The 72,089-nt window shown below is 41.6% G+C and overlaps 2 pseudogenes; both read right to left on the bottom strand.

Moving 5' to 3' along the window:
• Positions 1-31,475: 31,475 nt before the first annotated feature.
• Positions 31,476-33,067, bottom strand: LOC117192638 (annotated as a pseudogene).
• On the bottom strand, positions 32,964-33,564 carry LOC117192639 (annotated as a pseudogene).
• Positions 33,565-72,089: the final 38,525 nt, after the last annotated feature.

Consider the following 72,089-nt stretch of genomic DNA (forward strand, 5'->3'; position numbering starts at 1 on the left):
TCGCCCCACCCCCTTTCGCCACCACAAAGGACGAAAATCTGTTGCATCCACAATATTGAGGATACAAGAAAACTAAAAACGCAGAATCATAGATAATGATCATATCTATCAGATTGCTGATTCTGGATCAGATCAGATCATTTTTATAGCCAAAAGGAACAAATCAATTTGCACTGGCTACGCAGCGCCCGACGTCACGCTCAGACTGATTTTCTGTCTCTCTCGCACGCACTCTTTGTCGTGTCGTTCAATATAAGCGGCGTCTGCCGGAGGAGAGCCATACTGACTAAGTATCGGGTATAACTGTAGAGTTGCGGTGTCCGCAGCAACTCACAACGTTCCCCTCGTTAGTTTTCTCGAATGTGCAATATTGTGGATGTGGGGCGAAATTTTGAGATACACGTTATATAGTGAGATCTAACAGGAGTGCGGATACCAAATTTGGTTACTCTAGCCTTAATAGTCTCTGAGATTTGTGAATATCCCCAGATTTTTATCCTTTGCGGGGGCGGAAGGGGGTGTGGCGAAATTTTGAAACAAACTCGTCTCGGTCCGATATATTAGGAGTGTGGATACCAAATTTGGTTGCTCTAGCTTTTGTAGTCTCTGAGATCTAGGCGCTAATGTTTTTCTCTAAGCAAAGCCGGCTATGCTACGTGTGTGTTAGAGAGAGAGAGGGCGAGAAAAAATGAAATTGTTTTCTTGATTCTGGCTATAATAATTATACGATCTGGCTCAGATTTTGCACTCTAGAAGATATAGTCATCTTCTAAGATTCTGCGTTTTTAGTTTTCTCGTATCGTCGAAATTGTGGATGCCACAGATATTCGCCTTTTGTGGGGGCGGAAGTGGGCGGGGCAAAGTTTTGAAATATTCTTGTAGCAGTGACATATCACAGAAGTCTGGATCAAAAACATTGTTGCTCTGGCTCTTATAGTCTTTGAGCACTAGCCGCTGAAGGGGACGGACAGACGGACAGACGGACGGACGGACAGACGGATAGACGGACAGACAGACATGGCTCAATCGACTCGGCTATTGATGCTGATCAAGAATATATATACTTCATGGGGTCGGAAACGATTCCTTTTGGACGTTACACACATCCACTTTTACCACAAATCTAATATACCCCAATACTCATTTTGAGTATCGGGTATAACGAGAGGGAACGTTGTGAGTTTCTGCGGGCACCGCAACTCTACGGTTATACCCGATACTAAGTCAGTAGGGCTCTCCTCCGACAGACGCAGCTAATATTAAACGACACGACAAGGAGTGCGTGCGAGAGAGACAGAAAATCAGTCTGAGCGTGACGTCAGGCGCTGCGTAGCCAGTGCAAATTGATTTGTTCCTTTTGGCTATAAAAATGATCTGATCTGAACCAGATTCAACAATCTGATAGATATGATCATTATCTATGATTCTGCGTTTTTAGTTTTCTTGTATCCTCAATATTGTGGAGGCAACAGATTTTCGTCCTTTGTGGTAGTCTCTGAGATCTAGGCGCTAATGTTTTACTCTAAGCAAAGCCGCCTATGCTACGTGTGTGTTAGACAGAGACAGGGCGAGAAAAAATGAAATTGTTTTCTTGATGCTGGCTATAATAATAATAAGATCCAACTCAGATTCCGCAGTCTTAAAGATATGGTCATTCTCTACAATTCTACCTTTTTTGGTTTTCTCAATACTCAAAATGAGTATTGGGGTATATTAGATTTGTGGTAAAAGTGGATGTGTGTAACGTCCAGAAGGAATCGATTCCGACCACATAAAGTATATATATTCTTGATCAGCATCAATAGCCGAGTCGATTGGGCCCTGTCTGTCTGTCTGTCTGTCCGTGTGTCCGTCTGTCCGTCTGTGCGTCCGTCCGTCTGTCCGTCCCCTTCAGCGCCTAGTGCTCAAAGACTATAAGAGCTAGAGCAACGATGTTTTGAATACAGACTTCTGTGATATGTCACTGCTACAAAAATATTTCAAAACTTCGCCCCGCCCACCTCCGCCCCCACAAAGGACGAAAGTCTGTGGCATCCACAATATTGAGGATACGAGAAAACTAAAAACGCAGAATCATAGGTAATGATCATATCTATCAGATTGTTGAATCTGGTTCAGATCAGATCATTTTTATAGCCAAAAGGAACAAATCAATTTGCACTGGCTACGCAGAACCTGACGTCACGCTCAGACTGATTTTCTGTCTCTCTCGCACGCACTCCTTGTCGTGTCGTTTAATATTAGCGGCGTCTGCCGGAGGAGAGCCCTACTGACTTAGCATCGGGTATAACCGTAGAGTTGCGGTGCCCGCAGAAACTCACAACAATCCCCCTCGTTATACCCGATACTCAAAATGAGTATTGGGGTATATTAGATTTGTGGTAAAAGTGGATGTGTGTAACGTCCAAAAGGAATCGTTTCCGACCCCATAAAGTATTACTATATAACGTGTATCTCAAAATTTCGCCACACCCCCTTCCGCCCACACAAAGGACGAAAAACTGTTGCATCCACAATACTGCAGATTTGAGAAAACTAAAAACGCAGAATCATAGATAATGACCATATCTATCAGATTGCTGAATCTGGATCAGATCAGATTATTTTTATAGCCAAAAGGAACAAATCAATTTGCACTGGCTACGCAGCACCTGACGTCACGCTCAGACTGATTTTCTGTCTCTCTCGCACGCACTCCTTGTCGTGTCGTTTAATATTAGCGGCGTCTGCCGGAGGAGAGCCCTACTGACTTAGCATCGGGTATAACCGTAGAGTTGCGGTGCCCGCAGAAACTCACAACAATCCCCCTCGTTATACCCGATACTCAAAATGAGTATTGGGGTATATTAGATTTGTGGTAAAAGTGGATGTGTGTAACGTCCAAAAGGAATCGTTTCCGACCCCATGAAGTATATATATTCTTGATCAGCATCAATAGCCGAGTCGATTGAGCCATGTCTGTCTGTCCGTCTATCCGTCTGTCCGTCCGTCCGTCTGTCCGTCTGTCCGTCCCCTTCAGCGCCTAGTGCTCAAAGACTATAAGAGCCAGAGCAACAATGTTTTTGATCCAGACTTTTGTGATATGTCACTGCTACAAGAATATTTCAAAACTTTGCCCCGCCCACTTCCGCCCCCACAAAGGGCGAAAATCTGTGGCATCCACAATTTCGACGATACAAGAAAACTAAAAACGCAGAATCTTAGAAGATGACTATATCTTCTAGAGTGCAAAATCTGAGCCAGATCGTATAATTATTATAGCCAGAATCAAGAAAACAATTTCATTTTTTCTCGCCCTGTCTCTCTCTAACACACACGTAGCATAGCCGGCTTTGCTTAGAGTAAAACATTAGCGCCTAGATCTCAGAGACTACAAAAGCTAGAGCAACCAAATTTGGTATCCACACTCCTAGAATATCGGACCGAGACGAGTTTGTTTCAAAATTTCGCCACACCCCCTTCCGCCCCGCAAAGGATAAAAATCTGGGGATATTCACAAATCTCAGAGACTATTAAGGCTAGAGTAACCAAATTTGGTATCCGCACTCCTGTTAGATCTTACTATATAACGTGTATCTCAAAATTTCGCCCCACCACTTCCGCCCACACAAAGGACGAAAATCTGTTGCATCCACAATATTGCACATTCGAGAAAACTAACGAGGGGAACGTTGTGAGTTGCTGCGGACACCGCAACTCTACAGTTATATCCGATACTTAGTCAGTATGGCTCTCCTCCGGCAGACGCCGCTAATATTAAACGACACGACAAAGAGTGCGTGCGAGAGAGACAGAAAATCAGTCTGAGCGTGACGTCGGGCGCTGCGTAGCCAGTGCAAATTGATTTGTTCCTTTTGGCTATAAAAATGATCTGATCTGATCCAGATTCAGCAATCTGATAGATATGGTCATTATCTATGATTCTGCGTTTTTAGTTTTTTCGAATGTGCAATATTGTGAATGCAACAGATTTTCGTCCTTTGTGGGGGCGGAAGGGGGTGGGGCGAAATTTTGAGATATACGTTTAAAAGTGAGATCTAACAGGAGTGCGGATACCAAATTTTGGTTACTCTAGCCTTAATAGTCTCTGAGATTTGTGAATATCCCCAGATTTTCATCCTTTGCGGGGGCGGAAGGGGGTGTGGCGAAATTTTGAAACAAACTCGTCTCGGTCCGATATATTAGGAGTGTGGATACCAAATTTGGTTGCTCTAGCTTTTGTAGTCTCTGAGATCTAGGCGCTAATGTTTTTCTCTAAGCAAAGCCGGCTATGCTACGTGTGTGTTAGAGAGAGAGAGGGCGAGAAAAAATGAAATTGTTTTCTTGATTCTGGCTATAATAATTATACGATCTGGCTCAGATTTTGCACTCTAGAAGATATAGTCATCTTCTAAGATTCTGCGTTTTTAGTTTTCTCGTATCGTCGAAATTGTGGATGCCACAGATATTCGCCTTTTGTGGGGGCGGAAGTGGGCGGGGCAAAGTTTTGAAATATTCTTGTAGCAGTGACATATCACAGAAGTCTGGATCAAAAACATTGTTGCTCTGGCTCTTATAGTCTTTGAGCACTAGCCGCTGAAGGGGACGGACAGACGGACAGACGGACGGACGGACAGACGGATAGACGGACAGACAGACATGGCTCAATCGACTCGGCTATTGATGCTGATCAAGAATATATATACTTCATGGGGTCGGAAACGATTCCTTTTGGACGTTACACACATCCACTTTTACCACAAATCTAATATACCCCAATACTCATTTTGAGTATCGGGTATAACGAGGGGGAACGTTGTGAGTTTCTGCGGGCACCGCAACTCTACGGTTATACCCGATACTAAGTTTGTAGGTCTGTCCTCCGGCAGACGCAGCTAATATTAAACGACACGACAAGGAGTGCGTGCGAGAGAGACAGAAAATCAGTCTGAGCGTGACGTCAGGCGCTGCGTAGCCAGTGCAAATTGATTTGTTCCTTTTGGCTATAAAAATGATCTGATCTGAACCAGATTCAGCAATCTGATAGATATGGTCATTATCTATGATTCTGCGTTTTTAGTTTTCTCAAATCTGCAGTATTGTGGATGCAACAGATTTTCGTCCTTTGTGTGGGCGGAAGGGGGTGTGGCGAAATTTTGAGATAAACGTTTTATAGTAAGATCTAACAGGAGTGCGGATACCAAATTTGGTTACTGTAGCCGTAATAGTCTCTGAGATTTGTGAATATCCCCAGATTTGCATCCTTTGCGGGGGCGGAAGGGGGTGTGGCGAAATTTTGAAACAAACTCGTCTCGGTCCGATATATTAGGAGTGTGGATACCAAATTTGGTTGCTCTAGCTTGTATAGTCTCTGAGATCTAGGCGCTAATGTTTTACTCTACGCAAAGCCGCCTATGCTACGTGTGTGTTAGAGAGAGACAAAGCGAGAAAAAATGAAATTGTTTTCTTGATTCTGGCTATAATAATAATACGATCTGGTTCAGATTTCGCACTCTAGAAGATATAGTCATCTTCTAAGATTCTGCGTTTTTAGTTTTCTCGTATCGTCGAAATTGTGGATGCCACAGATTTTCGCCCTTTGTGGGGGCGGAAGTGGGCGGGGCAAAGTTTTGAAATATTCTTGTAGCAGTGACATATCACAGAAGTCTGGATCCAAAACATCGTTGCTCTCGCTCTTATAGTCTTTGAGCACTAGGCGCTGAAGGGGACGGACGGACGGACAGACGGACAGACGGACAGACAGACATGGCACAGTCGACTCGGCTATTGATGCTGATCAAGAATATATATACTTTATGGGGTCGGAAACGATTCCTTTTGGACGTTACACACATCCACTTTTACCACAAATCTAATATACCCCAATACTCATTTTGAGTATCGGGTATAACGAGGGGGAACGTTGTGAGTTGCTGCGGACACCGAAACTCTACAGTTATACCCGATACTAAGTCAGTATGGCTCTCCTCCGGCAGACGCCGCTAATATTAAACGACACGACAAGGAGTGCGTGCGAGAGAGACAGAAAATCAGTCAGAGCGTGACGTCGGGCGCTGCGTAGCCAGTGCAAATTGATTTGTTCCTTTTGGCTATAAAAATAATCTGATCTGATCCGGATTCAGCAATCTGATAGATATGGTCATTATCTATGATTCTGCGTTTTTAGTTTTCTCAAATCTGCAATATTGTGGATGCAACAGATTTTCGTCCTTTGTGTGGGCGGAAGGGGGTGTGGCGAAATTTTGAGATAAACGTTTTATAGTGACATCTAACAGGAGTGCGGATACTAAATTTGGTTACTCTAGCCGTAATAGTCTCTGAGATTTGTGAATATCCCCAGATTTGCATCCTTTGCGGGGGCGGAAGGGGGTGTGGCGAAATTTTGAAACAAACTCGTCTCGGTCCGATATATTAGGAGTGTGGATACCAAATTTGGTTGCTCTAGCTTTTGTAGTCTCTGAGATCTAGGCGCTAATGTTTTACTCTAAGCAAAGCCGCCTATGCTACGTGTGTGTTAGAGAGAGACAGGGCGAGAAAAAATGAAATTGTTTTCTTGATGCTGGCTATAATAATAATAAGATCCAACTCAGATTCCGCAGTCTTAAAGATATGGTCATTCTCTACAATTCTACGTTTTTGGTTTTCCCATATCTTTAAAATTGTGGATGCCACAGATCTTCGCCCTTTGTGGGGGCGGAAGTATGCGGTTCCTTTTGGACGTTACACACATCCACTTTTACCGCAAATCTAATATACCCCAATACTCATTTTGAGTATCGGGTATAACGAGGGGGAAAGTTGTGAGTTGCTGCGGACACCGCAACTCTACAGTTATACCCGATACTAAGTCAGTATGTCTCTCCTCCGGCAGACGCCGCTAATATTAAACGACACGACAAGGAGTGCGTGCGAGAGAGACAGAAAATCAGTCTGAGCGTGACGTCAGGCGCTGCGTAGCCAGTGCAAATTGATTTGTTCCTTTTGGCTATAAAAATGATCTGATCCGATCCAGATTCAGCAATCTGATAGATATGGTCATTATCTATGATTCTGCGTTTTTAGTTTTTTCGAATGTGCAATATTGTGGATGCAACAGATTTTCGGCCTTTGTGTGGGCGGAAGGGGGTGGGGCGAAATTTTGAGATACACGTTATATAGTAGGATCTAACAGGAGTGCGGATACCAAATTTGGTTACTCTAGCCGAATAGTCTCTGAGATTTGTGAATATCCCCAGATTTTCATCCTTTGCGGGGGCGGAAGGGGGTGTGGCGAAATTTTGAAACAAACTCGTCTCGGTCCGATATATTAGGAGTGTGGATACCAAATTTGGTTGCTCTAGCTTTTGTAGTCTCTGAGATCTAGGCGCTAATGTTTTACTCTAAGCAAAGCCGCCTATGCTACGTGTGTGTTAGAGAGAGACAGGGCGAGAAAAAATGAAATTGTTTTCTTGATGCTGGCTATAGTAATAATAAGATCCAACTCAGATTCCGCAGTCTTAAAGATATGGTCATTTTCTACAATTCTACGTTTTTGGTTTTCCCATATCTTTAAAATTGTGGATGCCACAGATTTTCGCCCTTTGTGGGGGCGGAAGTATGCGGGGCAAAGTTTTGAAATATTTTTGTAGCAGTGACATATCACAGAAGTCTGGATCCAAAACATCGTTGCTCTAGCTCTTATAGTCTTTGAGCACTAGGCGCTGAAGAGGACGGACAGACGGACAGACGGACGGACGGACAGACAGACATGGCTCAATCGACTCGGCTATTGATGCTGATCAAGAATATATATACTTTATGGGGTCGGAAACGATTCCTTTTGGACGTTACACACATCCACTTTTACCACAAATCTAATATACCCCAATACAACCAAATTTGGTATCCACACTCCTAATATATCGGACCGAGACGAGTTTGTTTCAAAATTTCGCCACACCCCCTTCCGCCCCCGCAAAGGACGAAAATCTGGGGATTTTCACAAATCTCAGAGACTATTAAGGCTAGAGTAACCAAATTTGGTATCCGCACTCCTGTTAGATTTCACTTTAAAACGTATATCTCAAAATTTTGGCCAACCCCCTTCCGCCCCCACAAAGGACGAAAATCTGTTGCATCCACAATATTGCACATTCGAAAAAACTAAAAACGCAGAATCATAGATAATGACCATATCTATCAGATTGCTGAATCTGGATCAGATCAGATCATTTTTATAGCCAAAAGGAACAAATCAATTTGCAGTGGCTACGCAGCGCCCGACGTCACGCTCAGACTGATTTTCTGTCTCTCTCGCACGCACTCTTTGTCGTGTCGTTTAATATTAGCGGCGTCTGCCGGAGGAGAGCCATACTGACTAAGTATCGGATATAACTGTAGAGTTGCGGTGTCCGCAGCAACTCACAACGTTCCCCTCGTTAGTTTTCTCGAATGGGTAATATTGTGGATGCAACAGATTTTCGTCCTTTGTGTGGGCGGAAGGGGGTGTGGCGAAATTTTGAGATAAACGTTTTATAGTGACATCTAACAGGAGTGCGGATACTAAATTTGGTTACTCTAGCCGTAATAGTCTCTGAGATTTGTGAATATCCCCAGATTTGCATCCTTTGCGGGGGCGGAAGGGGGTGTGGCGAAATTTTGAAACAAACTCGTCTCGGTCCGATATATTAGGAGTGTGGATACCAAATTTGGTTGTATTGGGGTATATTAGATTTCTGGTAAAAGTGGATGTGTGTAACGTCCAAAAGGAAACGTTTCCGACCCCATAAAGTATATAAATTCTTGATCAGCATCAATAGCCGAGTCGACTGTGCCATGTCTGTCTGTCCGTCTGTCCGTCCGTCCGTCCCCTTCAGCGACTAGTGCTCAAAGACTATAAGAGCGAGAGCAACGATGTTTTGGATCCAGACTTCTGTGATATGTCACTGCTACAAGAATATTTCAAAACTTTGCCCCGCCCACTTCCGCCCCCACAAAGGGCGAAAATCTGTGGCATCCACAATTTCGACGATACAAGAAAACTAAAAACGCAGAATCTTAGAAGATGACTATATCTTCTGGAGTGCAAAATCTGAACCAGATCGTATAATTATTATAGCCAGAATCAAGAAAACAATTTCATTTTTTCTCGCCCTGTCTCTCTCTAACACACACGTAGCATAGCCGGCTTTGCTTAGAGTAAAACATTAGCGCCTAGATCTCAGAGACTACAAAAGCTAGAGCAACCAAATTTGGTATCCACACTCCTAATATATCGGACCGAGACGAGTTTGTTTCAAAATTTCGCCACACCCCCTTCCGCCCCCGCAAAGGACGAAAATCTGGGGATTTTCACAAATCTCAGAGACTATTAAGGCTAGAGTAACCAAATTTGGTATCCGCACTCCTGTTAGATCTTACTATATAACGTGTATCTCAAAATTTCGCCCCACCCACTTCCGCCCACACAAAGGACGAAAATCTGTTGCATCCACAATATTGCACATTCGAGAAAACTAACGAGGGGGAACGTTGTGAGTTGCTGCGGACACCGCAACTCTACGGTTATACCCGATACTAAGTCAGTAGGGCTCTGCCCCGGCAGACGCCGCTAATATTAAACGACACGACAAAGAGTGCGTGCGAGAGAGACAGAAAATCAGTCTGAGCGTGACGTCGGGCGCTGCGTAGCCAGTGCAAATTGATTTGTTCCTTTTGGCTATAAAAATGATCTGATCCGATCCAGATTCAGCAATCTGATAGATATGGTCATTATCTATGATTCTGCGTTTTTAGTTTTTTCGAATGTGCAATATTGTGGATGCAACAGATTTTCGGCCTTTGTGTGGGCGGAAGGGGGTGGGGCGAAATTTTGAGATACACGTTATATAGTAGGATCTAACAGGAGTGCGGATACCAAATTTGGTTACTCTAGCCGAATAGTCTCTGAGATTTGTGAATATCCCCAGATTTTCATCCTTTGCGGGGGCGGAAGGGGGTGTGGCGAAATTTTGAAACAAACTCGTCTCGGTCCGATATATTAGGAGTGTGGATACCAAATTTGGTTGCTCTAGCTTTTGTAGTCTCTGAGATCTAGGCGCTAATGTTTTACTCTAAGCAAAGCCGCCTATGCTACGTGTGTGTTAGAGAGAGACAGGGCGAGAAAAAATGAAATTGTTTTCTTGATGCTGGCTATAATAATAATAAGATCCAACTCAGATTCCGCAGTCTTAAAGATATGGTCATTTTCTACAATTCTACGTTTTTGGTTTTCCCATATCTTTAAAATTGTGGATGCCACAGATTTTCGCCCTTTGTGGGGGCGGAAGTATGCGGGGCAAAGTTTTGAAATATTTTTGTAGCAGTGACATATCACAGAAGTCTGGATCCAAAACATCGTTGCTCTAGCTCTTATAGTCTTTGAGCACTAGGCGCTGAAGAGGACGGACAGACGGACAGACGGACGGACGGACAGACAGACATGGCTCAATCGACTCGGCTATTGATGCTGATCAAGAATATATATACTTTATGGGGTCGGAAACGATTCCTTTTGGACGTTACACACATCCACTTTTACCACAAATCTAATATACCCCAATACTCATTTTGAGTATCGGGTATAACGAGGGGGAACGTTGTGAGTTTCTGCGGGCACCGCAACTCTACGGTTATACCCGATACTAAGTCAGTAGGGCTCTCCTCCGGCAGACGCAGCTAATATTAAACGACACGACAAGGAGTGCGTGCGAGAGAGACAGAAAATCAGTCTGAGCGTGACGTCAGGCGCTGCGTAGCCAGTGCAAATTGATTTGTTCCTTTTGGCTATAAAAATGATCTGATCTGAACCAGATTCAGCAATCTGATAGATATGGTCATTATCTATGATTCTGCGTTTTTAGTTTTCTCAAATCTGCAGTATTGTGGATGCAACAGATTTTCGTCCTTTGTGTGGGCGGAAGGGGGTGTGGCGAAATTTTGAGATAAACGTTTTATAGTAAGATCTAACAGGAGTGCGGATACCAAATTTGGTTACTGTAGCCGTAATAGTCTCTGAGATTTGTGAATATCCCCAGATTTGCATCCTTTGCGGGGGCGGAAGGGGGTGTGGCGAAATTTTGAAACAAACTCGTCTCGGTCCGATATATTAGGAATGTGGATGCCAAATTTGGTTGCTCTGGCTTTTGTAGTCTCTGAGATCTAGGCGCTAATGTTTTACTCTAAGCACAAAAGGAATCGTTTCCGACCCCATGAAGTATATATATTCTTTATCAGCATCAATAGCCGAGTCGATTGAGCCATGTCTGTCTGTCCGTCTATCCGTCTGTCCGTCCGTCCGTCTGTCCGTCTGTCCGTCCCCTTCAGCGCCTAGTGCTCAAAGACTATAAGAGCCAGAGCAACAATGTTTTTGATCCAGACTTCTGTGATATGTCACTGCTACAAGAATATTTCAAAACTTTGCCCCGCCCACTTCCGCCCCCACAAAGAGCGAAAATCTGTGGCATCCACAATTTCGACGATACGAGAAAACTAAAAACGCAGAATCTTAGAAGATGACTATATCTTCTAGAGTGCAAAATCTGAGCCAGATCGTATAATTATTATAGCCAGAATCAAGAAAACAATTTCATTTTTTCTCGCCCTGTCTCTCTCTAACACACACGTAGCATAGCCGGCTTTGCTTAGAGTAAAACATTAGCGCCTAGATCTCAGAGACTACAAAAGCTAGAGCAACCAAATTTGGTATCCACACTCCTAGAATATCGGACCGAGACGAGTTTGTTTCAAAATTTCGCCACACCCCCTTCCGCCCCCGCAAAGGATAAAAATCTGGGGATATTCACAAATCTCAGAGACTATTAAGGCTAGAGTAACCAAATTTGGTATCCGCACTCCTGTTAGATCTTACTATATAACGTGTATCTCAAAATTTCGCCCCACCCCTTTCCGCCCACACAAAGGACGAAAATCTGTTGCATCCACAATATTGCACATTAGAGAAAACTAACGAGGGGGAACGTTGTGAGTTGCTGCGGACACCGCAACTCTACAGTTATACCCGATACTTAGTCAGTATGGCTCTCCTCCGGCAGACGCCGCTAATATTGAACGACACGACAAAGAGTGCGTGCGAGAGAGACAGAAAATCAGTCTGAGCGTGACGTCGGGCGCTGCGTAGCCAGTGCAAATTGATTTGTTCCTTTTGGCTATAAAAATGATCTGATCTGATCCAGATTCAGCAATCTGATAGATATGGTCATTATCTATGATTCTGCGTTTTTAGTTTTTTCGAATGTGCAATATTGTGGATGCAACAGATTTTCGTCCTTTGTGGGGGCGGAAGGGGGTGGGGCGAAATTTTGAGATATACGTTTAAAAGTGAGATCTAACAGGAGTGCGGATACCAAATTTTGGTTACTCTAGCCTTAATAGTCTCTGAGATTTGTGAATATCCCCAGATTTTCATCCTTTGCGGGGGCGGAAGGGGGTGTGGCGAAATTTTGAAACAAACTCGTCTCGGTCCGATATATTAGGAGTGTGGATACCAAATTTGGTTGCTCTAGCTTGTATAGTCTCTGAGATCTAGGCGCTAATGTTTTACTCTAAGCAAAGCCGGCTATGCTACGTGTGTGTTAGAGAGAGACAAAGCGAGAAAAAATGAAATTGTTTTCTTGATTCTGGCTATAATAATAATACGATCTGGTTCAGATTTCGCACTCTAGAAGATATAGTCATCTTCTAAGATTCTGCGTTTTTAGTTTTCTCGTATCGTCGAAATTGTGGATGCCACAGATTTTCGCCCTTTGTGGGGGCGGAAGTGGGCGGGGCAAAGTTTTGAAATATTCTTGTAGCAGTGACATATCACAGAAGTCTGGATCCAAAACATCGTTGCTCTCGCTCTTATAGTCTTTGAGCACTAGGCGCTGAAGGGGACGGACGGACGGACAGACGGACAGACGGACAGACAGACATGGCACAGTCGACTCGGCTATTGATGCTGATCAAGAATATATATACTTTATGGGGTCGGAAACGATTCCTTTTGGACGTTACACACATCCACTTTTACCACAAATCTAATATACCCCAATACTCATTTTGAGTATCGGGTATAACGAGGGGGAACGTTGTGAGTTGCTGCGGACACCGAAACTCTACAGTTATACCCGATACTAAGTCAGTATGGCTCTCCTCCGGCAGACGCCGCTAATATTAAACGACACGACAAGGAGTGCGTGCGAGAGAGACAGAAAATCAGTCAGAGCGTGACGTCGGGCGCTGCGTAGCCAGTGCAAATTGATTTGTTCCTTTTGGCTATAAAAATAATCTGATCTGATCCGGATTCAGCAATCTGATAGATATGGTCATTATCTATGATTCTGCGTTTTTAGTTTTCTCAAATCTGCAATATTGTGGATGCAACAGATTTTCGTCCTTTGTGTGGGCGGAAGGGGGTGTGGCGAAATTTTGAGATAAACGTTTTATAGTGACATCTAACAGGAGTGCGGATACTAAATTTGGTTACTCTAGCCGTAATAGTCTCTGAGATTTGTGAATATCCCCAGATTTGCATCCTTTGCGGGGGCGGAAGGGGGTGTGGCGAAATTTTGAAACAAACTCGTCTCGGTCCGATATATTAGGAGTGTGGATACCAAATTTGGTTGCTCTAGCTTTTGTAGTCTCTGAGATCTAGGCGCTAATGTTTTACTCTAAGCAAAGCCGCCTATGCTACGTGTGTGTTAGAGAGAGACAGGGCGAGAAAAAATGAAATTGTTTTCTTGATGCTGGCTATAATAATAATAAGATCCAACTCAGATTCCGCAGTCTTAAAGATATGGTCATTCTCTACAATTCTACGTTTTTGGTTTTCCCATATCTTTAAAATTGTGGATGCCACAGATCTTCGCCCTTTGTGGGGGCGGAAGTATGCGGTTCCTTTTGGACGTTACACACATCCACTTTTACCGCAAATCTAATATACCCCAATACTCATTTTGAGTATCGGGTATAACGAGGGGGAAAGTTGTGAGTTGCTGCGGACACCGCAACTCTACAGTTATACCCGATACTAAGTCAGTATGTCTCTCCTCCGGCAGACGCCGCTAATATTAAACGACACGACAAGGAGTGCGTGCGAGAGAGACAGAAAATCAGTCTGAGCGTGACGTCAGGCGCTGCGTAGCCAGTGCAAATTGATTTGTTCCTTTTGGCTATAAAAATGATCTGATCCGATCCAGATTCAGCAATCTGATAGATATGGTCATTATCTATGATTCTGCGTTTTTAGTTTTTTCGAATGTGCAATATTGTGGATGCAACAGATTTTCGGCCTTTGTGTGGGCGGAAGGGGGTGGGGCGAAATTTTGAGATACACGTTATATAGTAGGATCTAACAGGAGTGCGGATACCAAATTTGGTTACTCTAGCCGAATAGTCTCTGAGATTTGTGAATATCCCCAGATTTTCATCCTTTGCGGGGGCGGAAGGGGGTGTGGCGAAATTTTGAAACAAACTCGTCTCGGTCCGATATATTAGGAGTGTGGATACCAAATTTGGTTGCTCTAGCTTTTGTAGTCTCTGAGATCTAGGCGCTAATGTTTTACTCTAAGCAAAGCCGCCTATGCTACGTGTGTGTTAGAGAGAGACAGGGCGAGAAAAAATGAAATTGTTTTCTTGATGCTGGCTATAATAATAATAAGATCCAACTCAGATTCCGCAGTCTTAAAGATATGGTCATTCTCTACAATTCTACGTTTTTGGTTTTCCCATATCTTTAAAATTGTGGATGCCACAGATCTTCGCCCTTTGTGGGGGCGGAAGTATGCGGTTCCTTTTGGACGTTACACACATCCACTTTTACCGCAAATCTAATATACCCCAATACTCATTTTGAGTATCGGGTATAACGAGGGGGAACGTTGTGAGTTGCTGCGGACACCGAAACTCTACAGTTATACCCGATACTAAGTCAGTATGGCTCTCCTCCGGCAGACGCCGCTAATATTAAACGACACGACAAGGAGTGCGTGCGAGAGAGACAGAAAATCAGTCAGAGCGTGACGTCGGGCGCTGCGTAGCCAGTGCAAATTGATTTGTTCCTTTTGGCTATAAAAATAATCTGATCTGATCCGGATTCAGCAATCTGATAGATATGGTCATTATCTATGATTCTGCGTTTTTAGTTTTCTCAAATCTGCAATATTGTGGATGCAACAGATTTTCGTCCTTTGTGTGGGCGGAAGGGGGTGTGGCGAAATTTTGAGATAAACGTTTTATAGTAAGATCTAACAGGAGTGCGGATACCAAATTTGGTTACTGTAGCCGTAATAGTCTCTGAGATTTGTGAATATCCCCAGATTTGCATCCTTTGCGGGGGCGGAAGGGGGTGTGGCGAAATTTTGAAACAAACTCGTCTCGGTCCGATATATTAGGAATGTGGATGCCAAATTTGGTTGCTCTGGCTTTTGTAGTCTCTGAGATCTAGGCGCTAATGTTTTACTCTAAGCACAAAAGGAATCGTTTCCGACCCCATGAAGTATATATATTCTTTATCAGCATCAATAGCCGAGTCGATTGAGCCATGTCTGTCTGTCCGTCTATCCGTCTGTCCGTCCGTCCGTCTGTCCGTCTGTCCGTCCCCTTCAGCGCCTAGTGCTCAAAGACTATAAGAGCCAGAGCAACAATGTTTTTGATCCAGACTTCTGTGATATGTCACTGCTACAAGAATATTTCAAAACTTTGCCCCGCCCACTTCCGCCCCACAAAGAGCGAAAATCTGTGGCATCCACAATTTCGACGATACGAGAAAACTAAAAACGCAGAATCTTAGAAGATGACTATATCTTCTAGAGTGCAAAATCTGAGCCAGATCGTATAATTATTATAGCCAGAATCAAGAAAACAATTTCATTTTTTCTCGCCCTGTCTCTCTCTAACACACACGTAGCATAGCCGGCTTTGCTTAGAGTAAAACATTAGCGCCTAGATCTCAGAGACTACAAAAGCTAGAGCAACCAAATTTGGTATCCACACTCCTAGAATATCGGACCGAGACGAGTTTGTTTCAAAATTTCGCCACACCCCCTTCCGCCCCCGCAAAGGATAAAAATCTGGGGATATTCACAAATCTCAGAGACTATTAAGGCTAGAGTAACCAAATTTGGTATCCGCACTCCTGTTAGATCTTACTATATAACGTGTATCTCAAAATTTCGCCCCACCCCTTTCCGCCCACACAAAGGACGAAAATCTGTTGCATCCACAATATTGCACATTAGAGAAAACTAACGAGGGGGAACGTTGTGAGTTGCTGCGGACACCGCAACTCTACAGTTATACCCGATACTTAGTCAGTATGGCTCTCCTCCGGCAGACGCCGCTAATATTGAACGACACGACAAAGAGTGCGTGCGAGAGAGACAGAAAATCAGTCTGAGCGTGACGTCGGGCGCTGCGTAGCCAGTGCAAATTGATTTGTTCCTTTTGGCTATAAAAATGATCTGATCTGATCCAGATTCAGCAATCTGATAGATATGGTCATTATCTATGATTCTGCGTTTTTAGTTTTTTCGAATGTGCAATATTGTGGATGCAACAGATTTTCGTCCTTTGTGGGGGCGGAAGGGGGTGGGGCGAAATTTTGAGATATACGTTTAAAAGTGAGATCTAACAGGAGTGCGGATACCAAATTTTGGTTACTCTAGCCTTAATAGTCTCTGAGATTTGTGAATATCCCCAGATTTTCATCCTTTGCGGGGGCGGAAGGGGGTGTGGCGAAATTTTGAAACAAACTCGTCTCGGTCCGATATATTAGGAGTGTGGATACCAAATTTGGTTGCTCTAGCTTGTATAGTCTCTGAGATCTAGGCGCTAATGTTTTACTCTAAGCAAAGCCGGCTATGCTACGTGTGTGTTAGAGAGAGACAAAGCGAGAAAAAATGAAATTGTTTTCTTGATTCTGGCTATAATAATAATACGATCTGGTTCAGATTTCGCACTCTAGAAGATATAGTCATCTTCTAAGATTCTGCGTTTTTAGTTTTCTCGTATCGTCGAAATTGTGGATGCCACAGATTTTCGCCCTTTGTGGGGGCGGAAGTGGGCGGGGCAAAGTTTTGAAATATTCTTGTAGCAGTGACATATCACAGAAGTCTGGATCCAAAACATCGTTGCTCTCGCTCTTATAGTCTTTGAGCACTAGGCGCTGAAGGGGACGGACGGACGGACAGACGGACAGACGGACAGACAGACATGGCACAGTCGACTCGGCTATTGATGCTGATCAAGAATATATATACTTTATGGGGTCGGAAACGATTCCTTTTGGACGTTACACACATCCACTTTTACCACAAATCTAATATACCCCAATACTCATTTTGAGTATCGGGTATAACGAGGGGGAACGTTGTGAGTTGCTGCGGACACCGAAACTCTACAGTTATACCCGATACTAAGTCAGTATGGCTCTCCTCCGGCAGACGCCGCTAATATTAAACGACACGACAAGGAGTGCGTGCGAGAGAGACAGAAAATCAGTCAGAGCGTGACGTCGGGCGCTGCGTAGCCAGTGCAAATTGATTTGTTCCTTTTGGCTATAAAAATAATCTGATCTGATCCGGATTCAGCAATCTGATAGATATGGTCATTATCTATGATTCTGCGTTTTTAGTTTTCTCAAATCTGCAATATTGTGGATGCAACAGATTTTCGTCCTTTGTGTGGGCGGAAGGGGGTGTGGCGAAATTTTGAGATAAACGTTTTATAGTGACATCTAACAGGAGTGCGGATACTAAATTTGGTTACTCTAGCCGTAATAGTCTCTGAGATTTGTGAATATCCCCAGATTTGCATCCTTTGCGGGGGCGGAAGGGGGTGTGGCGAAATTTTTGAAACAAACTCGTCTCGGTCCGATATATTAGGAGTGTGGATACCAAATTTGGTTGCTCTAGCTTTTGTAGTCTCTGAGATCTAGGCGCTAATGTTTTACTCTAAGCAAAGCCGCCTATGCTACGTGTGTGTTAGAGAGAGACAGGGCGAGAAAAAATGAAATTGTTTTCTTGATGCTGGCTATAATAATAATAAGATCCAACTCAGATTCCGCAGTCTTAAAGATATGGTCATTCTCTACAATTCTACGTTTTTGGTTTTCCCATATCTTTAAAATTGTGGATGCCACAGATCTTCGCCCTTTGTGGGGCGGAAGTATGCGGTTCCTTTTGGACGTTACACACATCCACTTTTACCGCAAATCTAATATACCCAATACTCATTTTGAGTATCGGTATAACGAGGGGGAAAGTTGTGAGTTGCTGCGGACACCGCAACTCTACAGTTATACCCGATACTAAGTCAGTATGTCTCTCCTCCGGCAGACGCCGCTAATATTAAACGACACGACAAGGAGTGCGTGCGAGAGAGACAGAAAATCAGTCTGAGCGTGACGTCAGGCGCTGCGTAGCCAGTGCAAATTGATTTGTTCCTTTTGGCTATAAAAATGATCTGATCCGATCCAGATTCAGCAATCTGATAGATATGGTCATTATCTATGATTCTGCGTTTTTAGTTTTTTCGAATGTGCAATATTGTGGATGCAACAGATTTTCGGCCTTTGTGTGGGCGGAAGGGGGTGGGGCGAAATTTTGAGATACACGTTATATAGTAGGATCTAACAGGAGTGCGGATACCAAATTTGGTTACTCTAGCCGAATAGTCTCTGAGATTTGTGAATATCCCCAGATTTTCATCCTTTGCGGGGGCGGAAGGGGGTGTGGCGAAATTTTGAAACAAACTCGTCTCGGTCCGATATATTAGGAGTGTGGATACCAAATTTGGTTGCTCTAGCTTTTGTAGTCTCTGAGATCTAGGCGCTAATGTTTTACTCTAAGCAAAGCCGCCTATGCTACGTGTGTGTTAGAGAGAGACAGGGCGAGAAAAAATGAAATTGTTTTCTTGATGCTGGCTATAATAATAATAAGATCCAACTCAGATTCCGCAGTCTTAAAGATATGGTCATTTTCTACAATTCTACGTTTTTGGTTTTCCCATATCTTTAAAATTGTGGATGCCACAGATTTTCGCCCTTTGTGGGGGCGGAAGTATGCGGGGCAAAGTTTTGAAATATTTTTGTAGCAGTGACATATCACAGAAGTCTGGATCCAAAACCTCGTTGCTCTAGCTCTTATAGTCTTTGAGCACTAGGCGCTGAAGAGGACGGACAGACGGACAGACGGACGGACGGACAGACAGACATGGCTCAATCGACTCGGCTATTGATGCTGATCAAGAATATATATACTTTATGGGGTCGGAAACGATTCCTTTTGGACGTTACACACATCCACTTTTACCACAAATCTAATATACCCCAATACAACCAAATTTGGTATCCACACTCCTAATATATCGGACCGAGACGAGTTTGTTTCAAAATTTCGCCACACCCCCTTCCGCCCCGCAAAGGACGAAAATCTGGGGATTTTCACAAATCTCAGAGACTATTAAGGCTAGAGTAACCAAATTTGGTATCCGCACTCCTGTTAGATTTCACTTTAAAACGTATATCTCAAAATTTTGGCCAACCCCTTCCGCCCCCACAAAGGACGAAAATCTGTTGCATCCACAATATTGCACATTCGAAAAAACTAAAAACGCAGAATCATAGATAATGACCATATCTATCAGATTGCTGAATCTGGATCAGATCAGATCATTTTTATAGCCAAAAGGAACAAATCAATTTGCACTGGCTACGCAGCGCCCGACGTCACGCTCAGACTGATTTTCTGTCTCTCTCGCACGCACTCTTTGTCGTGTCGTTTAATATTAGCGGCGTCTGCCGGAGGAGAGCCATACTGACTAAGTATCGGATATAACTGTAGAGTTGCGGTGTCCGCAGCAACTCACAACGTTCCCCCTCGTTAGTTTTCTCGAATGTGTAATATTGTGATGCAACAGATTTTCGTCCTTTGTGTGGGCGGAAGGGGGTGTGGCGAAATTTTGAGATAAACGTTTTATAGTGACATCTAACAGGAGTGCGGATACTAAATTTGGTTACTCTAGCCGTAATAGTCTCTGAGATTTGTGAATATCCCCAGATTTGCATCCTTTGCGGGGGCGGAAGGGGTGTGGCGAAATTTTGAAACAAACTCGTCTCGGTCCGATATATTAGGAGTGTGGATACCAAATTTGGTTGTATTGGGGTATATTAGATTTCTGGTAAAAGTGGATGTGTGTAACGTCCAAAAGGAATCGTTTCCGACCCCATAAAGTATATAAATTCTTGATCAGCATCAATAGCCGAGTCGACTGTGCCATGTCTGTCTGTCCGTCTGTCCGTCCGTCCGTCCCCTTCAGCGACTAGTGCTCAAAGACTATAAGAGCGAGAGCAACGATGTTTTGGATCCAGACTTCTGTGATATGTCACTGCTACAAGAATATTTCAAAACTTTGCCCCGCCCACTTCCGCCCCACAAAGGGCGAAAATCTGTGGCATCCACAATTTCGACGATACAAGAAAACTAAAAACGCAGAATCTTAGAAGATGACTATATCTTCTGGAGTGCAAAATCTGAACCAGATCGTATAATTATTATAGCCAGAATCAAGAAAACAATTTCATTTTTTCTCGCCCTGTCTCTCTCTAACACACACGTAGCATAGCCGGCTTTGCTTAGAGTAAAACATTAGCGCCTAGATCTCAGAGACTACAAAAGCTAGAGCAACCAAATTTGGTATCCACACTCCTAATATATCGGACCGAGACGAGTTTGTTTCAAAATTTCGCCACACCCCTTCCGCCCCGCAAAGGACGAAAATCTGGGGATTTTCACAAATCTCAGAGACTATTAAGGCTAGAGTAACCAAATTTGGTATCCGCACTCCTGTTAGATCTTACTATATAACGTGTATTTCAAAATTTCGCCCCACCCACTTCCGCCCACACAAAGGACGAAAATCTGTTGCATCCACAATATTGCACATTCGAGAAAACTAACGAGGGGGAACGTTGTGAGTTGCTGCGGACACCGCAACTCTACGGTTATACCCGATACTAAGTCAGTATGGCTCTGCCCGGCAGACGCCGCTAATATTAAACGACACGACAAAGAGTGCGTGCGAGAGAGACAGAAAATCAGTCTGAGCGTGACGTCGGGCGCTGCGTAGCCAGTGCAAATTGATTTGTTCCTTTTGGCTATAAAAATGATCTGATCCGATCCAGATTCAGCAATCTGATAGATATGGTCATTATCTATGATTCTGCGTTTTTAGTTTTTTCGAATGTGCAATATTGTGGATGCAACAGATTTTCGTCCTTTGTGTGGGCGGAAAGGGGTGTGGCGAAATTTTGAGATAAACGTTTTATAGTGACATCTAACAGGAGTGCGGATACTAAATTTCGTTACTCTAGCCGTAATAGTCTCTGAGATTTGTGAATATCCCAGATTTTCATCCTTTGCGGGGGCGGAGGGGGGGGGGAAATTTTGAAACAAACTCGTCTCGGTCCGATATATTAGGAGTGTGGATACCAAATTTGGTTGCTCTAGCTTTTGTAGTCTCTGAGATCTAGGCGCTAATGTTTTACTCTAAGCAAAGCCGGCTATGCTACGTGTGTGTTAGAGAGAGACAGGGCGAGAAAAAATGAAATTGTTTTCTTGATTCTGGCTATAATAATTATACGATCTGGTTCAGATTTTGCACTCTAGAAGATATAGTCATCTTCTAAGATTCTGCGTTTTTAGTTTTCTCGTATCGTCGAAATTGTGGATGCCACAGATTTTCGCCCTTTGTGGGGGCGGAAGTGGGCGGGGCAAAGTTTTGAAATATTCTTGTAGCAGTGACATATCACAGAAGTCTGGATCCAAAACATCGTTGCTCTCGCTCTTATAGTCTTTGAGCACTAGGCGCTGAAGGGGACGGACGGACGGACAGACGGACAGACAGACATGGCACAGTCGACTCGGCTATTGATGCTGATCAAGAATTTATATACTTTATGGGGTCGGAAACGATTCCTTTTGGACGTTACACACATCCACTTTTACCACAAATCTAATATACCCCAATACTCATTTTGAGTATCGGTATAACGAGGGGGAACGTTGTGAGGTGCTGCGGACACCGCAACTCTACAGTTATACCCGATACTAAGTCAGTATGGCTCTCCTCCGGCAGACGCCGCTAATATTAAACGACACGACAAGGAGTGCGTGCGAGAGAGACAGAAAATCAGTCTGAGCGTGACGTCAGGCGCTGCTTAGCCAGTGCAAATTGATTTGTTCCTTTTGGCTATAAAAATGATCTGATCCGATCCAGATTCAGCAATCTGATAGATATGGTCATTATCTATGATTCTGCGTTTTTAGTTTTTTCGAATGTGCAATATTGTGGATGCAACAGATTTTCGTCCTTTGTGTGGGCGGAAGGGGTGTGGCGAAATTTTGAGATAAACGTTTTATAGTGACATCTAACAGGAGTGCGGATACTAAATTTGGTTCCTCTAGCCGTAATAGTCTCTGAGATTTGTGAATATCCCCAGATTTGCATCCATTGCGGGGGCGGAAGGGGGTGTGGCGAAATTTTGAAACAAACTCGTCTCGGTCCGATATATTAGGAGTGTGGATACCAAATTTGGTTGCTCTAGCTTTTGTAGTCTCTGAGATCTAGGCGCTAATGTTTTACTCTAAGCAAAGCCGGCTATGCTACGTGTGTGTTAGAGAGAGACAGGGCGAGAAAAAATGAAATTGTTTTCTTGATGCTGGCTATAATAATAATAAGATCCAACTCAGATTCCGCAGTCTTAAAGATATGGTCATTCTCTACAATTCTACGTTTTTGGTTTTCCCATATCTTTAAAATTGTGGATGCCACAGATTTTCGCCCTTTGTGGGGCGGAAGTATGCGGGGCAAAGTTTTGAAATATTTTTGTAGCAGTGACATATCACAGAAGTCTGGATCCAAAACATCGTTGCTCTAGCTCTTATAGTCTTTGAGCACTAGGCGCTGAAGGGGACGGACAGACGGACAGACGGACGGACGGACAGACAGACATGGCTCAATCGACTCGGCTATTGATGCTGATCAAGAATATATATACTTTATGGGGTCGGAAACGATTCCTTTTGGACGTTACACACATCCACTTTTACCGCAAATCTAATATACCCCAATACTCATTTTGAGTATCGGTATAACGAGGGAGAACGTTGTGAGTTGCTGCAGACACCGCAACTCTACAGTTATACCCGATACTACGTCAGTATGGCTCTCCTCCGGCAGACGCCGCTAATATTAAACGACACGACAAGGAGTGCGTGCGAGAGAGACAGAAAATCAGTCTGAGCGTGACGTCAGGCGCTGCGTAGCCAGTGCAAATTGATTTGTTCCTTTTGGCTATAAAAATGATCTGATCCGATCCAGATTCAGCAGTCTGATAGATATGGTCATTATCTATGATTCTGCGTTTTTAGTTTTTTCGAATGTGCAATATTGTGGATGCAACAGATTTTCGTCCTTTGTGTGGGCGGAAGGGGGTGTGGCGAAATTTTGAGATAAACGTTTTATAGTGACATCTAACAGGAGTGCGGATACTAAATTTGGTTACTCTAGCCGTAATAGTCTCTGATATTTGTGAATATCCCCAGATTTGCATCCTTTGCGGGGGCGGAAGGGGGTGTGGCGAAATTTTGAAACAAACTCGTCTCGGTCCGATATATTAGGAGTGTGGATACCAAATTTGGTTGTATTGGGGTATATTAGATTTCTGGTAAAAGTGGATGTGTGTAACGTCCAAAAGGAATCGTTTCCGACCCCATAAAGTATATAAATTCTTGATCAGCATCAATAGCCGAGTCGACTGTGCCATGTCTGTCTGTCCGTCTGTCCGTCCGTCCGTCCCCTTCAGCGACTAGTGCTCAAAGACTATAAGAGCGAGAGCAACGATGTTTTGGATCCAGACTTCTGTGATATGTCACTGCTACAAGAATATTTCAAAACTTTGCCCCGCCCACTTCCGCCCCCACAAAAGGGGCGAAAATCTGTGGCATCCACAATTTCGACGATACGAGAAAACTAAAAACGCAGAATCTTAGAAGATGACTATATCTTCTAGAGTGCAAAATCTGAACCAGATCGTATAATTATTATAGCCAGAATCAAGAAAACAATTTCATTTTTTCTCGCCCTGTCTCTCTCTAACACACACGTAGCATAGCCGGCTTTGCTTAGAGTAAAACATTAGCGCCTAGATCTCAGAGACTACAAAAGCTAGAGCAACCAAATTTGGTATCCACACTCCTAATATATCGGACCGAGACGAGTTTGTTTCAAAATTTCGCCACACCCCCTTCCGCCCCGCAAAGGACGAAAATCTGGGGATTTTCACAAATCTCAGAGACTATTAAGGCTAGAGTAACCAAATTTGGTATCCGCACTCCTGTTAGATCTTACTATATAACGTGTATCTCAAAATTTCGCCCCACCCACTTCCGCCCACACAAAGGACGAAAATCTGTTGCATCCACAATATTGCACATTCGAGAAAACTAACGAGGGGGAACGTTGTGAGTTGCTGCGGACACCGCAACTCTACAGTTATACCCGATACTTAGTCAGTATGGCTCTGCCCCGGCAGACGCCGCTAATATTAAACGACACGACAAAGAGTGCGTGCGAGAGAGACAGAAAATCAGTCTGAGCGTGACGTCGGGCGCTGCGTAGCCAGTGCAAATTGATTTGTTCCTTTTGGCTATAAAAATGATCTGATCTGATCCAGATTCAGCAATCTGATAGATATGGTCATTATCTATGATTCTGCGTTTTTAGTTTTTTCGAATGTGCAATATTGTGGATGCAACAGATTTTCGTCCTTTGTGTGGGCGGAAGGGGGTGTGGCGAAATTTTGAGATAAACGTTTTATAGTGACATCTAACAGGAGTGCGGATACTAAATTTGGTTACTCTAGCCGTAATAGTCTCTGAGATTTGTGAATATCCCCAGATTTGCATCCTTTGCGGGGGCGGAAGGGGGTGTGGCGAAATTTTGAAACAAACTCGTCTCGGTCCGATATATTAGGAGTGTGGATACCAAATTTGGTTGCTCTAGCTTTTGTAGTCTCTGAGATCTAGGCGCTAATGTTTTACTCTAAGCAAAGCCGGCTATGCTACGTGTGTGTTAGAGAGAGACAGGGCGAGAAAAAATGAAATTGTTTTCTTGATTCTGGCTATAATAATAATACGATCTGGTTCAGATTTTGCACTCTAGAAGATATAGTCATTTTCTAAGATTCTGCGTTTTTAGTTTTCTCGTATCGTCGAAATTGTGGATGCCACAGATTTTCGCCCTTTGTGGGGGCGGAAGTGGGCGGGGCAAAGTTTTGAAATATTCTTGTAGCAGTGACATATCACAGAAGTCTGGATCCAAAACATCGTTGCTCTCGCTCTTATAGTCTTTGAGCACTAGGCGCTGAAGGGGACGGACGGACGGACAGACGGACAGACAGACATGGCACAGTCGACTCGGCTATTGATGCTGATCAAGAATTTATATACTTTATGGGGTCGGAAACGATTCCTTTTGGACGTTACACACATCCACTTTTACCGCAAATCTAATATACCCCAATACTCATTTTGAGTATCGGGTATAACGAGGGAGAACGTTGTGAGTTGCTGCAGACACCGCAACTCTACAGTTATACCCGATACTAAGTCAGTATGGCTCTCCTCCGGCAGACGCCGCTAATATTAAACGACACGACAAAGAGTGCGTGCGAGAGAGACAGAAAATCAGTCTGAGCGTGACGTCGGGCGCTGCGTAGCCAGTGCAAATTGATTTGTTCCTTTTGGCTATAAAAATAATCTGATCTGATCCGGATTCAGCAATCTGATAGATATGGTCATTATCTATGATTCTGCGTTTTTAGTTTTCTCAAATCTGCAATATTGTGGATGCAACAGATTTTCGTCCTTTGTGTGGGCGGAAGGGGGTGTGGCGAAATTTTGAGATAAACGTTTTATAGTGACATCTAACAGGAGTGCGGATACTAAATTTGGTTACTCTAGCCGTAATAGTCTCTGAGATTTGTGAATATCCCAGATTTGCATCCATTGCGGGGGCGGAAGGGGTGTGGCGAAATTTTGAAACAAACTCGTCTCGGTCCGATATATTAGGAGTGTGGATACCAAATTTGGTTGCTCTAGCTTTTGTAGTCTTTGAGATCTAGGAGCTAGTGATGTACTCTAAGGAAAGCCGGCTATGCTACGCGTGTGGTAGAGAGAGACAGGGCGAGAAAAAATGAAATTGTTTTCTTGATGCTGGCTATAATAATAATAAGATCCAACTCAGATTCCGCAGTCTTAAAGATATGGTCATTCTCTACAATTCTACGTTTTTGGTTTTCCCATATCTTTAAAATTGTGGATGCCACAGATTTTCGCCCTTTGTGGGGGCGGAAGTATGCGGGGCAAAGTTTTGAAATATTTTTGTAGCAGTGACATATCACAGAAGTCTGGATCCAAAACATCGTTGCTCTAGCTCTTATAGTCTTTGAGCACTAGGCGCTGAAGGGGACGGACAGACGGACAGACGGACGGACGGACAGACAGACATGGCTCAATCGACTCGGCTATTGATGCTGATCAAGAATATATATACTTTATGGGGTCGGAAACGATTCCTTTTGGACGTTACACACATCCACTTTTACCGCAAATCTAATATACCCCAATACTCATTTTGAGTATCGGGTATAACGAGGGAGAACGTTGTGAGTTGCTGCAGACACCGCAACTCTACAGTTATACCCGATACTAAGTCAGTATGGCTCTCCTCCGGCAGACGCCGCTAATATTAGACGACACGACAAGGAGTGCGTGCGAGAGAGACAGAAAATCAGTCTGAGCGTGACGTCAGGCGCTGCGTAGCCAGTGCAAATTGATTTGTTCCTTTTGGCTATAAAAATGATCTGATCCGATCCAGATTCAGCAATCTGATAGATATGGTCATTATCTATGATTCTGCGTTTTTAGTTTTTTCAAATGTGCAATATTGTGGATGCAACAGATTTTCGTCCTTTGTGTGGGCGGAAGGGGTGTGGCGAAATTTTGAGATAAACGTTTTATAGTGACATCTAACAGGAGTGCGGATACTAAATTTGGTTACTCTAGCCGTAATAGTCTCTGAGATTTGTGAATATCCCAGATTTGCATCCATTGCGGGGGCGGAAGGGGGTGTGGCGAAATTTTGAAACAAACTCGTCTCGGTCCGATATATTAGGAGTGTGGATACCAAATTTGGTTGCTCTAGCTTTTGTAGTCTCTGAGATCTAGGCGCTAATGTTTTACTCTAAGCAAAGCCGGCTATGCTACGTGTGTGTTAGAGAGAGACAGGGCGAGAAAAAATGAAATTGTTTTCTTGATGCTGGCTATAATAATAATAAGATCCAACTCAGATTCCGCAGTCTTAAAGATATGGTCATTCTCTACAATTCTACGTTTTTGGTTTTCCCATATCTTTAAAATTGTGGATGCCACAGATTTTCGCCCTTTGTGGGGGCGGAAGTATGCGGGCAAAGTTTTGAAATATTTTTGTAGCAGTGACATATCACAGAAGTCTGGATCCAAAACATCGTTGCTCTAGCTCTTATAGTCTTTGAGCACTAGGCGCTGAAGGGGACGGACAGACGGACAGACGGACGGACGGACAGACAGACATGGCTCAATCGACTCGGCTATTGATGCTGATCAAGAATATATATACTTTATGGGGTCGGAAACGATTCCTTTTGGACGTTACACACATCCACTTTTACCGCAAATCTAATATACCCCAATACTCATTTTGAGTATCGGGTATAACGAGGGAGAACGTTGTGAGTTGCTGCAGACACCGCAACTCTACAGTTATACCCGATACTAAGTCAGTATGGCTCTCCTCCGGCAGACGCCGCTAATATTAAACGACACGACAAGGAGTGCGTGCGAGAGAGACAGAAAATCAGTCTGAGCGTGACGTCAGGCGCTGCGTAGCCAGTGCAAATTGATTTGTTCCTTTTGGCTATAAAAATGATCTGATCCGATCCAGATTCAGCAATCTGATAGATATGGTCATTATCTATGATTCTGCGTTTTTAGTTTTTTCGAATGTGCAATATTGTGGATGCAACAGATTTTCGTCCTTTGTGTGGGCGGAAGGGGGTGTGGCGAAATTTTGAGATAAACGTTTTATAGTGACATCTAACAGGAGTGCGGATACTAAATTTGGTTACTCTAGCCGTAATAGTCTCTGAGATTTGTGAATATCCCCAGATTTGCATCCATTGCGGGGGCGGAAGGGGGTGTGGCGAAATTTTGAAACAACCTCGTCTCGGTCCGATATATTAGGAGTGTGGATACCAAATTTGGTTGCTCTAGCTTTTGTAGTCTCTGAGATCTAGGCGCTAATGTTTTACTCTAAGCAAAGCCGGCTATGCTACGTGTGTGTTAGAGAGAGACAGGGCGAGAAAAAATGAAATTGTTTTCTTGATGCTGGCTATAATAATAATAAGATCCAACTCAGATTCCGCAGTCTTAAAGATATGGTCATTCTCTACAATTCTACGTTTTTGGTTTTCCCATATCTTTAAAATTGTGGATGCCACAGATTTTCGCCCTTTGTGGGGGCGGAAGTATGCGGGGCAAAGTTTTGAAATATTTTTGTAGCAGTGACATATCACAGAAGTCTGGATCCAAAACATCGTTGCTCTAGCTCTTATAGTCTTTGAGCACTAGGCGCTGAAGGGGACGGACAGACGGACAGACGGACGGACGGACAGACAGACATGGCTCAATCGACTCGGCTATTGATGCTGATCAAGAATATATATACTTTATGGGGTCGGAAACGATTCCTTTTGGACGTTACACACATCCACTTTTACCGCAAATCTAATATACCCCAATACTCATTTTGAGTATCGGGTATAACGAGGGAGAACGTTGTGAGTTGCTGCAGACACCGCAACTCTACAGTTATACCCGATACTAAGTCAGTATGGCTCTCCTCCGGCAGACGCCGCTAATATTAAACGACACGACAAGGAGTGCGTGCGAGAGAGACAGAAAATCAGTCTGAGCGTGACGTCGGGCGCTGCGTAGCCAGTGCAAATTGATTTGTTCCTTTTGGCTATAAAAATGATCTGATCCGATCCAGATTCAGCAATCTGATAGATATGGTCATTATCTATGATTCTGCGTTTTTAGTTTTTTCGAATCTGCAAATTTTTAAATTTTAAATTTTTATGATTTTTTTTACAAGAATTTTTATTTAATAAGAAATTTTTTATTCTAGGGGAATAAAATTATTATATATTAATTTATTTACTAGTAATTAAAATTTAAAATCATTAATTTATTAATTGTAATTATTATTTTATTGCAGGGATTTTATCAGCTTTAGTAATTAATAAAAATTATTTTTATAAAAATTTATTTATAAAGTTTTATTTATTAAATTTTATTATTTTTATAAATAAAATTTTTATTAATGAATTTTATTAATAATTTTTATTATAATTTTAAAGTTTTATTTTGGCTTAAAAATTTATTATTAATTTGATTTATATGTAAATTTTTGTATGAATTTATATTTATTTTAAAAATATTTATAATTTATTTATTCGCAGTAATTAGTATTATTAATTAAAGAAATTTAGAAATAGCAATGTTAAAGAGTATTGACCAAATTGGTGCCAGCAGTCGCGGTTACACTAATAATACAAATAAATTTTTTTAGTATTAGTTAAGTTTATAAATTAAAAGAAAATTGAATTTATTAAGTGAAATTTTATATTCAAAATATTTTTATAAAAAATAATTGAAGCTAAAAAATTTTTTTAAAAAACTAGGATTAGATACCCTATTATTTAAAATGTAAATATAAATATTAAAGTAGTAATAGTTATGTTCTTGAAACTTAAAAAATTTGGCGGTATTTTAGTCTATCCAGAGGAACCTGTTTTGTAATCGATAATCCACGATGGACCTTACTTAAATTTGTAATCAGTTTATATACCGTCGTTATCAGAATATTTTATAAGAATAATAATATTCAATAATTTTAATAAAAATTTATATCAGATCAAGGTGTAGCTTATATTTAAGTAATAATGGGTTACAATAAAATTATTTATACGGATAAAATTATGAAAAAGTTTTTGAAGGTGGATTTGGTAGTAAAATTATAAAGATAAATAATTTGATTTTAGCTCTAAAATATGTACACATCGCCCGTCGCTCTTATTATTAAGGTAAGATAAGTCGTAACATAGTAGATGTACTGGAAAGTGTATCTAGAATGACAATTTAAAGCTTATTAAGTAAAGCATTTCATTTACATTGAAAAGATTTTTGTGCAAATCAATATAGATTGATTAGTTTTTATTTATTAATTTTTTTTTGTTTAAAATTTAAATATTAGAAATAACTGTAAAATTTAAAGTTTTAGTATTGTTTAAAGAAAAAATAATTTTAATAATAGTTTAATAGTATTGTAAAAGAAAATTGAAATAATTTGAAAAATTTTTATTTTAAAAGAAAATTTAATTTATTGTACCTTGTGTATCAGTGTTTATTAAATAAAAAGTATAAATATATTTTTCTCGATTTTAAAAGAGTTAATATAATATATAAGTTAATGTAATAAAATTATTTATAATATTATATTAGAAATGAAATGTTATTCGTTTTTAAAGGTATCTAGTTTTCTAAGAAATGAATTTAATTCAGAAATTATAAATTTATTAATTTAATTATTAATTTATTTAAATTAATAATTTATAATTTTAATATTTTATGGATAAGCTTTAAAATAAATTTTTAAAAATAATAAATAAATTTAATAAATATATGCTTAGAATTAGCAATTATTAAAAAATGTGTTATAATTTATTTTATAAATTAAATTATTTATTATATTTTAATTATTTATTAGAATATTAATTTTAATTTTTAAAGTTAAGAAATAATGATAGAATTAGTATATTTTTATGTTTAGATAAATTTTAATGAAAAGTTTAAATAAAGAATTCGGCAAAAATAATGTTCGCCTGTTTAACAAAAACATGTCTTTTTGAATTAAATTTAAAGTCTAACCTGCCCACTGAAATTTTAAATGGCCGCAGTATTCTGACTGTGCAAAGGTAGCATAATCATTAGTCTTTTAATTGAAGGCTGGAATGAATGGTTGGACGAAATATTAACTGTTTCATTTAAATTTTTTATAGAATTTTATTTTTTAGTCAAAAAGCTAAAATAAATTTAAAAGACGAGAAGACCCCATAAATCTTTATATTTTTTTTTATTTTAATTGTAAAGATTAATTTTATTTTAATAAATAAAAATATTTTATTGGGGTGATATTAAAATTTAAAAAGCTTTTAATTTTTAAAAACATTAATTTATGAATTATTGATCCATTAATAATGATTAAAAAATTAAGTTACTTTAGGGATAACAGCGTAATTTTTTTGGAGAGTTCATATCGATAAAAAAGATTGCGACCTCGATGTTGGATTAAGATATAATTTTGGGTGTAGCCGTTCAAATTTTAAGTCTGCTCGACTTTTAAATTCTTACATAATCTGAGTTCAAACCGGTGTAAGCCAGGTTGGTTTCTATCTTTAAAAAATTATAATATTTTAGTACGAAAGGACCAAATATTAGAATAATTATATTTTAAAAAAGAATATTATTAATATAAATAAAGCTATTTTGGCAGATTAGTGCAATAAATTTAGAATTTATTTATGTAATTTTTATTACAAATAGTACTTGTTTTATATAGAATTTATTTTATCATTAATTGGAAGTTTATTATTAATTATTTGTGTATTAGTGAGTGTAGCTTTTTTAACTTTATTAGAACGTAAAGTATTAGGATATATTCAAATTCGTAAAGGTCCAAATAAAGTAGGTTTAATAGGAATTCCTCAACCTTTTTGTGATGCAATTAAATTATTTACAAAAGAACAAACTTATCCTCTTTTGTCTAATTATTTAAGATATTATATTTCTCCTATTTTTTCATTATTTTTATCTTTATTTGTTTGAATATGTATACCTTTTTTTGTTAAATTATATTCTTTTAACTTAGGAGGATTATTTTTTTTATGTTGTACTAGATTAGGAGTTTATACTGTAATAATTGCTGGTTGGTCTTCTAATTCAAATTATGCTTTATTAGGTGGATTACGAGCTGTTGCTCAAACAATTTCTTATGAAGTAAGTTTAGCAATAAAAAGATTATTACAATGAAACCAACAATATCCTTAAATGTAAAATAAGGATGAAAAGGAATTTTATCAATATTAGAATTTAAACCAATAGGATTATTAGATCCTGTTTGGTGTAAAAATAATAAATGAATTATTGTTATTGCTAATACGATAAAAGGTAAAATAAAATGAAAAGTAAAAAATCGAGTTAAAGTTGCATTATCAACAGCGAATCCACCTCATACTCATTGTACTAAATCAATACCTAAATAAGGTACGGCGGATAATAAATTTGTAATTACAGTAGCCCCTCAAAAAGATATTTGTCCTCAAGGTAAAACATATCCTATAAAAGCTGTTCCTATTACTAAGAATAGAATAATCACTCCTACTAATCATGTAGGTGTAAATAAATAAGATCCGTAGTATATTCCTCGTCCTACATGTAAATAAATACAAATAAAAAAGAATGATGCTCCGTTAGCATGTAAAGTTCGTAATAATCATCCATAATTTACATCTCGACAAATATGATTTACTCTATAAAAAGCTATATTAACATCAGCAGTATAATGTATTGCTAAAAATAACCCTGTTAAAATTTGAATAATTAAGCATAATCCTAATAATGAACCAAAATTTCATCATCTTGAAATATTAATAGGGGCTGGTAAATCTACTAATGCATTATTAGCAATTTCAAATAATGGATGGGAAGTTCGTAAAGGTTTATTCATTAGTTAATTTATTACACGAAGAGGACCTTTAAATAACTTAGTAATTTTTACTACAACAATTAATGTAATTAATAAATAATTTATTAATAAAATTGTAATTAAATTTGTTGGGAAATTATATAATTTATTTAAAGATAGAGAATTTTCTAAAAAATATGAATTAAAATTAAAAATTGATTCTATTTCATTATTAATTAAAAAAAATGAAAAAGATGATTTATCAATTAAAAATCTTATAAAAAATAAAATAAATAAAATTGATGTTGAAAATAAAGTTAATTTAATTGATAAATTAAATATTTCATTAGATGCTAATGATGTTACATAAATAAATAATACTAATATTCCTCCTAAAAAAATTAAAAATAAAATATAAGAATATCAAAAACTTTTTGTTATTAATCCTGAAATTAGGCAAATAAAACTTGTTTGGATTAATAAAGTTAATCCTATAGCTAAATGATGAATTATATTTAAAAAAATAATTGAAGTTGTTAAAATTAATGAATATAGAATTAATTGTATAATATCAAGAGGTAGTTTATTTAAAATATTAATTTTGGGGATTAATGAAAAAGAAATTTCTTTTCTCTTGAAGTTTTAAAAAAATATATTTTATTTTTGATTTACAAGACCAATGTTTTTATTAAACTATTAAAACTAATGATTATAATTTTATATTGAAGATTACCTATAATTTTTTTTTATTTTAGGTTTATTTTGTTTTGTTTCTAATCGAAAACATTTACTTTCTATATTATTAAGTTTAGAATTTATTGTTTTAATATTGTTTTTTATATTATTTATTTATTTAAATTTATTAAATTATGAAATTTGTTTTAGAATAATATTTTTAACTTTTAGTGTATGTGAAGGTGCTCTTGGTTTATCTATTTTAGTTTCTATAATTCGTACTCATGGTAATGATTATTTTCAATCTTTTAGAATTATATAATGTTAAAGTTAGTATTTTTTTTAGTATTTTTATCCCCAATTTGTTTTATTAATAATATGTACTGGATGGTACAAATTTTATTATTTTTTATTAGATTTATTTTTTTAATTATAAATAATTTTATAAATTATTGATCTGAAATTTCTTATTTTTTAGGGAGTGATATGCTTTCTTATGGATTGATTTTGTTAAGTTTGTGAATTTGTTCTTTAATATTATTAGCTAGAGAAAGTGTTAATAAATATAATAATTATAAAAATTTATTTTTATTAAATGTTATTTTATTATTGTTATTATTAGTTTTAACATTTAGAAGAATAAATTTATTTATATTTTATTTATTTTTTGAAAGAAGTTTAATTCCTTCTTTATTTTTAATTTTAGGTTGAGGCTATCAACCTGAACGTTTACAGGCTGGTGTTTATTTATTATTTTACACTTTATTAGTTTCTTTACCTATATTAATTGGTATTTTTTATGTAATAAATGAAGTAAATTCAATAAATTTTTATTTAATAAATAATTATATATTTAATTATGATTTATTATACTTTTGTATATTGTGTGCTTTTTTAGTAAAAATACCTATATTTTTAGTTCATTTATGATTGCCAAAAGCTCATGTTGAAGCTCCTGTTTCAGGTTCTATAATTTTGGCTGGAATTATATTAAAATTAGGAGGTTATGGTTTATTACGAGTTATTTCATTTCTTCAATTAATAAATTTAAAATATAGATTTATCTGGATTAGAATTAGTTTAGTGGGTGGTGTTTTAGTAAGATTAATTTGTTTACGACAAACTGATTTAAAAGCTTTAATTGCTTATTCTTCAGTTGCTCATATAGGAATTGTATTAGCTGGTCTTTTAACAATAACTTATTGAGGATTATGTGGTTCATACACATTAATAATTGCTCATGGGCTTTGTTCTTCTGGATTATTTTGTTTAGCTAATGTATCTTATGAACGTTTAGGTAGACGAAGTTTATTAATTAATAAAGGATTATTAAATTTTATACCTGCTATAACATTATGATGATTTTTATTAAGCACAGCTAATAATCTGTGGATGCAACAGATTTTCGTCTTTTGTGTGGGCGGAAGGAGGTGTGGCGAAATTTTGAGATAAACGTTTTATAGTGACATCTAACAGGAGTGCGGATACTAAATTTGGTTACTCTAGCCGTAATAATCTCTGAGATTTGTGAATCTCCCCAGATTTGCATCCATTGCGGGGGCGGAAGGGGGTGTGGCGAAATTTTGAAACAAACTCGTCTCGGTCCGATATATTAGGAGTGTGGATACCAAATTTGGTTGCTCTAGCTTTTGTAGTCTCTGAGATCTAGGCGCTAATGTTTTACTCTAAGCAAAGCCGCCTATGCTACGTGTGTGTTAGAGAGAGACAGGGCGAGAAAAAATGAAATTGTTTTCTTGATGCTGGCTATAATAATAATAAGATCCAATTCAGATTCCGCAGTCTTAAATATATGGTAATTCTCTACAATTCTACGTTTTTGGTTTTCTCATATCTTTAAAATTGTGGATGCCACAGATTTTCGTCCCTTGTGGGGGCGGAAGTATGCGGGGCAAAGTTTTGAAATATTTTTGTAGCAGTGACATATCACAGGAGTCTGGATCGAAAACATCGTTGCTCTAGCTCTTATAGTCTTTGAGCACTAGGCGCTGAAGGGGACGGACAGACGGACAGACGGACGGACGGACAGACAGACATGGCTCAATCGACTCGGCTATTGATGCTGATCAAGAATATATATACTTTATGGGGTCGGAAACGATTCCTTTTGGACGTTACACACATCCACTTTTACCGCAAATCTAATATACCCCAATACTCATTTTGAGTATCGGGTATAACGAGGGGGAACGTTGTGAGTTGCTGCAGACACCGCAACTCTACAGTTATACCCGATACTAAGTCAGTATGGCTCTCCTCCGGCAGACGCCGCTAATATTAAACGACACGACAAGGAGTGCGTGCGAGAGAGACAGAAAATCAGTCTGAGCGTGACGTCAGGCGCTGCGTAGCCAGTGCAAATTGATTTTTTCCTTTTGGCTATAAAAATGATCTGATCTGATCCAGATTCAGCAATCTGATAGATATGGTCATTATCTATGATTCTGCGTTTTTAGTTTTTTCGAATGTGCAATATTGTGGATGCAACAGATTTTCGGCCTTTGTGTGGGCGGAAGGGGGTGGGGCGAAATTTTGAGATACACGTTATATAGTAAGATCTAACAGGAGTGCGGATACCAAATTTGGTTACTCTAGCCGTAATAGTCTCTGAGATTTGTGAATATCCCCAGATTTTCATCCTTTGCGGGGACGGAAGGGGTGTGGCGAAATTTTGAAACAAACTCGTCTCGGTCCGATATATTAGGAGTGTGGATACCAAAATTGGTTGCTCTAGCTTTTGTAGTCTCTGAGATCTAGGCGCTAATGTTTTACTCTAAGCAAAGCCGCCTATGCTACGTGTGTGTTAGAGAGAGACAGGGCGAGAAAAAATGAAATTGTTTTCTTGATGCTGGCTATAATAATAATAAGATCCAACTCAGATTCCGCAGTCTTAAAGATATGGTCATTCTCTACAATTCTACGTTTTTGGTTTTCCCATATCTTTAAAATTGTGGATGCCACAGATTTTCGCCCTTTGTGGGGGCGGAAGTATGCGGGCAAAGTTTTGAAATATTTTTGTAGCAGTGACATATCACAGAAGTCTGGATCCAAAACATCGTTGCTCTAGCTCTTATAGTCTTTGAGCACTAGGCGCTGAAGGGGACGGACAGACGGACAGACGGACGGACGGACAGACAGACATGGCTCAATCGACTCGGCTATTGATGCTGATCAAGAATATATACACTTTATGGGGTCGGAAACGATTCCTTTTGGACGTTACACACATCCACTTTTACCGCAAATCTAATATACCCCAATACTCATTTTGAGTATCGGGTATAACGAGGGGGAACGTTGTGAGTTGCTGCAGACACCGCAACTCTACAGTTATACCCGATACTAAGTCAGTATGGCTCTCCTCCGGCAGACGCCGCTAATATTAAACGACACGACAAGGAGTGCGTGCGAGAGAGACAGAAAATCAGTCTGAGCGTGACGTCGGGCGCTGCGTAGCCAGTGCAAATTGATTTGTTCCTTTTGGCTATAAAAATGATCTGATCTGATCCAGATTCAGCAATCTGATAGATATGGTCATTATCTATGATTCTGCGTTTTTAGTTTTCTCAAATCTGCAATATTGTGGATGCAACAGATTTTCGTCCTTTGTGTGGGCGGAAGGGGGTGTGGCGAAATTTTGAGATAAACGTTTTATAGTGACATCTAACAGGAGTGCGGATACTAAATTTGGTTAGTCTAGCCGTAATAGTCTCTGAGATTTGTGAATATCTCCAGATTTGCATCCTTTGCGGGGGCGGAAGGGGGTGTGGCGAAATTTTGAAACAAACTCGTCTCGGTCCGATATATTAGGAGTGTGGATACCAAATTTGGTTGCTCTAGCTTTTGTAGTCTCTGAGATCTAGGCGCTAATGTTTTACTCTAAGCAAAGCCGCCTATGCTACGTGTGTGTTAGAGAGAGACAGGGCGAGAAAAAATGAAATTGTTTTCTTGATGCTGGCTATAATAATAATAAGATCCAACTCAGATTCCGCAGTCTTAAAGATATGGTCATTCTCTACAATTCTACGTTTTTGGTTTTCCCATATCTTTAAAATTGTGGATGCCACAGTTTTTCGCCCTTTGTGGGGGCGGAAGTATGCGGGGCAAAGTTTTGAAATATTTTTGTAGCAGTGACATATCACAGAAGTCTGGATCCAAAACATCGTTGCTCTAGCTCTTATAGTCTTTGAGCACTAGGCGCTGAAAGGGACGGACAGACGGACAGACGGACAGACGGACGGACGGACAGACAGACATGGCTCAATTGACTCGGCTATTGATGCTGATCAAGAATATATATACTTTATGGGGTCGGAAACGATTCCTTTTGGACGTTACACACATCCACTTTTACCACAAATCTAATATACCCCAATACTCATTTTGAGTATCGGGTATAACGAGGGGGAACGTTGTGAGTTGCTGCGGACACCGCAACTCTACAGTTATACCCGATACTAAGTCAGTATGGCTCTCCTCCGGCAGACGCCGCTAATATTAAACGACACGACAAGGAGTGCGTGCGAGAGAGACAGAAAATCAGTCTGAGCGTGACGTCAGGCGCTGCGTAGCCAGTGCAAATTGATTTGTTCCTTTTGGCTATAAAAATGATCTGATCTGATCCAGATTCAGCAATCTGATAGATATGGTCATTATCTATGATTCTGCGTTTTTATTTTTTTCGAATGTGCAATATTGTGGATGCAACAGATTTTCGACCTTTGTGTGGGCGGAAGGGGGTGGGGCGAAATTTTGAGATACACGTTATATAGTAAGATCTAACAGGAGTGCGGATACCAAATTTGGTTACTCTAGCCTTAATAGTCTCTGAGATTTGTGAATATCCCCAGATTTTCATCCTTTGCGGGGGCGGAAGGGGGTGTGGCGAAATTTTGAAACAAACTCGTCTTGGTCCGATATATTAGGAGTATGGATACCAAATTTAGTTGCTCTAGCTTTTGTAGTCTCTGAGATCTAGGCGCTAATGTTTTTCTCGAAGCAAAGCCGCCTATGCTACGTGTGTGTTACAGAGAGACAGGGCGAGAAAAAATGAAATTGTTTTTATACCCGATACTCAAAATGAGTATTGGGGTATATTAGATTTGTGGTAAAAGTGGATGTGTGTAACGTCCAGAAGGAATCGTTTCCGACCCCATAAAGTATGTATATTCTTGATCAGCATCAATAGCCGAGTCGATTGAGCCCTGTCTGTCTGTCCGTCCGTCCGTCTGTCCGTCTGTCCGTCCCCTTCAGCGCATAGTACTCAAAGACTATAAGAGCTAGAGCAATGATGTTTTGGATCCAGACTTCTGTGATATGTCACTGCTACAAAAATATTTCAAAACTTCGCCCCGCCCACTTCCTCCCCCACAAAGGGCGAAAATCTGTGGCATCCACAATTTCGACGATATGATAAAACCAAAAACGTAGAATTGTAGAGAATGACCATATCTTTAAGACTGCGGAATCTGAATTGGATCGTATCATTATTATAGCCAGCATCAAGAAAACAATTTCATATTTTCTCGCCCTGTCTCTCTCTAACACACACGTAGCATAGGCGGCTTTGCTTAGAGTAAAACATTAGCGCCTAGATCTCAGAGACTACAAAAGCTAGAGCAACCAAATTTGGTATCCACACTCCTAATATATCGGACCGAGACGAGTTTGTTTCAAAATTTCGCCACACCCCCTTCCGCCCCGCAACGGACGAAAATCTGGAGATATTCAAAAATCTCAGAGACTATTAAGGCTAGAGTAACCAAATTTGGTACCCGCACTCCTGTTAGATCTTACTATAAAACGTGTATCTCAAAATTTCGCCCCACCCCTTCCGCCTACACAAAAGACGAAAATCTGTTGCATCCACAAAATTGCACATTCGAGAAAACTAAAAACGCAGAATCATAGATAATGACCATATCTATCAGATTGCTGAATCTGGATCAGATCAGATCATTTTTATAGCCAATAGGAACAAATCAATTTGCAGTGGCTACGCAGCGCCCGACGTCACGCTCAGACTGATTTTCTGTCTCTCTCGCACGCACTCTTTGTCGTGTCGTTTAATATTAGCGGCGTCTGCGGAGGAGAGCCATACTGACTTAGTATCGGGTATAACCGTAGAGTTGCGGTGTCCGCAGCAACTCACAACGTTCCCCCTCGTCTTGATTCTGGCTATAATAATTATACGATCTGGTTCAGATTTTGCACTCTGGAAGATATAGTCATCTTCTAAGATTCTGCGTTTTTAGTTTTCTCGTATCGTCGAAATTGTGGATGCCACAGATTTTCGCCCTTTGTGGGGGCGGAAGTTGGCCGGGCAAAGTTTTGAAATATTCTTGTTGCAGTGACATATCACAGAAGTCTGGATCCAAAACTTCGTTGCTCTCGCTCTTATAGTCTTTGAGCTCTAGGCGCTGAAGGGGACGGACAGACGGACAGACGGACGGACGGACAGACGGACAGACAGACATGGCTCAATCGACTCGGCTATTGATGCTGATCAAGAATATATATACTTTATGGGGTCGGAAACGATTCCTTCTGGACGTTCCACACATCCGCATTTACCACAAATCTAATATACCCCAATACTCATTTTGAGTATCGGGTATAAATACAACGAGGGGGAACGTTGTGAGTTGCTGCGGACACCGCAACTCTACAGTTATACCCGATACTAAGTCAGTATGGCTCTCCTCCGGCAGACGCCGCTAATATTAAACGACACGACAAGGAGTGCGTGCGAGAGAGACAGAAAATCAGTCTGAGCGTGACGTCAGGCGCTGTGTAGCCAGTGCAAATTGATCTGTTCCTTTTGGCTATAAAAATGATCTGATCTGATCCAGATTCAGCAATCTGATAGATATGGTCATTATCTATGATTCTGCGTTTTTAGTTTTCTCAAATCTGCAATATTGTGGATGCAACAGATTTTCGTTCTTTGTGTGGGCGGAAAGGGGTGGGGCGAAATTTTGAGATATACGTTTTATAGTGACATCTAACAGGAGTGCGGATACTAAATTTGGTTACTCTAGCCGTAATAGTCTCTGAGATTTGTGAATATCCCCAGATTTGCATCCTTTGCGGGGGCGGAAGGGGGTGTGGCGAAATGTTGAAACAAACTCGTCTCGGTCCGATATATTAGGAGTGTGGGATACCAAATTTGGTTGCTCTAGCTTTTGTAGTCTTTGAGATCTAGGCGCTAATGTTTTACTCTAAGCAAAGCCGCCTATGCTACGTGTGTGTTAGATCGAGACAGGGCGAGAAAAATGAAATTGTTTTCTTGATGCTGGCGATAATAATAATACGATCCAATTCAGATTCCGCAGTCTTAAAGATATGGTCATTCTCTACAATTCTACGTTTTTGGTTTTCTTATATCTTTCAAATTGTGGATGCCACAGATTTTCGTTCTTTGTGGGGGAGGAAGTGGGCGGGGCGAAGTTTTAAAATATTTTTGTAGCAGTGACATATCACAGAAGTCTGGATCCAAAACATCGTTGCTCTAGCTCCTATAGTCTTTGAGCACTATGCGCTGAAGGGGACGGACAGACGGACGGAAGGACGGACGGACAGACGGACAGGGCTCAATCGACTCGGCTATTGATGCTGATCAAGCATATATATACTTTATGGGGTCGGAAACGATTCCTTCTGGACGTTACACACATCCACTTTTACCACAAATCTAATATACCCCAATACTCATTTTGAGTATCGGGTATAAATACAACGAGGGGGAACGTTGTGAGTTGCTGCGGACACCGCAACTCTACAGTTATACCCGATACTAAGTCAGTATGGCTCTCCTCCGGCAGACGCCGCTAATATTAAACGACACGACAAGGAGTGCGTGCGAGAGAGACAGAAAATCAGTCTGAGCGTGACGTCAGGCGCTGCGTAGCCAGTGCAAATTGATTTGTTCCTTTTGGCTATAAAAATGATCTGATCTGATCCAGATTCAGCAATCTGATAGATATGGTCATTATCTATGATTCTGCGTTTTTAGTTTTTCGAATGTGCAATATTGTGAATGCAACAGATTTTCGGCCTTTGTGTGGGCGGAAGGGGGTGGGGCGAAATTTTGAGATACACGTTATATAGTAAGATCTAACAGGAGTGCGGATATTAAATTTGGTTACTCTAGCCGTCATAGTCTCTGAGATTTGTGAATATCTCCAGATTTGCATCCTTTGCGGGGGCGGAAGGGGGTGTGGCGAAATTTTGAAACAAACTCGTCTCGGTCCGATATATTAGGAGTGTGGATACCAAATTTGGTTGCTCTAGCTTTTGTAGTCTTTGAGATCTAGGCGCTAATGTTTTACTCTAAGCAAAGCCGCCTATGCTACGTGTGTGTTAGAGAGAGACAGGGCGAGAAAAATGAAATTGTTTTCTTGATGCTGGCTATAATAATAATACGATCCAATTCAGATTCCGCAGTCTTAAAGATATGGTCATTCTCTACAATTCTACGTTTTTGGTTTTCTTATATCTTTAAAATTGTGGATGCCACAGATTTTCGTCCTTTGTGGGGGAGGAAGTGGGCGGGGCGAAGTTTTAAAATATTTTTGTAGCAGTGACATATCACAGAAGTCTGGATCCAAAACATCGTTGCTCTAGCTCTTAAAGTCTTTGAGCACTAGGCGCTGAAGGGGACGGACAGACGGAGAGACGGACGGACGGACAGACAGACATGGCTCAATCGACTCGGCTATTGATGCTTTTCAAGAATATATATACTTTATGGGGTCGGAAACGATTCCTTTTGGACGTTACACACATCCACTTTTACCACAAATCTAATATACCCCAATACTCATTTTGAGTATCGGGTATAACGAGGGGGAACGTTGTGAGTTGCTGCGGACACCGCAACTCTACAGTTATACCCGATACTAAGTCAGTATGGCTCTCCTCCGGCAGACGCCGCTAATATTAAACGACACGACAAGGAGTGCGTGCGAGAGAGACAGAAAATCAGTCTGAGCGTGACGTCAGGCGCTGCGTAGCCAGTGCAAATTTATTTGTTCCTTTTGGCTATAAAAATGATCTGATCTGATCCAGATTCAGCAATCTGATAGATATGTCATTATCTATGATTCTGCGTTTTTAGTTTTTTCGAATGTGCAATATTGTGGATGCAACAGATTTTCGGCCTTTGTGTGGGCGGAAGGGGGTGGGGCGAAATTTTGAGATACACGTTATATAGTAAGATCTAACAGGAGTGCGGGTACCAAATTTGGTTACTCTAGCCTTAATAGTCTCTGAGATTTGTGAATATCCCCAGATTTTCGTGCTTTGCGGGGGCGGAAGGGGGTGTGGCGAAATTTTGAAACAAACTCGTCTCGGTCCGATATATTAGGAGTGTGGATACCAAATTTGGTTGCTCTAGCTTTTGTAGTCCCTGAGATCTAGGCGCTAATGTTTTACTCTAAGCAAAGCCGCCTATGCTACGTGTGTGTTACAGAGAGACAGGTCGAGAAAAAATGAAATTGTTTTCTTGATGCTGGCTATAATAATAATACGATCCAATTCAGATTCCGCAGTCTTAAAGATATGGTCATTCTCTACAATTCTACGTTTTTGGTTTTCCCATATCTTTAAAATTGTGGATGCCACAGATTTTCGTCCTTTGTGGGTGAGGAAGTGGGCGGGGCGAAGTTTTGAAATATTTTTGTAGCAGTGACATATCACAGAAGTCTGGATCCAAAACATCGTTGCTCTAGCTCTTAAAGTCTTTGAGCACTAGGCGCTGAAGGGGACGGACAGACGGACAGACGGACGGACGGACAGACAGACATGGCTCAATCGACTCGGCTATTGATGCTGATCAAGAATATATATACTTTATGGGGTCGGAAACGATTCCTTTTGGACGTTACACACATCCACTTTTACCACAAATCTAATATACCCCAATACTCATTTGGAGTATCGGGTATAACGAGGGGGAACGTTGTGAGTTGCTGCGGACACCGCAACTCTACAGTTATACCCGATACTAAGTCAGTATGGCTCTCCTCCGGCAGACGCCGCTAATATTAAACGACACGACAAGGAGTGCGTGCGAGAGAGACAGAAAATCAGTCTGAGCGTGACGTCAGGCGCTGCGTAGCCAGTGCAAATTGATTTGTTCCTTTTGGCTATAAAAATGATCTGATCTGATCCAGATTCTGCAATCTGATAGATATGGTCATTATCTATGATTCTGCGTTTTTAGTTTTCTCAAATCTGCAATATTGTGGATGCAACAGACTTTCGTTCTTTGTGTGGGCGGAAAGGGGTGGGGCGAAATTTTGAGATATACGTTTTATAGTGACATCTAACAGGAGTGCGGATATTAAATTTGGTTACTCTAGCCGTAATAGTCTCTGAGATTTGTGAATATCCCCAGATTTGCATCCTTTGCGGGGGCGGAAGGGGGTGTGGCGAAATGTTGAAACAAACTCGTCTCGGTCCGATATATTAGGAGTGTGGGATACCAAATTTGGTTGCTCTAGCTTTTGTAGTCTTTGAGATCTAGGCGCTAATGTTTTACTCTAAGCAAAGCCGCCTATGCTACGTGTGTGTTAGAGAGAGACAGGGCGAGAAAAATGAAATTGTTTTCTTGATGCTGGCTATAATAATAATACGTTCCAATTCAGATTCCGCAGTCTTAAAGATATGGTCATTCTCTACAATTCTACGTTTTTGGTTTTCTTATATCTTTCAAATTGTGGATGCCACAGATTTTCGTTCTTTGTGGGGGAGGAAGTGGGCGGGGCGAAGTTTTAAAATATTTTTGTAGCAGTGACATATCACAGAAGTCTGGATCCAAAACATCGTTGCTCTAGCTCCTATAGTCTTTGAGCACTATGCGCTGAAGGGGACGGACAGACGGACGGAAGGACGGACGGACAGACGGACAGGGCTCAATCGACTCGGCTATTGATGCTGATCAAGCATATATATACTTTATGGGGTCGGAAACGATTCCTTCCGGACGTTACACACATCCACTTTTACCACAAATCTAATATACCCCAATACTCATTTTGAGTATCGGGTATAAATACAACGAGGGGGAACGTTGTGAGTTGCTGCGGACACCGCAACTCTACAGTTATACCCGATACTAAGTCAGTATGGCTCTCCTCCGGCAGACGCCGCTAATATTAAACGACACGACAAGGAGTGCGTGCGAGAGAGACAGAAAATCAGTCTGAGCGTGACGTCAGGCGCTGCGTAGCCAGTGCAAATTGATTTGTTCCTTTTGGCTATAAAAATGATCTGATCTGATCCAGATTCAGCAATCTGATAGATATGTCATTATCTATGATTCTGCGTTTTTAGTTTTTTCGAATGTGCAATATTGTGGATGCAACAGATTTTCGGCCTTTGTGTGGGCGGAAGGGGGTGGGGCGAAATTTTGAGATACACGTTATATAGTAAGATCTAACAGGAGTGCGGGTACCAAATTTGGTTACTCTAGCCTTAATAGTCTCTGAGATTTGTGAATATCCCCAGATTTTCATCCTTTGCGGGGGCGGAAGGGGGTGTGGCGAAATTTTGAAACAAACTCGTCTCGGTCCGATATATTAGGAGTGTGGATACCAAATTTGGTTGCTCTAGCTTTTGTAGTCTCTGAGATCTAGGCGCTAATGTTTTACTCTAAGCAAAGCCGCCTATGCTACGTGTGTGTTACAGAGAGACAGGTCGAGAAAAAATGAAATTGTTTTCTTGATGCTGGCTATAATAATAATACGATCCAATTCAGATTCCGCAGTCTTAAAGATATGGTCATTCTCTACAATTCTACGTTTTTGGTTTTCTCATATCTTTAAAATTGTGGATGCCACAGATTTTCGTCCTTTGTGGGGGAGGAAGTGGGCTGGGCGAAGTTTTGAAATATTTTTGTAGCAGTGACATATCACAGAAGTCTGGATCCAAAATATCGTTAAAGTCTTTGAGCACTAGGCGCTGAAGGGGACGGACAGACGGACAGACGGACGGACGGACAGACAGACATGGCTCAATCGACTCGGCTATTGATGCTGATCAAGAATATATATACTTTATGGGGTCGGAAACGATTCCTTTTGGACGTTACACACATCCACTTTTACCACAAATCTAATATACCCCAATACTCATTTTGAGTATCGGGTATAACGAGGGGGAACGTTGTGAGTTGCTGCGGACACCGCAACTTTACAGTTATACCCGATACTAAGTCAGTATGGCTCTCCTCCGGCAGACGCCGCTAATATTAAACGACACGACAAGGAGTGCGTGCGAGAGAGACAGAAAATCAGTCTGAGCGTGACGTCAGGCGCTGCGTAGCCAGTGCAAATTGATTTGTTCCTTTTGGCTATAAAAATGATCTGATCTGATCCAGATTCAGCAACCTGATAGATATGGTCATTATCTATGATTCTGCGTTTTTAGTTTTTTCGAATGTGCAATATTGTGGATGCAACAGATTTTCGGCCTTTGTGTGGGCGGAAGGGGGTGGGGCGAAATTTTGAGATACACGTTATATAGTAAGATCTAACAGGAGTGCGGATACCAAATTTGGTTACTCTAGTCTTAATAGTCTCTGGGATTTGTGAATATCCCCAGATTTTCATCCTTTGCGGGGGCGGAAGGGGGTGTGGCGAAATTTTGAAACAAACTCGTCTCGGTCCGATATATTAGGAGTGTGGATACCAAATTTGGTTGCTCTAGCTTTTGTAGTCTCTGAGATCTAGGCGCTAATGTTTTACTCTAAGCAAAGCCGCCTATGCTACGTGTGTGTTACAGAGAGACAGGGCGAGAAAAAATGAAATTGTTTTTATACCCGATACTCAAAATGAGTATTGGGGTATTTTAGATTTGTGGTAAAGGTGGATGTGTGTAACGTCCAGAAGGAATCGTTTCCGACCCCATAAAGTATATATATTCTTGATCAGCATCAATAGCCGAGTCGATTGAGCCCTGTCTGTCTGTCCGTCCGTCCGTCTGTCCGTCTGTCGTCCCCTTCAGCGCATAGTGCTCAAAGACTATAAGAGCTAGAGCAACGATGTTTTGGATCCAGACTTCTGTGATATGTCACTGCTACAAAAATATTTCAAAACTTCGCCCCGCCCACTTCCTCCCCCACAAAGGACGAAAATCTGTGGCATCCACAATTTTAAAGATATGAGAAAACCAAAAACGTAGAATTGTAGAGAATGACCATATCTTTAAGACTGCGGAATCTGAATTGGATCGTATTATTATTATAGCCAGCATCAAGAAAACAATTTCATATTTTCTCGCCCTGTCTCTCTCTAACACACACGTAGCATAGGCGGCTTTGCTTAGAGTAAAACATTAGCGCCTAGATCTCAGAGACTACAAAAGCTAGAGCAACCAAATTTGGTATCCACACTCCTAATATATCGGACCGAGACGAGTTTGTTTCAAAATTTCGCCACACCCCCTTCCGACCACGCAAAAGACGAAAATCTGGGGATATTCAAAAATATCAGAGACTATTAAGGCTAGAGTAACCAAATTTGGTACCCGCACTCCTGTTAGATCTTACTATAAAACGTGTATCTCAAAATTTCGCCACACCCCCTTCCGCCCACACAAAGGACGAAAATCTGTTGCATCCACAATATTGCACATTCGAGAAAACTAAAAACGCAGAATCATAGATAATGACCATATCTATCAGATTGCTGAGTCTGGATCAGATCAGATCATTTTTATAGCCAATAGGAACAAATCAATTTGCAGTGGCTACGCAGCGCCCGACGTCACGCTCAGACTGATTTTCTGTCTCTCTCGTACGCACTCTTTGTCGTGTCGTTTAATATTAGCGGCGTCTGACGGAGGAGAGCCATACTGACTTAGTATCGGGTATAACCGTAGAGTTGCGGTGCCCGCAGCAACTCACAACGTTCCCCCTCGTTGTATTTATACCCGATACTCAAAATGAGTATTGGGGTATATTAGATTTTTGGTAAAAGTGGATGTGTGTAACGTCCAGAAGGAATCGTTTCCGACCCCATAAAGTATATATATGCTTGATCAGCATCAATAGCCGAGTCGATTGAGCCCTGTCTGTCTGTCCGTCCGTCCGTCTGTCCGTCTGTCCGTCCCCTTAGGCGCATAGTGCTCAAAGACTATAAGAGCTAGAGCAACGATGTTTTGGATCCAGACTTCTGTGATATGTCACTGCTACAAAAATATTTTAAAACTTCGCCCCGCCCACTTCCTCCCCCACAAAGAACGAAAATCTGTGGCATCCACAATTTTAAAGATATAAGAAAACCAAAAACGTAGAATTGTAGAGAAAGACCATATCTTTAAGACTGCGGAATCTGAATTGGATGGTATTATTATTATAGCCAGCATCAAGAAAACAATTTCATTTTTTCTCGCCCTGTCTCTCTCTAACACACGCGTAGCATAGGCAGCTTTGCTTAGAGTAAAACATTAGCGCCTAGATCTCAAAGACTACAAAAGCTAGAGCAACCAAATTTGGTATCCACACTCCTAATATATCGGACCGAGACGAGTTTGTTTCAAAATTTCGCCACACCCCTTCCGCCCCCACAAAGGATGCAAATCTGGGGATATTCACAAATATCAGAGACTATTACGGCTAGAGTAACCAAATTTAGTATCCGCACTCCTGTTAAATGTCACTATAAAACGTGTATCTCAAAATTTCGCCCCACCCCCTTCCGCCCACACAAAGGACGAAAATCTGTTGCATCCACAATCCGTTGTGAGTTGCTGCGGACACCGCAACTCTACAGTTATACCCGATACTAAGTCAGTATGGCTCTCCTCCGGCAGACGCCGCTAATATTAAACGACACGACAAGGAGTGCGTGCGAGAGAGACAGAAAATCAGTCTGAGCGTGACGTCAGGCGCTGCGTAGCCAGTGAAAATTGATTTGTTCCTTTTGGCTATAAAAATGATCTGATCTGATCCAGATTCAGCAATCTGATAGATATGGTCATTATCTATGATTCTGCGTTTTTAGTTTTCTCAAATCTGCAATATGGTGGATGCAACAGATTTTCGTTCTTTGTGTGGGCGGAAAGGGGTGGGGCGAAATTTTGAGATATACGTTTTATAGTGACATCTAACAGGAGTGCGGATACTAAATTTGGTTACTCTAGCCGTAATAGTCTCTGAGATTTGTGAATATCCCCAGATTTGCATCCTTTGCCGGGGCGGAAGGGGTGTGGCGAAATTTTGAAACGTTGGTTTTCTTATATCTTTAAAATTGTGGATGCCACAGATTTTCGTCCTTTGTGGGGGAGGAAGTGGGCGGGGCGAAGTTTTAAAATATTTTTGTAGCAGTGACATATCACAGAAGTCTGGATCCAAAACACCGTTGCTATAGCTCTTATAGTCTTTGAGCACTATGCGCTGAAGGGGACGGATAGAGGGACAGACGGACGGAAGGACGGACGGACAGACGGACAGGGCTCAATCGACTCGGCTATTGATGCTGATCAAGCATATATATACTTTATGGGGTCGGAAACGATTCCTTCTGGACGTTACACACATCCACTTTTACCACAAATCTAATGTACCCCAATACTCATTTTGAGTATCGGGTATAAATACAACGAGGGGGAACGTTGTGAGTTGCTGCGGGCACCGCAACTCTACGGGTTTACCCGATACTAAGTCAGTAGGGCTCTCCTCCGGCAGACGCCGCTAATATTAAACGACACGACAAAGAGTGCGTGCGAGAGAGACAGAAAATCAGTCTGAGCGTGACGTCGGGCGCTGCGTAGCCACTGCAAATTGATTTGTTCCTATTGGCTATAAAAATGATCTGATCTGATCCAGATTCAGCAATCTGATAGATATGGTCATTATCTATGATTCTGCGTTTTTAGTTTTCTCGAATCTGCAATATTGTGCATGCAACAGATTTTCGTCCTTTGTATAGGCGGAAGGGGGTGGGGCGAAATTTGGAGATATACGTTTTATAGTGACATCTAACAGGAGTGCGGATACTAAATTTGGTTAGTCTAGCCGTAATAGTCTCTGAGATTTGTGAATATCCCCAGATTTGCATCCTTTGTGGGGGCGGAAGGGGGTGTGGCGAAATTTTGAAACAAACTCGTCTCGGTCCGATATATTAGGAGTGTGGATACCAAATTTGGTTGCTCTAGCTTTTGTAGTCTTTGAGATCTAGGCGCTAATGTTTTACTCTAAGCAAAGCCGCCTATGCTACGCGTGTGTTAGAGAGAGACAGGGCGAGAAAAAATGAAATTGTTTTCTTGATGCTGGCTATAATAATAACACGATCCAATTCAGATTCCGCAGATTCCGTCTTAAAGATATGGTCATTCTCTACAATTCTACGTTTTTGGTTTTCTCATATCCTTAAAATTGTGGATGCCACAGATTTTCGTCCTTTGTGGGGGAGGAAGTGGGCGGGGCGAAGTTTTGAAATATTTTTGTAGCAGTGACATATCACAGAAGTCTGGATCCAAAACATCGTTGCTCTAGCTCTTATAGTCTTTGAGCACTATGCGCCTAAGGGGACGGACAGACGGACAGACGGACGGACGGACGGACGGACAGACAGACAGTGCTCAATCGACTCGGCTATTGATGCTGATCAAGAATATATATACTTTATGGGGTCGGAAACGATTCCTTTTGGACGTTACACACATCCACTTTTACCACAAATCTAATATACCCCAATACTCATTTTGAGTATCGGGTATAACGAGGGGGAACGCTGTGAGTTGCTGCGGACACCGCAACTCTACGGTTATACCCGATACTAAGTCAGTAGGGCTCTCCTCCGGCAGACGCCGCTAATATTAAACGACACGACAAAGAGTGCGTGCGAGAGAGACAGAAAATCAGTCTGAGCGTGACGTCGGGCGCTGCGTAGCCACTGCAAATTGATTTGTTCCTATTGGCTATAAAAATGATCTGATCTGATCCAGATTCAGCAATCTGATAGATATGGTCATTATCTATGATTCTGCGTTTTTAGTTTTCTCGAATGTGCAATATTGTGGATGCAACAGATTTTCGTCCTTTGTGGGGGCGGAAGGGGGTGGGGCGAAATTTGGAGATATACGTTTTATAGTGACATCTAACAGGAGTGCGGATACTAAATTTGGTTAGTCTAGCCGTAATAGTCTCTGAGATTTGTGAATATCCCCAGATTTGCATCCTTTGCGGGGGCGGAAGGGGGTGTGGCGAAATTTTGAAACAAACTCGTCTCGGTCCGATATATTAGGAGTGTGGATACCAAATTTGGTTGCTCTAGCTTTTGTAGTCTCTGAGATCTAGGCGCTAATGTTTTAATCTAAGCAAAGCCGCCTATGCTACGTGTGTGTTAGAGAGAGACAGGGCGAGAAAAAATGAAATTGTTTTCTTGATGCTGGCTATAATAATAATAAGATCCAATTCAGATTCCGCAATCTTAAAGATACGGTCATTCTCTACAATTCTACGTGTTTGGTTTTCTCATATCTTTAAAATTGTGGATGCCACAGATTTTCGTCCTTTGTGGGGGAGAAAGTGGGCGGGGCGAAGTTTTGAAATATTTTTGTAGCAGTGACATATCACAGAAGTCTGGATCCAAAACATCTTTGCTCTAGCTCTTATAGTCTTTGAGCACTGCAACTCTACGGTTATACCCGATACTAAGTCAGTAGGGCTCTCCTCCGGCAGACGCCGCTAATATTAAACGACACGACAAAGAGTGCGTGCGAGAGAGACAGAAAATCAGTCTGAGCGTGACGTCGGGCGCTGCGTAGCCACTGCAAATTGATTTGTTCCTATTGGCTATAAAAATGATCTGATCTGATCCAGATTCAGCAATCTGATAGATATGGTCATTATCTATGATTCTGCGTTTTTAGTTTTCTCGAATGTGCAATATTGTGGATGCAACAGATTTTCGTCCTTTGTGGGGGCGGAAGGGGGTGGGGCGAAATTTGGAGATATACGTTTTATAGTGACATCTAACAGGAGTGCGGATACTAAATTTGGTTAGTCTAGCCGTAATAGTCTCTGAGATTTGTGAATATCCCCAGATTTGCATCCTTTGTGGGGGCGGAAGGGGGTGTGGCGAAATTTTGAAACAAACTCGTCTCGGTCCGATATATTAGGAGTGTGGATACCAAATTTGGTTGCTCTAGCTTTTGTAGTCTCTGAGATCTAGGCGCTAATGTTTTACTCTAAGCAAAGCCGCCTATGCTACGTGTGTGTTAGAGAGAGACAGGGCGAGAAAAAATGAAATTGTTTTCTTGATGCTGGCTATAATAATAATACGATCCAATTCAGATTCCGCAGTCTTAAAGATATGGTCATTCTCTACAATTCTACGTTTTTGGTTTTCTCATATCTTTAAAATTGTGGATGCCACAGATTTTCGTCCTTTGTGGGGGAGGAAGTGGGCGGGGCGAAGTTTTGAAATATTTTTGTAGCAGTGACATATCACAGAAGTCTGGATCCAAAACATCGTTGCTCTAGCTCTTATAGTCTTTGAGCACTAGGCGCTGAAGGGGACGGACAGACGGACAGGACGGACGGACGGACAGACAGACAGGGCTCAATCGACTCGGCTATTGATGCTGATCAAGAATATATATACTTTATGGGGTCGGAAACGATTCCTTCTGGACGTTACACACATCCACTTTTACCACAAATCTAATATACCCCAATACTCATTTTGAGTATCGGGTATAAATAACGAGGGGGAACGTTGTGAGTTGCTGCGGCACCGCAACTCTACGGTTATACCCGATACTAAGTCAGTAGGGCTCTCCTCCGGCAGACGCCGCTAATATTAAACGACACGACAAAGAGTGCGTGCGAGAGAGACAGAAAATCAGTCTGAGCGTGACGTCGGGCGCTGCGTAGCCACTGCAAATTGATTTGTTCCTATTGGCTATAAAAATGATCTGATCTGATCCAGATTCAGCAATCTGATAGATATGGTCATTATCTATGATTCTGCGTTTTTAGTTTTCTCGAATGTGCAATATTGTGGATGCAACAGATTTTCGTCCTTTGTGGGGCGGAAGGGGGTGGGGCGAAATTTTGAGATATACGTTTTATAGTGAGATCTAACAGGAGTGCGGATACTAAATTTGGTTACTCTAGCCGTAATAGTCTCTGAGATTTGTGAATATCCCCAGATTTGCATCCTTTGCGGGGGCGGAAGGGGGTGTGGCGAAATTTTGAAACAAACTCGTCTCGGTCCGATATATTAGGAGTGTGGATACCAAATTTGGTTGCTCTAGCTTTTGTAGTCTCTGAGATCTAGGCGCTAATGTTTTAATCTAAGCAAAGCCGCCTATGCTACGTGTGTGTTAGAGAGAGACAGGGCGAGAAAAAATGAAATTGTTTTCTTGATGCTGGCTATAATAATAATAAGATCCAATTCAGATTCCGCAGTCTTAAAGATATGGTCATTCTCTACAATTCTACGTTTTTGGTTTTCTCATATCTTTAAAATTGTGGATGCCACAGATTTTCGTCCTTTGTGGGGGAGAAAAAGGGCGGGGCGAAGTTTTGAAATATTTTTGTAGCAGTGACATATCACAGAAGTCTGGATCCAAAACATCGTTGCTCTAGCTCTTATAGTCTTTGAGCACTAGGCGCTGAAGGGGACGGACAGACGGACGGACGGACGGACGGACAGACAGACAGGGCTCAATCGACTCGGCTATTGATGCTGATCAAGAATATATATACTTTATGGGGTCGGAAACGATTCCTTCTGGACGTTACACACATCCACTTTTACCACATATCTAATATACCCCAATACTCATTTTGAGTATCGGGTATAAATACAACGAGGTCCCCCTCGTTGTGAGTTGCTGCGGGCACCGCAACTCTACGGTTATACCCGATACTAAGTCAGTAGGGCTCTCCTCCGGCAGACGCCGCTAATATTAAACGACACGACAAAGAGTGCGTGCGAGAGAGACAGAAAATCAGTCTGAGCGTGACGTCGGGCGCTGCGTAGCCACTGCAAATTGATTTGTTCCTATTGGCTATAAAAATGATCTGATCTGATCCAGATTCAGCAATCTGATAGATATGGTCATTATCTATGATTCTGCGTTTTTAGTTTTCTCGAATCTGCAATATTGTGGATGCAACAGATTTTCGTCCTTTGTGGGGGCGGAAGGGGGTGGGGCGAAATTTTGAGATATACGTTTTATAGTGAGATCTAACAGGAGTGCGGATACCAAATTTCGTTACTCTAGCGTTAATAGTCTCTGAGATTTGTGAATATCTCCAGATTTTCGTCCTTTGCGGGGGCGGAAGGGGTTGTGGCGAAATTTGGAAAAAAAAACTGGTCTCGGTCCGATATATTAGGAGTGTGGATACCAAATTTGGTTGCTCTAGCTTTTGTAGTCTCTGAGATCTAGGCGCTAATGTTTTACTCTAAGCAAAGCCGCCTATGCTACGTGTGTGTTAGAGAGAGACAGGGCGAGAAAAAATGAAATTGTTTTCTTGATGCTGGCTATAATAATAATAAGATCCAATTCAGATTCCGCAGTCTTAAAGATATGGTCATTCTCTACAATTCTACGTTTTTGGTTTTCTCATATCTTTAAAATTGTGGATGCCACAGATTTTCGTCCTTTGTGGGGGAGAAGTGGGCGGGGCGAAGTTTTGAAATATTTTTGTAGCAGTGACATATCACAGAAGTCTGGATCCAAAACATCGTTGCTCTAGCTCTTATAGTCTTTGAGCACTATGAAGGGGACGGACAGACGGACAGACGGACGGACGGACGGACGGACAGACGGACAGGGCTCAATCGACTCGGCTATTGATGCTGATCAAGCATTTATATACTTTATGGGGTCGGAAACGATTCCTTCTGGACGTTACACACATCCACTTTTACCACAAATCTAATATACCCCAATACTCATTTTGAGTATCGGGTATAAATACAACGAGGGGGAACGTTGTGAGTTGCTGCGGGCACCGCAACTCTACGGTTATACCCGATACTAAGTCAGTAGGGCTCTCCTCCGGCAGACGCCGCTAATATTAAACGACACGACAAAGAGTGCGTGCGAGAGAGACAGAAAATCAGTCTGAGCGTGACGTCGGGCGCTGCGTAGCCACTGCAAATTGATTTGTTCCTATTGGCTATAAAAATGATCTGATCTGATCCAGATTCAGCAATCTGATAGATATGGTCATTATCTATGATTCTGCGTTTTTAGTTTTCTCGAATCTGCAATATTGTGCATGCAACAGATTTTCGTCCTTTGTGTGGGCGGAAGGGGGTGGGGCGAAATTTTGAGATATACGTTTTATAGTGAGATCTAACAGGAGTGCGGATACCAAATTTCGTTACTCTAGCGTTAATAGTCTCTGAGATTTGTGAATATCCCCAGATTTTCGTCCTTTGCGGGGGCGGAAGGGGTTGTGGCGAAATTTGGAAAAAAAAACTGGTCTCGGTCCGATATATTAGGAGTGTGGATACCAAATTTGGTTGCTCTAGCTTTTGTAGTCTCTGAGATCTAGGCGCTAATGTTTTACTCTAAGCAAAGCCGCCTATGCTACGTGTGTGTTAGAGAGAGACAGGGCGAGAAAAAATGAAATTGTTTTCTTGATGCTGGCTATAATAATAATAAGATCCAATTCAGATTCCGCAGTCTTAAAGATATGGTCATTCTCTACAATTCTACGTTTTTGGTTTTCTCATATCTTTAAAATTGTGGATGCCACAGATTTTCGTCCTTTGTGGGGGAGAAAGTGGGCGGGGCGAAGTTTTGAAATATTTTTGTAGCAGTGACATATCACAGAAGTCTGGATCCAAAACATCGTTGCTCTAGCTCTTATAGTCTTTGAGCACTAGGCGCTGAAGGGGACGGACAGACGGACGGACGGACGGACAGACAGACAGGGCTCTATCGACTCGGCTATTGATGCTGATCAAGAATATATATACTTTATGGGGTCGGAAACGATTCCTTCTGGACGTTACACACATCCACTTTTACCACAAATCTAATATACCCCAATACTCATTTTGATTATCGGGTATAAATACAACGAGGGGGAACGTTGTGAGTTGCTGCGGGCACCGCAACTCTACGGTTATACCCGATACTAAGTCAGTAGGGCTCTCCTCCGGCAGACGCCGCTAATATTAAACGACACGACAAAGAGTGCGTGCGAGAGAGACAGAAAATCAGTCTGAGCGTGACGTCGGGCGCTGCGTAGCCACTGCAAATTGATTTGTTCCTATTGGCTATAAAAATGATCTGATCTGATCCAGATTCAGCAATCTGATAGATATGGTCATTATCTATGATTCTGCGTTTTTAGTTTTCTTGAATCTGCAATATTGTGGATGCAACAGATTTTCGTTCTTTGTGGGGGCGGAAGGGGGTGGGGCGAAATTTTGAGATATACGTTTTATAGTGACATCTAACAGGAGTGCGGATACTAAATTTGGTTAGTCTAGCCGTAATAGTCTCTGAGATTTGTGAATATCCCCAGATTTTCGTCCTTTGCGGGGCGGAAGGGGTGTGGCGAAATTTTGAAAAAAACTGGTCTCGGTCCGATATATTAGGAGTGTGGATACCAAATTTGGTTGCTCTAGCTTTTGTAGTCTCTGAGATCTAGGCGCTAATGTTTTACTCTAAGCAAAGCCGCCTATGCTACGTGTGTGTTAGAGAGAGACAGGGCGAGAAAAAATGAAATTGTTTTCTTGATGCTGGCTATAATAATAATAAGATCCAATTCAGATTCCGCAGTCTTAAAGATATGGTCATTCTCTACAATTCTACGTTTTTGGTTTTCTCATATCTTTAAAATTGTGGATGCCACAGATTTTCGTCCTTTGTGGGGGCGGAAGTGGGCGGGGCGAAGTTTTGAAATATTTTTGTAGCAGTGACATATCACAGAAGTCTGGATCCAAAACATCGTTGCTCTAGCTCTTATAGTCTTTGAGCACTAGGCGCTGAAGGGGACGGACAGACGGACGGACGGACGGACAGACAGACAGGGCTCTATCGACTCGGCTATTGATGCTGATCAAGAATATATATACTTTATGTGGGCGGAAACGATTCCTTCTGGACGTTACACACATCCACTTTTACCACAAATCTAATATACCCCAATACTCATTTTGATTATCGGGTATAAATACAACGAGGGGGAACGTTGTGAGTTGCTGCGGGCACCGCAACTCTACGGGTTTACCCGATACTAAGTCAGTAGGGCTCTCCTCCGGCAGACGCCGCTAATATTAAACGACACGACAAAGAGTGCGTGCGAGAGAGACAGAAAATCAGTCTGAGCGTGACGTCGGGCGCTGCGTAGCCACTGCAAATTGATTTGTTCCTATTGGCTATAAAAATGATCTGATCTGATCCAGATTCAGCAATCTGATAGATATGGTCATTATCTATGATTCTGCGTTTTTAGTTTTCTCGAATGTGCAATATTGTGGATGCAACAGATTTTCGTCCTTTGTGGGGCGGAAGGGGGTGGGGCGAAATTTTGAGATATACGTTTTATAGTGAGATCTAACAGGAGTGCGGATACCAAATTTCGTTACTCTAGCGTTAATAGTCTCTGAGATTTGTGAATATCCCCAGATTTTCGTCCTTTGCGGGGCGGAAGGGGTTGTGGCGAAATTTGGAAAAAAAAACTGGTCTCGGTCCGATATATTAGGAGTGTGGATACCAAATTTGGTTGCTCTAGCTTTTGTAGTCTCTGAGATCTAGGCGCTAATGTTTTACTCTAAGCAAAGCCGCCTATGCTACGTGTGTGTTAGAGAGAGACAGGGCGAGAAAAAATGAAATTGTTTTCTTGATGCTGGCTATAATAATAATAAGATCCAATTCAGATTCCGCAGTCTTAAAGATATGGTCATTCTCTACAATTCTACGTTTTTGGTTTTCTCATATCTTTAAAATTGTGGATGCCACAGATTTTCGTCCTTTGTGGGGGGAAGTGGGCGGGGCGAAGTTTTGAAATATTTTTGTAGCAGTGACATATCACAGAAGTCTGGATCCAAAACATCGTTGCTCTAGCTCTTATAGTCTTTGAGCACTATGAAGGGGACGGACAGACGGACAGACGGACGGACGGACGGACGGACAGACGGACAGGGCTCAATCGACTCGGCTATTGATGCTGATCAAGCATTTATATACTTTATGGGGTCGGAAACGATTCCTTCTGGACGTTACACACATCCACTTTTACCACAAATCTAATATACCCCAATACTCATTTTGAGTATCGGGTATAAATACAACGAGGGGGAACGTTGTGAGTTGCTGCGGGCACCGCAACTCTACGGTTATACCCGATACTAAGTCAGTAGGGCTCTCCTCCGGCAGACGCCGCTAATATTAAACGACACGACAAAGAGTGCGTGCGAGAGAGACAGAAAATCAGTCTGAGCGTGACGTCGGGCGCTGCGTAGCCACTGCAAATTGATTTGTTCCTATTGGCTATAAAAATGATCTGATCTGATCCAGATTCAGCAATCTGATAGATATGGTCATTATCTATGATTCTGCGTTTTTAGTTTTCTCGAATGTGCAATATTGTGGATGCAACAGATTTTCGTCCTTTGTGGGGGCGGAAGGGGGTGGGGCGAAATTTTGAGATATACGTTTTATAGTAAGATCTAACAGGAGTGTGGATACCAAATTTGGTTACTCTAGCCGTAATAGTCTCTGAGATTTGTGAATATCCCCAGATTTGCATCCTTTGCGGGGGCGGAAGGGGGTGTGGCGAAATTTTGAAACAAACTCGTCTCGGTCCGATATATTAGGAGTGTGGATACCAAATTTGGTTGCTCTAGCTTTTGTAGTCTCTGAGATCTAGGCGCTAATGTTTTAATCTAAGCAAAGCCGCCTATGCTACGTGTGTGTTAGAGAGAGACAGGGCGAGAAAAAATGAAATTGTTTTCTTGATGCTGGCTATAATAATAATAAGATCCAATTCAGATTCCGCAGTCTTAAAGATATGGTCATTCTCTACAATTCTACGTTTTTGGTTTTCTCATATCTTTAAAATTGTGGATGCCACAGATTTTCGCCTTTGTGGGGGCGGAAGTGGGCGGGGCAAAGTTTTGAAATATTTTTGTAGCAGTGACATATCACAGAAGTCTGGATCCAAAACATCGTTGCTCTAGCTCTTATAGTCTTTGAGCACTAGGCGCTGAAGGGGACGGACAGACGGACGGACGGACGGACGGACAGACAGACAGGGCTCAATCGACTCGGCTATTGATGCTGATCAAGAATATATATACTTTATGGGGTCGGAAACGATTCCTTCTGGACGTTACACACATCCACTTTTACCACAAATCTAATATACCCCAATACTCATTTTGATTATCGGGTATAAATACAACGAGGGGGAACGTTGTGAGTTGCTGCGGGCACCGCAACTCTACGGGTTTACCCGATACTAAGTCAGTAGGGCTCTCCTCCGGCAGACGCCGCTAATATTAAACGACACGACAAAGAGTGCGTGCGAGAGAGACAGAAAATCAGTCTGAGCGTGACGTCGGGCGCTGCGTAGCCACTGCAAATTGATTTGTTCCTATTGGCTATAAAAATGATCTGATCTGATCCAGATTCAGCAATCTGATAGATATGGTCATTATCTATGATTCTGCGTTTTTAGTTTTCTCGAATGTGCAATATTGTGGATGCAACAGATTTTCGTCCTTTGTGTGGGCGGAAGGGGGTGGGGCGAAATTTTGAGATATACGTTTTATAGTGAGATCTAACAGGAGTGCGGATACCAAATTTGGTTACTCTAGCCGTTAATAGTCTCTGAGATTTGTGAATATCCCCAGATTTTCGTCCTTTGCGGGGGCGGAAGGGGTGTGGCGAAATTTGGAAAAAAAACTCGTCTCGGTCCGATATATTAGGAGTGTGGATACCAAATTTGGTTGCTCTAGCTTTTGTAGTCTCTGAGATCTAGGCGCTAATGTTTTACTCTAAGCAAAGCCGCCTATGCTACGTGTGTGTTAGAGAGAGACAGGGCGAGAAAAAATGAAATTGTTTTCTTGATGCTGGCTATAATAATAATAAGATCCAATTCAGATTCCGCAGTCTTAAAGATATGGTCATTCTCTACAATTCTACGTTTTTGGTTTTCTCATATCTTTAAAATTGTGGATGCCACAGATTTTCGTCCTTTGTGGGGGCGGAAGTGGGCGGGGCGAAGTTTTGAAATATTTTTGTAGCAGTGACATATCACAGAAGTCTGGATCCAAAACATCGTTGCTCTAGCTCTTATAGTCTTTGAGCACTATGCGCTGAAGGGGACGGACAGACGGACGGACGGACGGACGGACAGACAGACAGGGCTCAATCGACTCGGCTATTGATGCTGATCAAGAATATATATACTTTATGGGGTCGGAAACGATTCCTTCTGGACGTTACACACATCCACTTTTACCACAAATCTAATATACCCCAATACTCATTTTGATTATCGGGTATAAATACAACGAGGGGGAACGTTGTGAGTTGCTGCGGGCACCGCAACTCTACGGTTATCCCCGATACTAAGTCAGTAGGGCTCTCCTCCGGCAGACGCCGCTAATATTAAACGACACGACAAAGAGTGCGTGTGAGAGTGACAGAAAATCAGTCTGAGCGTGACGTCGGGCGCTGCGTAGCCACTGCAAATTGATTTGTTCCTATTGGCTATAAAAATGATCTGATCTGATCCAGATTCAGCAATCTGATAGATATGGTCATTATCTATGATTCTGCGTTTTTAGTTTTCTCGAATGTGCAATATTGTGGATGCAACAGATTTTCGTCCTTTGTGGGGGCGGAAGGGGGTGGGGCGAAATTTTGAGATACACGTTTTATAGTAAGATCTAATAGGAGTGCGGATACCAAATTTGGTTACTCTAGCGTTAATAGTCTCTGAGATTTGTGAATATCCCCAGATTTTCGTCTTTTGCGGGGTCGGAAGGGGGTGTGGCGAAATTTGGAAAAAAAAACTGGTCTCGGTCCGATATATTAGGAGTGTGGATACCAAATTTGGTTGCTCTAGCTTTTGTAGTCTCTGAGATCTAGGCGCTAATGTTTTACTCTAAGCAAAGCCGCCTATGCTACGTGTGTGTTAGAGAGAGACAGGGCGAGAAAAAATGAAATTGTTTTCTTGATGCTGGCTATAATAATAATAAGATCCAATTCAGATTCCGCAGTCTTAAAGATATGGTCATTCTCTACAATTCTACGTTTTTGGTTTTCTCATATCTTTAAAATTGTGGATGCCACAGATTTTCGTCCTTTGTGGGGCGGAAGTGGGCGGGGCGAAGTTTTGAAATATTTTTGTAGCAGTGACATATCACAGAAGTCTGGATCCAAAACATCGTTGCTCTAGCTCTTATAGTCTTTGAGCACTATGAAGGGACGGACAGACGGACAGACGGACGGACGGACGGACGGACAGACGGACAGGGCTCAATCGACTCGGCTATTGATGCTGATCAAGCATTTATATACTTTATGGGGTCGGAAACGATTCCTTCTGGACGTTACACACATCCACTTTTACCACAAATCTAATATACCCCAATACTCATTTTGAGTATCGGGTATAAATACAACGAGGGGGAACGTTGTGAGTTGCTGCGGGCACCGCAACTCTACGGTTATACCCGATACTAAGTCAGTAGGGCTCTCCTCCGGCAGACGCCGCTAATATTAAACGACACGACAAAGAGTGCGTGTGAGAGTGACAGAAAATCAGTCTGAGCGTGACGTCGGGCGCTGCGTAGCCACTGCAAATTGATTTGTTCCTATTGGCTATAAAAATGATCTGATCTGATCCAGATTCAGCAATCTGATAGATATGGTCATTATCTATGATTCTGCGTTTTTAGTTTTCTCGAATGTGCAATATTGTGGATGCAACAGATTTTCGTCCTTTGTGTGGGCGGAAGGGGGTGGGGCGAAATTTGGAGATACACGTTTTATAGTGAGATCTAACAGGAGTGCGGATACAAATTTGGTTACTCTAGCCGTAATAGTCTCTGAGATTTGTGAATATCCCCAGATTTTCGTCCTTTGCGGGGCGGAAGGGGTGTGGCGAAATTTTGAAACAAACTCGTCTCGGTCCGATATATTAGGAGTGTGGATACCAAATTTGGTTGCTCTAGCTTTTGTAGTCTCTGAGATCTAGGCGCTAATGTTTTACTCTAAGCAAAGCCGCCTATGCTACGTGTGTGTTAGAGAGAGACAGGGCGAGAAAAAATGAAATTGTTTTCTTGATGCTGGCTATAATAATAATAAGATCCAATTCAGATTCCGCAGTCTTAAAGATATGGTCATTCTCTACAATTCTACGTTTTTGGTTTTCTCATATCTTTAAAATTGTGGATGCCACAGATTTTCGGCCTTTGTGGGGGCGGAAGTGGGCGGGGCAAAGTTTTGAAATATTTTTGTAGCAGTGACATATCACAGAAGTCTGGATCCAAAACATCGTTGCTCTAGCTCTTATAGTCTTTGAGCACTAGCGCTGAAGGGGACGGACAGACGGACAGACGGACGGACGGACGGACGGACAGACAGACAGGGCTCAATCGACTCGGCTATTGATCCTGATCAAGCATATATATACTTTATGGGGTCGGAAACGATTCCTTCTGGACGTTACACACATCCACTTTTACCACAAATCTAATATACCCCAATACTCATTTTGAGTATCGGGTATAAATACAACGAGGGGGAACGTTGTGAGTTGCTGCGGGCACCGCAACTCTACGGTTTACCCGATACTAAGTCAGTAGGGCTCTCCTCCGGCAGACGCCGCTAATATTAAACGACACGACAAAGAGTGCGTGCGAGAGAGACAGAAAATCAGTCTGAGCGTGACGTCGGGCGCTGCGTAGCCACTGCAAATTGATTTGTTCCTATTGGCTATAAAAATGATCTGATCTGATCCAGATTCAGCAATCTGATAGATATGGTCATTATCTATGATTCTGCGTTTTTAGTTTTCTCGAATCTGCAATATTGTGCATGCAACAGATTTTCGTCCTTTGTGTGGGCGGAAGGGGGTGGGGCGAAATTTGGAGATATACGTTTTATAGTGAGATCTAACAGGAGTGCGGATACCAAATTTCGTTACTCTAGCCTTAATAGTCTCTGAGATTTGTGAATATCCCAGATTTTCGTCCTTTGCGGGGGCGGAAGGGGTTGTGGCGAAATTTGGAAACAAACTCGTCTCGGTCCGATATATTAGGAGTGTGGATACCAAATTTGGTTGCTCTAGCTTTTGTAGTCTCTGAGATCTAGGCGCTAATGTTTTACTCTAAGCAAAGCCGCCTATGCTACGTGTGTGTTAGAGAGAGACAGGGCGAGAAAAAATGAAATTGTTTTCTTGATGCTGGCTATAATAATAATAAGATCCAATTCAGATTCCGCAGTCTTAAAGATATGGTCATTCTCTACAATTCTACGTTTTTGGTTTTCTCATATCTTTAAAATTGTGGATGCCACAGATTTTCGTCCTTTGTGGGGGCGGAAGTGGGCGGGGCGAAGTTTTGAAATATTGACCTCGGCTATTGATGCTGATTAAGAATATATATACTTTATGGGGTCGGAAACGATTCCTTCTGGACGTTACACACATCCACTTTTACCACAAATCTAATATACCCCAATACTCATTTTGAGTATCGGGTATAAAAAAAAAAAAAACTCTATAAACAAAAGAAATCAAAACAAAACACAAAAAAGTGAAACTACCAGCTAAACCAGAGAAGGAAGACCCCCAGAAGACCCAGTTAAACAACAAAAGAATTTACGAAGGAAGACCGTTCGAAGAATTGTCATGTAAAGTGCCTTGTAGCTTTGGGGAATTCACTCGGGGAATATGATATCTTCTCGGCAGACCAAAATTTAGGTACATCTGTGCGTCCTAACAGCACTGGGGGTGGAAGAAAAAGAAAAATAAACGCGCCACTATAGGTCAAGGATCGTATCTGAGGAAAGAGTAATGGAAGTTGACAGTTGAAGGGTCGAGCAGATAAAGTAGGGTCGAGTGTCGAGGCAGAATAGCATCGCTCTTTTTCGTCTTGGACACTGAGCCAACTGGTAGCTTCTAGTGAAGCTCAGGAAGTAGGTACGTTGATCAACATAGCGTTTTGAAGTGAAGTGTGAAGAGTAAAGGAAAATTTTGCTTAGATCGGAAAAGTGCGCGAGCTTGCTAGAAAGAGAAAGAAAAGCAGTCAGCAAAGAAATTCCACTGCTAAATTGGGGCAGATCCGCGTAAGTGGAGGAGAGCTTTGCAGCGCCGCAGCAGTACATGTATTCAAGCAGTCGGAACTTTTGCTACCCTTAGGTTTTTCACCCAGCCTCAGTTAAATCGCAAGGCAAAGAGCACCGCTTCAACATAAATCCACCTGGCAAGGGGAAGGCACAGCAGAGGGGAACCATAAACAAGGGGAGCCTAGAGCGCAGCAGAGGCGATAATAATTCGGCTAAGGCTGGCCTACCCGAATCTCAGTTTAATCTCAGGCAAAAGAGCACCGCTTCAACATAAATGCACCTGGCAAGGAGAATGCAAAGCAGAGGGGAACCATAAACAAGGGGAAGCTAGAGCGAGCAGAGACGAGAATAATTCGACCAAGGCTGGCCTAACTAGCTGAAGAAAGAGACAGTTGCCGTTGGGAAGCAGCATGTCGTGTATCGCGAGCAGATCAAAAGAAAACAAAAACCAATTTTCGATCAAACTTTTTTTGTAAACGGAAGAACCCTTCGTCTCAGTGCCGCAGTGTCATAGAACTCCAGTGGTTGAACCGAAACCGAAAAGCCAGAGCGAGTTAGCGGAAAGGTAGCGGGATAGGCTCAAATTTTCGGTCCAACGCAGAAGGAGAGAGAGTGCGAGTGGTCGGGAAAGTAGAAAAGAATAGGAAGAGGAAATGAGTAAAATAATGAATTTATAATAAGCTAAAGATAAAAAAAAAACGAGGTGGAACGTTGTGAGTTGCTGCGGACACCGCAACTCTACAGTTATACCCGATACTAAGTCAGTATGGCTCTCCTCCGGCAGACGCCGCTAATATTGAACCACACGACAAAGAGTGCGTGCGAGAGAGACAGAAAATCAGTCTGAGCGTGACGTCGGCGCTGCGTAGCCACTGAAAATTGATTTCTTGCTTTTGGCTACAAAAATGATCGATCTGATCCAGATTCAGCAATCTGATAGATATGGTCATTATCTATGATTCTGCGTTTTTAGTTTTCTCGAATGTGCAATATTGTGGATGCAACAGATTTTCGTCTTTTGTGGGGGCGGAAGGGGGTGGGGCGAAATTCTGAGATATACGTTTTATAGTGAGATCTAACAGAAGTGCGGATACCAAATTTGGTTACTCTAGCCTTAATAGTCTCTGAGATTTGTGGATGCCCCAGATTTTCGTCCTTTGCGGGGGCGGAAGGGGCTGTGGAAAATTTGGACACGAAACCGGTCAGGTCCGATATCACAGGAGTGTGGATACCAAATTTGGTTGATCTGGCTCTTATAGGTTCTGAGATCTTGGAACTCATATTTTGCAATTGACAAACCGACCATGAAACCTGTGTGTTAGAGAGAGACAGAGCGAGAAAAAATGAAATTGTTTTCTTGATTCTGGCTATAATAATAATACGATCTGGTTCAGATTTTGCACTGTAGAAGATATGGTCATTCTCTACAGATTCTGCATTTTTGGTTTTATCATATCTTTAAAATGTGGATGCCACAGATTTTCGTCCTTTGTGGGGGCGGAAGAGGGCGGGCGAAGTTTTGAAATATTTTTGTAGCAGTGACATATCACAGAAGTCTGGATCCAAAACATCGTTGCTCTAGCTTTAGCTTTGAGCACTAGGCGCTGAAGGGGACGGACGGACGGACAGACGGACGGACGGACGGACAGACGACAGACAGACAGGGCTCAATCGACTCGGCTATTGATGCTGATCAAGAATATATATACTTTATGGGGTCGGAAACGATTCCTTCTGGACGTTACACACATCCACTTTTACCACAAATCTAATATACCCCAATACTCATTTTGAGTATCGGGTATAACGAGGGGGAACGTTGTGAGTTGCTGCGGACACCGCAACTCTACAGTTATACCCGATACTAAGTCAGTATGGCTCTCTCCGGCAGACGCCGCTAATATTAAACGACACGACAAAGAGTGCGTGCGAGAGAGACAGAAAATCAGTCTAAGCGTGACGTCAGGCGCTGCGTAGCCACTGCAAATTGATTGTTCCTATTGGCTATAAAAATGATCTGATCTGATCCAGATTCAGCAATCTGATAGATATGGTCATTATCTATGATTCTGCGTTTTTAGTTTTCTCGAATCTGCAATATTGTGGATGCAACAGATTTTCGTCCTTTGTGTGGGCGGAAGGGGGGTGGGGCAAATTTTGAGATATACGTTTTTATAGTGAGATCTAACAGGAGTGCGGATACTAAATTTGGTTACTCTAGCCGTTAATAGTCTTGAGATTTTGTGAATATCCCCAGATTTTCTCCTTTGCGGGGGCGGAAGGGGGTGTGGCGAAATTTTTGAAACAAACTCGTCTCGGTCCGATATATTAGGAGTGTGGATACCAAATTTTGGTTGCTCTAGCTTTTGTAGTCTCTGAGATCTAGGCGCTAATGTTTTACTCTAAGCAAAGCCGCCTATGCTACGTGTGTGTTAGAGAGAGACAGGGCGAGAAAAAATGAAATTGTTTTCTTGATGCTGGCTATAATAATAATAAGATCCAATTCAGATTCCGCAGTCTTAAAGATATGGTCATTCTCTACAATTCTAGCGTTTTTGGTTTTCTCATATCTTTAAAATTGTGGATGCCACAGATTTTCGTCCTTTGTGGGGGCGGAAGTGGGCGGGGCGAAAGTTTTGAAATATTTTTGTAGCAGTGACATATCACAGAAGTCTGGATCCAAAACATCGTTGCTCTAGCTCTTATAGTCTTTGAGCACTAGGCGCTAAAGGAAGACGGACAGAGACGGAAGGAAGACGGAAGACGGACAGACAGACAGGCTCAATCGACTCGGCTATTGATGCTGATCAAGAATATATATACTTTATGGGGTCGGAAACGATTCCTTCTGGACGTTACACACATCCATTTTACCACAAATCTAATATACCCAATACTCATTTTGAGTATCGGGTTATAACGAGGGGGAACGTTATGAGTTGCTGCGGACACCGCAACTCTACAGTTATACCCGATACTAAGTCAGTATGGCTCTCCTCGGCAGACGCCGCTAATATTAAACGACACGACAAAGAGTGCGTGCGAGAGAGACAGAAAATCAGTCTGAGCGTGACGTCGGGCGCTGCGTAGCCACTGCAAATTGATTTTGTTCCTTTTGGCTATAAAAATTATCTGATCTGATCCAGATTCAGCAATCTGATAGATATGGTCGTTATCTATGATTCTGCGTTTTTAGTTTTCTCGAATCTGCAATATTGTGGATGCAACAGATTTTCGTCTTTTGTGGGGCGGAAGGGGGTGGGGCGAAATTCTGAGATATACGTTTTATAGTGAGATCTAACAGAAGTGCGGGTACCAAATTTGGTTACTCTAGCCTTAATAGTCTCTGAGATTTGTGGATGCCCCAGATTTTCGTCCTTTGCGGGGGGCGGAAGGGGGTGTGGCGAAATTTGGACACGAAACGGTCAAGGTCCGATATCACAGGAGTGTGGATACCAAATTGGTTGCTCTGGCTCTTATAGGTTCTGAGATCCTTGAACTCATATTTTGCAATTGACAAAACCGACCATGAACCTGTGTGTTAGAGAGAGACAGAGCGAGAAAGAATGAAATTGTTTTCTTGATTCTGGCTATAATAATTATACGATCTGGTTGAGATTTTACACTCTTAGAACATATAGTCATCTCTCTACGATTCTGCGTTTTTGGTTTTATCGTATCTTTAAAAATTGTGGATGCCACAGATTTTCGTCCTTTGTGGGGCGGAAGTGGGCGGGCGAAGTTTTGAAATATTTTTGTAGCAGTGAATATCACAGAAATCTGGATCCAAAACATCGTTGCTCTAGCTCTTATAGTCTTTGAGCACTTTAGGCGCTAATAGGAGACGGACAGACGGACAGACGGACGGAAGGACAGACGTTGTACAGACGGAACAGACAGACATGCTATAAAAATGATCTGATCTGATCCAGATTCAGCAATCTGATAGATATGGTCGTTATCTATGATTCTGCGTTTTTAGTTTTCTCGAATCTGCAATATTGTGGATGCAACAGATTTTCGTCCTTTTGTGGGCGGAAGGGGTGGGCAAATTTTGAGATATACGTTTTATAGTGAGATCTAACAGGAGTGCGGATACTAAATTTGGTTACTCTAGCGTAATAGTCTTTGAGATTTGTGAATATCCCCAGATTTTCGTCCTTTACGGGGGCGGAAGGGGGTGTGGCGAAATTTTGAGAACAAACTCGTCTCGGTACGATATATTAGGAGTCTGGATACCAAATTTGGTTGCTCTAGCTTTTATAGTCTCTGAGATCTAGGCGCTAATGTTTTTACTCTAAGCAAAGCCGCCTATGCTACGTGTGTGTTAGAGAGAGACAGGGCGAGAAAAAATGAAATTGTTTTCTTGATGCTGGCTATAATAATAATACGATCCAATTCAGATTCTGCAGTCTAAAAGATATGGTCATTCTCTACAGATTCTGCGTTTTTGGTTTTCTCATATCTTTAAAATTGTGGATGCCACAGATTTTCGTCCTTTGTGGGGGCGGAAGTGGGCGGGGCGAAGTTTTGAAATATTTTTGTAGCAGTGACATATCACAGAAATCTGATCCAAAACATCGGTTGCTCTAGCTCTTAATAGTCTTTGAAGCACTAGGCGCTAATAGGACGGACAGACGGACAGACGGACGGAAGGACAGACGGACAGACGGACAGACAGACATGGCTCAATCGACTCGGCTATTGATGCTGATCAAGAATATATATACTTTATGGGTCGGAAACGATTCCTTCTGGACGTTACACACATCCATTTTCACCACAAATCTAATATACCCCAATACTCATTTTGAGTATCGGGTATAAACGAGGGGGAACGTTATGAGTTGCTGCGGACACCGCAACTCTACAGTTATACCCGATACTAAGTCAGTATGGCTCTCCTCCGCAGACGCCGCTTATATTAAACGACACGACAAAGAGTGCGTGCGAGAGAGACAGAAAATCAGTCTGAGCGTGACGTCGGGCGCTGCGTAGCCACTGCAAATTGATTTGTTTCTTTTGGATAGCCAAAAATTATCTGATCTAAACCAGATTCAGCAATCTGATAGATATGGTCGTTATCTATGATTCTGCGTTTTTAGTTTTCTCGAATCTGCAATATTGTGGATGCAACAGATTTTCGTCCTTTGTGGGGCGGAAGAGGGTGGGGCGAAATTCTGAGATATACGTTTTATAGTGAGATCTAACAGAAGTGCGGATACTAAATTTGTTACTCTAGCCTTAATAGTCTCTGAGATTTGTGGACGCCCCAGATTTTCGTCCTTTGCGGGGCGGAAGGGGGTGTGGCGAAATTCGGACACGAAACGGTCAAGGTCCGATATCACAGGAGTGTGGATACCAAATTTAGTTGCTCTGGCTCTTAATAGTCTCTGATATTTTTGAATATCCCAGATTTTCGTTCTTTGCGGGGCGGAAGGGGGTGTGGCAAAATTTGAAACAAACTCGTCTCGGTCCGATATATTAGGAGTGTGGATACCAAATTTGGTTGCTCTAGCTTTTGTATTCTCTGAGATCTAGGCGCTAATGTTTTACTCTAAGCAAAGCCGCCTATGCTACGTGTGTGTTAGAGCGAGACAGGGCGAGAAAAAAAGAAATTGTTTCTTGATGCTGGCTATAATAATATTACGATCCAATTCAGATTCAGCAGTCTTAAAGATATGGTCATTCTCTACAATTCTAGGTTTTTGGTTTCTCATATCTTTAAATTGTGGATGCCACAGATTTTCGTCCCTTGTGGGGCGGAAGTGGGCGGGGCGAAGTTTTGAAATATTTTTGTAGCAGTGACATATCACAGAAGTCTGGATCCAAAACATCAATGCTCAGCTTTTATAGTCTTTGAGCGCTATGCGCTGAAGGGACGGACAGACGGACAACGGACGGACGGACGGACGGACAGACAGACAGGCTCAATCGACTCGTCTATTGATGCTGATCAAGCATATATATTACTTTATGGGGTCGGAAACGATTCCTTCTGGACGTTACACACATCTACTTTTACCACAAATCTAATATACCCAATACTCATTTTGAGTATCGGGTATAAAAAAACGAGGGGGAACGTTGTGAGTATATGCTGCGGACCGCAACTCTACGTTATACCCGATACTAAGTAGTATGGTTCTCCTGCGGCAGACGCCCTAATATTAACCACACGACAATGAGTGCGTGCGAGAGAGACAGAAATCAGTCTGAGCGTGACGTCGGCGCTGCGTAGCACTGAAAATTGATTTCTTGCTTTTGGCTACAAAAATGATCCGATCTAATCCAGATTCAGCAATCTGATAGATATGGTCATTATCTATGATTCTGCGTTTTTAGTTTTCTCGAATGTGCAATATTGTGGATGCAACAGATTTTCGTCTTTTGTGGGGGCGGGAAGGGGTGGGGCGAAATTCTGAGAATATACGTTTTATAGTGAGATCTAACAGAAGTGCGGTACCAAATTTGGTTACTCTAGCCTTAATAGTCTCTGAGATTTGTGGATGCCCAGATTTTCGTCCTTTGCGGGGGCGGAAGGGGGTGTGGCGAAATTTGGACACGAAACGGTCAAGGTCCGATATCACAGGAGTGTGAATACCAAATTTGGTTGCTCTGGCTCTTATAGGTTCTGAGATCCTTGAACTCATATTTTGCAATTGACAAAACCGACCATGAAACCTGTGTGTTAGAGAGAGACAGAGCGAGAAAGAATGAAATTGTTTTCTTGATTCTGGCTATAATAATTATACGATCTGGTTGAGATTTTACACTCTAGAACATATAGTCATCCTCTACGATTCTGCGTTTTTGGTTTTATCGTATCTTTAAAAATGTGGATGCCGACAGATTTTCGTCCTTTGTGGGGGCGGAAGTGTGCGGGGCGAAGTTTTGAAATATTTTTGTAGCAGTGACATATCACAGAAATCTGGATCCAAAACATTGTTGCTCTAGCTCTTATAGTCTTTGAGCACTAGGCGTTGAATAGGGACGGACAGACGGACCAGACGGACGGAGGACGGACAGACGGACAGACGACATGGCTCAATCGACTCGGCTATTGATGCTGATCAAGAATATATATACTTTATGGGGTCGGAAACGATTCTTCTGGACGTTACACAATCCATTTTCACCACAAATCTAATATACCCCAATACTCATTTTTGAGTATCGGGTATAACGAGGGGGAACGTTATGAGTTGCTGCGGACACCGCAACTCTACAGTTATACCGATACTAAGTCAGTATGGCTCTCCTCCGGCAGACGCCGCTAATATTAACGACACGACAAAGAGTGCGTGCGAGAGAGACAGAAAATCAGTCTGAGCGTGACGTCGGGCGCTGCGTAGCCACTGAAAATTGATTTCTTGCTTTTGGCTACAAAAATGATCCGATCTAATCCAGATTCAGCAATCTGATAGATATGGTCATTATCTATGATTCTGCGTTTTTAGTTTTCTCGAATGTGCAATATTGTGGATGCAACAGATTTTCGTCTTTTGTGGGGCGGAAGGGGGTGGGGCGAAATTCTGAGATATACGTTTTATAGTGATACGCTGAAGGGGACGGACGGACGGACGGACGGACGGACAGACGGACAGACAGACAGGGCTCAATCGACTCGGCTATTGGATGCTGATCAAGAATATATATACTTTATGGGGTCGGAAACGATTCCTTCTGGACGTTACACACATCCACTTTTACACAAATCTAATATAACCCCAATACTCATTTTAAGTATCGGTATAAAAAACGAGGGGGAACGTTGTGAGTTGCTGCGGACACCGCAAATCTACAGTTATACCCGATACTAAGTCAGTATGGCTCTCCTCCGGCAGACGCCGCTACTTTTAAACGACACGACAAAGAGTGCGTGCGAGAGAGACAGAAAATCAGTTAAAGCGTGACGTCACGCGCTGCGTAGCCACTGCAAATTGATGTGTTTCCTTGGCAATAAAAATGATCTGATCTGATCCAGATTCAGCAATCAGATAGATATGGTCGTTATCTATGATTCTGCGTTTTAGTTTTCTCGAATCTGCAATATTGTGCATGCAACAGATTTTCGTCCTTTGTATAGGCGGAAGAGGGTGGGCGAAAATTTTGAGATATACGTTTTATAGTGAGATCTAACAGGAGTGCGGATACCAAATTTGGTTACTCTAGCGTTAATAGTC

The sequence above is a fragment of the Drosophila miranda genome (genome assembly GCF_003369915.1).
Source record: "Drosophila miranda strain MSH22 chromosome Y unlocalized genomic scaffold, D.miranda_PacBio2.1 Contig_Y2_pilon, whole genome shotgun sequence".
NCBI classification, from domain to species: Eukaryota; Metazoa; Arthropoda; class Insecta; order Diptera; family Drosophilidae; genus Drosophila; species Drosophila miranda.